Raw genomic sequence first — 72,089 nt, 5'->3', positions numbered from 1 at the left:
TAGTCCTCCGGCGCCGGAGACGCCCGCGTGGCTCGCCGGAGGTGACGTGTCCCCCATGTCAGCGCCAGGTGTCGCTGACCTGGCGGACACGTGGATTTTTTATTTTATTTTTTATTTTTTTAAATTTTTTAAAAATTTATTTTTAATTTATTTTTAATTTATTTTTAATTTTATTTATATATTTTTAATTTTTTAATTTGATTTAATTTAAAAAAAATAAAAAAATTTGAAAAAAAATCCACGTGTCCGCCAGGTCAGCGTGACCTGGCGGACACGTTACCTCCGGTGAGCCACGCGGGCGTCTCCGGCGCCGGAGGACTAAAACAACAAAAAATTTTCACTTATGAGACTAGCTTGCGACATGCTCCACTTACGGGACTAAAATGATAAGGGGGTCCAATTACGGGACTAAAAAATAGTTTACCCTAAAATTAATTATATTTATTATATGATGTATTTTAATTGCTTATTATTTTTTTAAAAAAAATTATATAAAAAATCATATAGACCGATATTTGATCGATATGTCGGGACGCTTCAGGAATGGTAAGGGTGATCACGATGGCGAATCATAATTGAAGGAGAAGAGAGAATCTTGTGGAAGAAAGATGTGGAGAAATTAATGAATGGGTGAAATTAATGAGGAGAAAATTAGTATTGTGTAGTAAGTGGGTATTTGTAGAGATTGTTTTTACGATTTATTGATAAATATTTTTTTTTTTAAATTTATATTTGAATTTTTTAAAAAATAGGAAATCAAAGTTTAAGTGGAAAATTTTATATTTGAATTTTTATTTATTTTTTTGTAGTTTTTTTAAGTTTTGGATTTATTTTTAAAGAAAAATTTTGAAAATTGACATTTAAAAAAAATTAGGATAAGTAGTTTAGATGAGAAATTTTGATTTTTTTTTTTTTGGTGGGGGGGGGAGGGGGGGCGGGGTTTAATTTTTTTTTTAAAAAAAAAATAAAAACTTACTAATTGTTTTAAATTAGGGTAGTTTAGTTTAGGCAAAAAAATTTATGTATTTGAATTATTATTATTATTTTTTTTTTTTGGTCTTTTAAGTTTTGAATTTTATTTTAAAGAAAAAAATTTAAATATTGAAATTTTTTAAAATTATGGTATGATAGTTTAGGGAGAAAAAATTATATTTTATTTTTTGGGGGGTTTTTAAGTTTTAATTTTTTTAAAAAAGAAAAAAAATTAATATTTTGAAATTATTTAAAATAAAAATGACACTTTAGTGAATAAAAGAGATCAAAAATAAATTTTACCTATAATTTAATTATTTATTAAATTTATTTATTAAAATTATTTTTATTTTGTACCAATTTAATCAATTATTATTCATATATTTTTATGCAATAAAATAAATTCTAAATATATATCTAAATAAAATTAAAATCAAAATTATTAACTACAATCAAAATCAAAATTAATTAATTTGTAGTGGCGGGTGAATTTAAATTTTTTGATAGGTTCAAAAAATTTCGCAACTAATTAAAATAGGTTCGGAAGTTCCGAGATTAATAAATGTTCGGAATTTTCAAGACTAATAAAGGTTCAAAAATTCTGAGACTAATTGCAATAGATTTGGAAATCCCGAGACTAATAAAGGTTCAGAATTTTCGAGACTATTATAGTTTTAGAAATTCCGAAACTAATTAGAATAGGTTTGGAAGTTTCAAGACTAAAAATCTCGGAAGTTCCGAGACTAATCAAAATAGATTCGAAATTTTCAGACTATTAAAAGTCTCGGAATTTCCAAAACTAATTGAAATAAGTTCGGAAGTTCCGAGTCTAAAAGTCCCAGAATCTCCGAGACTAATCGGTTCGTAATTTCTGAGAGTAATAAAGTCTCGGAATTTTCCAAACTAATCAAAATAGCTTCAAAAATTCTGAGACTAATAAAAAGTCTCGGAACTTTCGAACTTATTGTAAATAGATTCGGAAGTTCCGAGATGAAAAAGAATTAATTGATTTAATATTTATTATATATTTTTTTCGATAATCTCGAAATTGATTCCGAAGTTGTTTTCGAAAAATATAAACAAATTCTTGGTAGTAATTATTTATTAATATATTTATATAGTTATATACTCAATATATAATATTAGATTATTTATCTCTTTTGTATTATAATTTATTGTTAATTAGATGATTTGTAATATTAAAATTAAAAATACCCATTAATTAAAATTTAATTGTCGGAGATTCGAAAATATTAATAGAAATTTGTTGAATCATTTTCGCAAATCATTTTCCGTTATATCCCGTATATATTTTTATATTTTATTGATGTATTTAATTCTATCGACGATCACACTGTCATTTTCATGTCGTATCCATCTCTAGTACTTTGATCTCCATTGACAGAGTTCTATTTTCAATTCTAACCTGGTTGAGAGTCCTATTTTTTACTCTAACTCTATTGAGAGTGAGTGAGTCATGTTTCTGACTCTAGCTCTGTTGTGAGCGAGCGAGTCTTGCTTTCGAATCTAACTCTATTAAGAGTGAGCGAGTTCTATTTTCGACTCTAGTTCCGGTATGAACGAGCGAGTCCTATTTCCAACTCCAACGGTGTTGAGTTTTGATTCCGATTCTAATCCAGTGGACGGATACACCACTTTTAGTCAATGAAAACTTCAAGTTTGTTCGTAAAAGATATCGCCTATATTTTTTTCAGTCACTTCTGACAAATTCAAGTTTGTTCAATCATTTCTTGAGTTTGAGGAGGGTGTTAAAATATATTTAGACGTAATATATTATATTTATGGTAGATGTCTTATTTAAGAGATTCGTAGATTCTTGCCTTATTTAGACGATTTGTACATCACTATAAATATGTATGTATTTTTATGATTGGAATAGAGAATTTTAATTTCATATTTCTCATACCAATTTATTATATATGAAAATTCAAATATTCATAATATCGCGAAGGCTTGATGAAACCGGTCAAAAAATGTATAAGGAGTTGTTTGGTTCATGGACTCTTTTGGTGGGATTGAGATTTCACAGTAGGATTTATATGTGATGAAATTTATTATATTTAGGATTTGGGATCCTACCCTATATTTGGTTGGTAAAATTATGTGGGATTTATATTTTCTCAAATCTTGTTTGTTTTTTATATGAGTTGAAAATTTTGATTTTCTTATATTTTAAATGACATAATTGTCCTTGTATGAATTTTATTTATTTTAATAAATTAAACCTCTAATTTATTATTAATATAAATTGAAAATATATCAATAATTTTATAGAGATGACAATAGACTCGCGTAAACTCGAGATCCGACCCGGATCCGACCTATTTATTTGAAGTTGAGTTCAATTACTTGTGTATTAGGTCTAGGTCATGTTCGGAGTAATATATTAATAATATATAAACTATACATATGAAAAAATAATTTCTAACAATATAATTATATTTAAAATAATTTTTGAGTTTAACTTATTCATTATTTTATTATAAAATCTTTATTAATAAAATACATGCATTTTATTATAGTTTCGGATTTAAGAATTGTAAAAAAAATTGGATTTTTCGGATCCCGGTCTTACCGGCTATAGTTTCGGTCGGATCCGGTATAATCGGATCCAATTTGAGTCTCGGATCTAATATTATATATTTGAGACGAATCTCAGTTCCGACTGAACCCGACTAATTGTCATCCCTAAAGTTTTATAATTCAAATAAAATTTATAATAAATAATAATTTTAAACAATGAATTTATTAATTTATTTTAAAAAAATTGTATCATAAAAAATAAAATAAATTTAATTAAATATATAATTTAAATAATAATTAATTAAAAAATTATTTAATTTTTATTTTATATAAATATATTTATAATATATAATATTATCTTTTTATAAGATGATATAAAAGTAAAATTTAAAATTCTAAAAAATGAGATTTAAAAGCAACAAGGATACCCCTATTACAAAAAAATTATTCATTGGATTTTGGATTTTTTTTTTTTTAAGTCCCATCATTTTAAATTTCATCCTTTTATTTTTAACAAAAATGGATTTCATGGGATTTTAAAATTCAAATTCCATGGAATCCCGTTAAATTCTTGAACCAAACAACTCCTAAGAGGAAGAGAAGTTATAAAGTTGATTAAACTATTACAAGAGGGAATAGAGAAAAGCCTAACACTTCTGTTTAGTTAGAAAATTTCGTTGGATTAAATCGATTTGAGCTTTTTATTATTGTTTTTGTAGTGTATTTATTATTATTATATATTATAGTTTTAATTCTCGTTATAAATAGTTATATATATATATAAATAAAATGCCAACATACTAATTTTTTTTAAGAAAAATAAAGGGTGTGTGCGGCTGGGGAATGGGATTTTGAATTAAAAATTTGAATAATAAAAATTTTGAATTTGAATAGTTGTACGACGGTGATATGAATAGGTGTTAATATAATATTTTGATGTAAATTTATTTTTAGTATAATATAAAAAATAAAAAATAAGTGTTTGATTTGATATTATTTTTTAAAAAAAATTTGATAAATAGTAGATTTTGAAAAAAAATCCCCCAAACAAATAAATCAATTTTTCACCCCCGCCTCCATTTAAAAAAAAAAAAAAAAAAAACCTAAAATTAATAACAATCGATTTGCATATATAAATTATAAAACCAACTTTAAAACATCCTCTTAACCTTTTCAATTCAAAAGCATCCGAAACCAACCAAGTATAGAGTTTAAATTTGTTCACCGGAGATTTACTTAGTGCACACTTTCGGATAGAGACCCGAGTTTAGACGTCATTAAAAAAAACAGACTATAGTTAGAAAATTTATTGAGTTGACATGTGTTTCAGTTGGGATGACGTGTCTACCTACAAATGAAATGGGATAATATCTATAATCTTGTCATCTCCTTCAATTTTAATTTTTTTATTATTAAAGAAAATGAATTTTGAAACAAACGATCTTATCTACTACCGACACAATTAAAAAATCGAATGGCCGGATCACTTCTCTACATTTAAGGTCTCTCTCCTCTCTCCAAATGAAATGAAACTTGTATGGCATAGGTAGTATAATCATGTCATCTCAGTTAATAGTAAATTAATTTCAAAACAAACTTTCTTATCTACTGACGTAATTTGCATGACCGGATTAAAAAATAATAATAATATATTTATAACGAAATTCCGTTCAAGTTCACATAAAAATTCCTAATTCCGTCTCTAATATCATTAGAAATAAAAAAAAATAAATTTAAAAGCGAAAAAAATCTTATTACAAAATTAATTTTTTATAATATTGATATACATTAAATCAAAACTCAATTCTCCATTATTAAAATTTAGGGTTTGCTTACCTCAATTTTCTTACTCTTTAAATCCATGCATTTTTTGAAAAAAAATTACTTTTCCTCTCATTATTTTAATGTGCACAATTCAAATTAAAATTTTCTTACTTATTAAAAAAAAAACAAAAAACAAAAAATTACCCTTAATTTAAATTTAAAAAAATCCAAAACGTGACACCTTCCACTGTACACACAAAAAATTATTAAAACCCTATAATATACATACATATATATATATATATTTGAAGCATCGACAGTTGATGATGTTTCCAACAAAGTGGAACACTAACACAAAATTATTAAAACCCTAACAAGAAGCAACAAAAGTTAGAGAACAGCAAATACAACAGCAGAAACACAGCAACGCATAGATGACGAATGTCTATGTAACTCAAATCACACATACATATATATATATATATATGATCTAATCTGATCTTCAGACCCCGGCAGTGGTGGCGCCGCCTTTGGGCACCGCCGGGTCGTGGCCGTAGCCGGCCGGAGTGTCTCTATAACCCGGCCCATAGGCGCTGCTGAACATCCCGGCGTGCAGCAGCAGCACGTAGATCAGCTGCGTGAAGGCCAAGATTATCACGAACGCCTCCACCACCCTCAGCCTCCACCCTCTCCACCCACCCACGTTTATCTCCTTGCACGCCAGCCTTCATTAATAGTATTAATAAAACATTAATATATATATAATTAATTAATTAATTAGAAGATTAATTGTATGTATATATTATTATATGGACCCGAAAGCTAGGGCGGTGACGGCCCAGGCGACTATGGAGGAGGAGCAAGCGGCGGCGAGGCTGTCGTTCCGCCACGCCCTGATGTGATTCCCGCCGGCGATTTTCGACACTATTCCCAGCACCGCCGCCAGTATCGCGAACGTCAGGAACGGCCCTGTCGCGCCGTTCCCTCCCATGCCTGACATGAATCAATCGATCCAGATAGATTCATGAATTCATCATTATATATATATACATATATATCATTAATTAAGAGGTGGTTGCTTACTGGGATGACCGGTTTGGCCATTGATGAATCTATTGAGGCACCAGCTAGCGAAGCCCAGCAATATGAAATACATGATGAAGTTCAGAAACAGCAATGGAGCTGCCATATTCCTCGTCCCTGTCATCGCCATTTTCGTTAATTGATTAAGCTCGAAACACTTGATTCTTCCTCCAATGCCAGAAAGTAATAACAGACGCCGCCTAGTGTTGGAATTTCTCGCTCAACTAGATTAGATTAGATCTGATCTGATGATGATGATGAGAATCTCAATATGGTGGTCACTGTATAAAAATACACGCACATATATATAATAGTATAGATATAACAGGTTCCAAGCGTGATGATTTCGTGTCGTGGCTCTGGAGAATTGTATAAAGCGGGAGGGGGGTGGAGGGGTATTGCAAGAGGACACGTGGCAGGCGGGTAGCATCGGTGGCTTGCATGTATAGGACACGTGGCAGCTCCTGCAGGAACTTCATTCCTGCTACTATTACTTTAAAAATTGTAAGAGGATTTAGGGTAAGGCTGTGGCGTCCAGTTCTTACGGTGCGGTGCACATTCTCCGGAACTGTATGATTACTTAAGAAAGTGCTACACTGTTCCAGTTTAGATAAATTACACATATCTGGTGCAGTTGGTTTAATTTGGTTCGTAATTGCTTCGAGTGAGTTTGGCATATTCACGCCCACTTGAAATTTAAATTTTTCAATAAATGCAATTTTGTTTAAAAAAAATGCAATAGGCGCGCGATATTGCGTTGATATATAAAATTCTTAAATAAAAATAGAACTGAGTAAAATGTGTTTGTAGGCGGGTTTTAGTTTTTGAATTTAGATTTTTTATTAGTAAAAGGTCGAATTTGAATAGTTGTTTAATGCGATATAAAAAAAAAAAAAAAAGAATGATATGATATTTTGAATGTAAAAAAAAAAAATTAATTATTTGATGTGATATTTTTGAAAAAAAAATTTAAATAGTAAAAATCTGAAGTAAAATTACAGAACAATACAACCTTATTGTTTCCGACAGATATGGTGTTGATATATAAAATTCAGAATAAAAATAGAACACTGTAAAAATATTTACTGTTTGCAACCTTGCAAACAGCGACAGATTTTGCAATGCCGAAAAATTAAAAAGATGAGTTGCATATTTCAAATATGCGACCGAATATCTCAGAAATTGAGAAGAAAATAGTGATAGAAATTTATCTTCATCGACAATTTTGTAGTGAATTTTATAAGGGATCACGAATCCGTCGCTACTAGCGATGAATTGTGGGAAGGGTTCTATTTTCCTAGCAAAGAAAATTATGCCACCGCCAAAATGCCCTCAAATTTCCACGCTTCCCTTTCCCATTCCTAAAAAATGCTAAGAGCAAATGTAATGGTCGGAAGAAAAAATCTATCTATATTTCATTTTGGTCTTACTTGTCCAAGAGGAAGAAAGAAATTGATATAAAAATATATAATGACAAATAATTAATAAAGAGAGGATACGAGTGTGTGTGAGAAATTTTGGTGTGAGAAAATGAAATGGAAGACTTGGGACTGTCTTGCTGGGCATCCCATTATTTAGCTTCTATTAATGTATTATTGTATTATTATTATATAGCTTCCGACACAAAAAGTATTGTACAGTAGAGCGACGGCTTCTATTAAACCACCGTTGTCTTTGCTTAAAGCTCAATTATTGACAGCAGCGATGCAAATCTTCAATGGTTGTGACGCAAATCTTCGACAATGACATAAAATTTCAACTCGCTGGAAACAACGGTGGAGGCAAAGTTCATCTGCGATAAGTGGTGCTGATGTTGTTTCAGCCTAGCCGACCCTAAGGTTGTGTTCTTTTATAGATTTTATTATAAATTTTTACTATTTAAATTCTTTTTTTCCTAAAAAATATCTCAACAAACAATTTTTTTTTTTGTATTATAATATAAATTTATTTTACATTCAAAATATCATATCAGCCTCTATTTATATCACATCAAACAACTATTCAAATTCAACTTTTTACTATTCAAAAATTCAAACCCAAAAACTAAAATTCACGAACAAACACGCCCTTAAGACTCGAACCAAACCAACCAAACTCAATTTGATCTGACCTGATTGAAATTAAATAGGTCCAAATTCAGTCTAAACCAATCTAATCCTCTCTTTAGCTCCGATTTTTCACAATGAGAACCTACCTACTTCTCCAAAATTTATCATTTTTCTCTCGTGACAACTATGGTTGTCTTTGATGACTCCAAATATGAGCATATTCTTAGCTTGACAAAAATGTGTGTTACTTGAATTTTTGCATAAGAACCATCAAAATAATTCGTAATCGGCATACAATATTGATTTATATCACCAGGCATGACCCAGAATTCGTTGTTGAGATTATTAACGATTTTTGCCCTCTTAAGCGGTATTCTGGAGCCAGAAAAGCAAAGGCAGACGCCGCAAACGACAGCCGCCTTCGCTCGCAAGCGCCCAAGACACACCTTGAAAACACTAAGGCACGAGAGGCAAGCGGCCACCTTCATAGCCGCAAGCGATAGCCCCTCCCGCTTGCAAGCGACAGTCCAGATACCCGCCGCTGCAGACTATCACCAAACTTCAACTAAGTACTTCAAATGCAGCGGTACAGCTATTCCAATTCCAGCTAGCTCAAGCGAGCCGTGCTACGCTGATGCCCTCCTGCTCTCCAGCAAGCGAGGAAGATCTGTGCCATCAACGCAAGCGAAGCGGACACCCTGGGAGTTATGGCCAGCAACTGCTTCAACAGAATAACCACCTGCAACCGCCTAACTGCCCAGCGGTTGGAACTACCCAACAGCTTCTTGCAACCGTCCTGTTACAGCTGCTATAAATAGGGCCAGATATCTGTATGTAAAAGGATACAGGAGATCGAATTCTTGGACGATTTTTGAGAATACACACAGCGTTCATTTTCTTCCTGTTTCCGAGAGCTCCAACCCTGTAAGGGAGTTCTCCACAGGAAAGGCCAAGGGAGTGGGCGTATTCCCCCTCCCTTGGCCACGTCTTTAATGCTTTCTTAGACTAGCTTACTGCTTTCATTTACAGCTTTGTAGTCTAATCCTTTTCGCAGTTTTCATAGTATATAAAGAAATATCATTCTCTTCTTCAATTAAAATCCTTCCACAATTTTCCATACTTATATAAATCAATTTAGAGAATTTCATATCACTGGTATAGAGCGAGAGACGAATTAATTAATTAAGCCTTGTGATGCGCCAAAAGCGGTCTCAAGGTAGTTCAACGTAGTTAAGTACGCGGGAGCCTTGTCGACCTACTTAATTACTGTGCTGAATTTGATTCTGATAAAAGAGTACCAACATCAGGGGGTAAAGCCACTAATGCGGCAGAAATTGGGAAAATTAACGGGACATAGACGGGGGTCTATTAGGTCGCAGAAATTCCTAGTGACAGTAGGGTTTCTTTCTTATAATGTCTTAATTCTGGGTGTCATTGAAGTCTTGTTGTAAATCCCCCCCAGGCCAAAATACCAGTGTGATGAGTTCTTTATAATCGAGTTTATATAATTACAACATCTTTCTATCATCATTTTCGTAATATACATATATACTTCCGATAACACAATTACGTCACTCGCTCGCTGCATCCAGGGAATTCTACCCATTTCGTAACGCACAGTTCAGACACAACACCTCTTTTCCACTCTAATTCGCTCATATACATATACATATAATATGCCGCTCACTCACATCCCAATCCTATCGCTTTCGCTTCGCTCGCCTCCGTTCATCTTTTACTGCTTTATTTACCGCTTTCAGTAGTAGAAAATTTAGGCCCGCTCCAAGCGGATCCCTTTTTGTCTCTTCGTCGCTTCTCCAAGATTTTTACCTTTGAAATTCATGACTTTAAATCCCTGTGTTCGACCTGGAAACTCACCAGTAAAAAGAGTATAAATAATTGTGATAACTATCCAGGGTCTACAACCACATAATTGCTATATCTGACCATTCTTCTATAAAAACTCTACTCATTGATTTTCGAATAAAATTCCCTGCGAATTAATATACAATAACAAAATATTTTTCGGTTATCATAATTTGGCGCCGTTGCCGGGGATTTGAAACTCATGAAAAGTATCTGTTGGAAATCTTTTGAAGCGCCATAATTTACTTTTAATTTGTTGTAATCATGCTTTTTGTATTCAATTAAAATTCTTCTAACTTTAAATTTTTGTATGTGGCTGCCGTTTTGTAGGGGTCCGAAGCGTTTTCAGCGTCCCACGAGTCCTACTCCCTCCGCTCGATCACAGAGACGTCTGTTCCGAGAGCAAGTGCGAGAACAACTCATGGCGAATCAAGGAAATGCCACCGCTCCTCCTACTGTCATCCCAGCTTTCCAGACTGCCGCTGGGACATCTTCAAATTCCGCCACATCTGCATCTTCGCAGGAGGTGCCGCTCCACGTCCCCTCTGTGGTCCCTACTGTCATTCCCCCTGCACTTTCACAGACTGAGGAGCAGCTATTGAGAGCCCTCAGTAGCATTCAACAAGGAATGGCGGGGCTGCAAGCGCACCTCGCTCAGGTGGAACAAACTCAAGCTGCGCAGGGAGCATTTATTGCTTCCCAAGCGGCACAAGCTGCCACCACCGCTGCGATACCCACAACCATCATTCCCCCACCACCTACTGCTGAGCCTTACCAGAGGGCTGAGGGTCATAGGGCTGCTGATCGCCCACTTGCTGAAGTCCCCATGGATGTTCACTACCAGACCCTTCTGGATCACACTTTGATTACAAGTTCTGCGCCCAGAGGCTCTGGCCATTATGAGGTGAAACCAGCGCTCGTCAGCCTGGCGAGCCAGAGCCAATTTCATGGGCTACTCAATGAAAGCCCTTACGAACACTTACAGAACTTTAATAGGATCGCTGCCACCTCCAAATCGCACGGCATCACGGAGGACGCTGCCAAACTGATTTTGTTTCCATTTTCTTTAACAGGAGAGGCCAGGAAATGGTTTGATAACCTTTATCCGATCCCTGGCTCATTCAAGGAAGCAGCGCAGGCCTTCGTGAGCAAATACCATCCTGTATCAAAGACCATTCGCCAGAGGAATGAAATACTTACTTTCAAGATGGCGAGTGATGAGACCCTTCCAAAAGCCTGGAGCCGATTCAAACAACTACTCCGCAACTGCCCTCATCACGAAATACCGGACTTCATGGAACTTCAGATTTTCTACTCAGGAATTACTCCTGAACTCAGAATGTCCTTAGATGCAGCGGCAGGAAGCTCGCTTATGGGGCGTTGTGCCTCTGAAGCGAGGGCTTTGATTGAGAAGATGGCGGCCAATCAGTCAAGTTGGCCAGAGTCCAACAGGCCCGAGCCATCGAGGGGTCTGTACCAGGTCCCTACTTCCGTATCTCACGATGCAAGGATCGACAGTTTGTCAATCCAAGTGAAGGAGCTGTCTAAGCTTATGAAGCAGGACCTGCGTACTAAAGGAAAACAAGCATTACATGAGGCCGCGGAATGCGAGGAGAAAGCTTATGACGACCAAAAATGTCCGCAGGTTGCTGAGTATTCAAATGAGGAAGCTCAGAACCCGGCGGAGGTCTTCTATATGGCTGGCAGAAATGCCCCTCAATTCCAGCAGTTCCAAAAAGGGCAAGTTCAAGGCCCCGCTGGACCGCGTCCTCAGCAACAATTTCAGAGGCCACAACAGTTCGCTGCACAACAATATGTCCAAGGGGGATATCATCCACATCATCAACAATACAATCAAACCCCCCATTTCCCGCAGCAGGCACATGCATTCGCTCAACCTCCCACAGCGGCACAAGTCCCGTTGAGTCTGGAGGAACTCTGGAGGAACACAGAGCGAGCGAATCAGGAGTTCCAAAGAAACACATCTGCTTCGATCAAAATGCTGGAAGTACAAGTCGGGCAGATTGCTGAAGCGCTGAAGCTGAAGCAGAAAGGAACGTTGCCTGGGACAGTCGAGACTGTCCCGAACCAAGCAAAGGCCATCGAAACTAGAGGAGGAAAAAGGACGCAATCGCCACCACTGCCAGACAGAGGTATGAATCAATCTTCTTCCCCTATTGTTGCTAATATGCCTGTGCAGGATGAAATTACACAGATTCCATCTAAGGAGCAAGGTCCATCCCAACCTCGAGCGACACCAGCCGCTCAGGAGTCTGACCCGAAGGAAAAGGATATTGCTCAGCCTTTGGTTCGAGCTCCCTTTCCCGCACGATTTGGGAAAAAGGACAACTCCAAGGAGTTTGATAAGTTTGTACATACTTTCCGTAGTCTTCAAATTACTATACCGTTTGCTGATGCTTTGTCTCAGATGCCACATTACGCTAAGTTTATCAAGGATATAATCAATCGGAAGCGGGCATTTCCTGATGAAGTGGCAGCGGTGCAGCTGGAAAGTGTGTGCAGCGCCGTATTTAAGGAGGACCTCCCAAAGAAACTCAGCGATCCTGGGAGTTTTATCATTAGTTGTATAATAGGAAATTTAGAGCCGATTAGGGCATTATGTGATTTAGGTGCAAGTATCAATCTTATGCCCTTCTCGCTTTTCTCTAAATTAGGGCTTTATGAATTAGAAGCATGCAGAACTGTAATTCAGCTTGCCGATAAATCAATAAGATTGCCTAAAGGAATCATTCGTGATGTACTCGTGCAAGTAAACAAATTTATTTTCCCTGCAGATTTCATTATTATGGAAATGAGCGAAGACCGCGACATTCCAATTATATTAGGGAGACCTTTCCTAGCCACCGCTCAAGCTACAATAAATGTTGCTGAAGGAAAAATATCCTTGAGTTTTGGTGGTGATAAAGTCACATTTTCCATGAACTCAGCACTGCGCCAACCTCAGGAAGAAAATTGTGATTTTATCAATGAGTTAAATGAAATAATAACTTTTGAGAACCATGTTACACTTGATAGCCTGGAAGGAATTTCAGGTAATGGATCGCTCGAACTGGAAGATAAAAAGAATTCAGCTGAGGCAAGCGACGACATTCAAGCGCCCACTGAATCCATTGAACAAGCGAATAGGGAACCAGCGAGCGAGACCAACAATAAGGATGAGCTGAAGAAATTACCTGAACACCTCAAATATATATTCCTTGGGCCGGAGGAGAGTTACCCGCTGATAATCTCCGCCTTATTACTGCCGGACCAAGAGGCTCAGCTCATCTCACTTCTCAGAAGAAATCAAGCGGCGTTTGCATGGAAAATCTCAGACATTAAAGGAATCAGCCCAGCGGTGTGTATGCACCATATAAGGCTGGACGCTGATGCAAAACCATGTAGACAGCCTCAGCGGCGTTTGAACGAAAATATGCAAGAAGTAGTCAAGAAAGAGGTGATCAAATTGTTCGATGCAGGAATCATATACCCTATCAGTGACAGCCAGTGGGTTAGCCCAACCCAGGTGGTTCCCAAGAAAGGAGGATTCGTTGAACAGACAAGCGACGATGGGGAGGTCTTCATGACAAGACCTGTCACTGGATGGAGGGTTTGCATCGACTACAGAAAACTGAATTCAGCCACAAAGAAGGATCATTTCCCACTTCCCTTCCTTGATCAATGCCTTGAGAAGCTCGCAGGTCACGAATACTACTGTTTCCTCGATGGCTACTCAGGCTATCATCAAATTCCCATCAAACCGGAGGACTGTGAGAAGACCACATTCACTTGTCCATATGGGACTTTCGCTTATAGGAGGATGCCGTTCGGGCTGTGCAACGCTCCGGCCACCTTCCAGCGATGCATGTACCATATTTTCAGTGATCTCCTGGACTCCTGTATTGAAGTCTTTATGGATGATTTCTCGGTGTATGGCAAGACATTTTCCAGATGCCTGAATAATTTGGAAAAAGTACTCCTCCGATGCATAGAGACTGATCTCGTGCTGAACTGGGAAAAATGTCACCTTATGGTGAATGAAGGAATTGTCTTGGGCCATAAGATCTCGTCTGCCGGTATAGAGGTAGATAGATCAAAAATTAGTGTAATCGAAAAAATGCCAGCGCCCTCGAATGAGAAAGGAGTGCGAAGCTTTCTGGGTCACGCGGGATTTTACCGTCGTTTTATCAGAGGTTTCAGTCAAATCACACAACCACTCACGTCACTGCTGTGCAAGGATACTCAATTCCGCTGGTCAAGCGAGTGTGAGGAGGCTTTTCAAATACTGAAGGATAAGCTGACCTCTGCTCCTATAATTTCAGCACCAGTGTGGAGTGAGCCATTCGAGTTAATGACGGATGCAAGTGATTATGCCGTCGGCGCTGTACTAGGACAAAGGGTGGAGTCTAAACTTAACGTCATTTACTATGCAAGTAAAGCGCTGGACTCTGCTCAAAAGAATTACACTACCACCGAGAAAGAGCTGCTAGCTATTGTCTTCGCTTTTGAGAAATTCAGGCAGTATCTTATTGGAAGCAAGACTATTGTTCACACTGACCATGCAGCTATTAAATATTTGATGGAGAAAAAGGAGACAAAAGCCCGCTTGATTAGATGGGTTTTGTTGCTCCAGGAATTCGATATAGAAATCAAGGATAAGAAGGGAAAGGAAAATCATGTGGCAGATCACCTCAGTAGGTTGCAACAAGAGGAGGACAAATCTCCTGGAATCAATGAACAATTCCCAGATGAGAAGCTGTTCCTGGTGCAAGCGAAAGAGCCATGGTTCGCTGACCTGGCCAACTTTTTAACTACAGGACAGTTTCCAGCACACACTGTACAAAGGGAAAAGAAGAGATTGCTCAGTTTGGCAAAGGATTATTTTTGGGATGAACCTTATTTGTTCAACATCGGCTCAGATGGGATAATCCGTCGCTGTGTAGCGGAGTCTGAGATCCCGCTGATCTTGAACGAATGTCATGGGTCCCATGTAGGAGGGCATTTCGCTGGCATGCGCACAGCGGCCAAAGTTTTGCAGTCAGGTTTCTTTTGGCCTACCCTACAAAAAGATGCAGATGCCTTTGCCAAAGCTTGCGACAAATGTCAAAGACTGGGGTCCATTTCGAAGAAAGATGAGATGCCCCAAACTGGAGTCTTGTTTGTGGACATATTTGATGTATGGGGGATAGATTTTATGGGTCCCTTTCCACCTTCTAATGGGAAACAATACATTCTGGTGGCGGTGGATTACGTGAGTAAGTGGGTTGAAGCGCAAGCGCTCACCACAAATGATGCTCGATCAGTGATCCGCTTCCTAAAATATACCATATTTCCAAGGTTTGGGGTCCCTAGAACGATAATAAGCGACGGAGGCACCCATTTTGTGAATAAGGCACTACAATCTAGCCTACAACAATATGGTGTGCGCCAGCATCTAACTACCCCCTATCATCCACAAGCGAGCGGTCAAGTGGAAGTTTCAAATAGAGAGATCAAACACATCCTCCAGACCACAGTAAATAAGAGTCGCAAGAATTGGGCAGAAAAATTGGATGATGCGCTGTGGGCCTATAGAACAGCCTTCAAGACTCCAATTGGAATGTCCCCTTATCGGCTTGTATATGGAAAAGCCTGCCACCTACCACTGGAACTAGAGCATCGTGCGTACTGGGCTATCAAGTATCTCAATTTTGATCTTCTCCCAGCGCAGGAGAGGCGCACGAAAAGATTGCTCGATCTGACCGAGTTCCGATACCTTGCATATGAAAGCGCAAAGATCTATAAGGAAAGGATGAAATTCTATCATGACAAGAAGTTGAAAAAGAAAGAGTTTGCGGTGGGATCCAAAGTTCTTTTATATGACACTAGGCTCCACTTATTCCCAGGGAAATTGAAGTCACGGTGGACTGGGCCGTATATTGTCAGACAAGTGCTGCCAAGTGGAGCCATAAGATCAACAATGTGGAGACCCCCGGAGAGAAAGATTCCTTCTTGGTGAATGGAGCGAGGCTGAAACCGTACATTGAAGGGCCTGTGTTGCAACAGGCCAATGCAGAGATTAATCTGATTGAGGTTCAGAAGCTCAAGCGATGATAGAATTTCGTGAAAAGAATCCAGAAGCCCAATCTTATATCCGCCAATTTACAGCTTTCTTTTATTGCTTTTCTAGTTAAAACTTATCGCTTTCATAGTTAAAATTTACAAGCTTTCCTTTACCGCTTTCATAAATAGATTTCATAATTTTATCGCTTTCATTAGAATAGGATTATCGCTTTATAGGAATAGTTTAGTGTTAGCATTTTAACTTCCAACCTAAGCCTGACCCAAGTCAACCACCGCTCCGCTTGTTTCACCCTGATATTTACTGGGGGAGCAGTATCGCTCACCCAGCACCGCTTTCATCTTCACTTTTGTGTCAGTCTTAGGTGTATAGAAGTGTTGCTTTAACCGCTCGCCCGCCCTGAAATACCCTCCCCTATACCTTTATAAGTATTTACAGTGGACTTGGCATCGCTCCGCTTGTCCTCCAGAGAGTCTTGAGAAAATCTATAAATACCCCAGTCCACAGTCCTTTTTCCACTTTTGCCCTACAGTAACTTCCTCCCGAAGCTTTAGTAACCGCCACTCTCAGAGCGAAAATTTTTCAAAATCTCACCATTTCAACCAATAATAGCTTCATCTAAGGTAAGATCTAGGTTAACCTTAGTACATAAACTCTATTTTACGGTTGATTCTCGCCGATTTAACGTTTAAAAACACAGAATCGCAAATTATTTTCCCGATATTTCACTGTTCTTCATTTTTGCGAAAATGTTTGCCTGTTCGATTTCTGTGAATCTAAGTCTGTCATATGCTAGATTTAGATACAATAACTAATATACTTGCTTTCTACGGATGAATTTCACTCTAATCTGTAGGTTAGGTTTTGTTTTGTGATTTTCTCCCTTTTTCACAACGTAACGCTTACAGTAGTGTTCTGTTTCGTTGTGAGGGGGAGAATTTAGGGTTAAAATCACCGGAACTTTGAATGTGATTGCCTTATATGGATGTTATTTACATTTAAAGATAATGAGGCAGGATTCATAATGTTCGTATGACAAACAATAATTCTGGAAACCCTAGTTTCAGGACAAGCTTAGCAAAATAGATCCAGCAAAGCAAGAAACGTTGAAGAAGGAGTTTGAGAAAGTTGAGGAGAGGATCGAACGAAGAGTCCAAAGGATCAAATCCACGGACGGACGTAAGGTGGTGACAACAACCTCAGGGGCAGAATTAGTAGAGCCAGCGCCACCTGAGGCATACTACAAGAGGAGGAGAGTATTGGAGCTAACAGAAGACTGGGGGAAGCTCAGGCAGCTTAAGTCACTGCCATTCCGAAAATTCATCCCAGAGTTCCCGGAGGAATACCTTAGATTCGAATACACTGAGGAAACAGAGCAGAGGTATCCGGTGAGCGACTGGTGGCTGGAATTAGAAGAATCGGAATACGAACAGCTGAAGGAGTACCAGCTGAAGGAGCTTAAAAACGAATTTGCCTGCCTAGAAGCACCGCCAAGGAAAATGAAGGCATTCCGGAGCAATATCTCCAAGAAGAATGCTGCCGACGCTGCAAAGGACGTATTGAGATCGAAGCAGTATGACAAACTGCACTTTTCCAACATTGACGCAGCGGCGGCGTATGAGCGGATGAAGGCAATGGGGATCCTCTACGAGAGAGGATTTGACCCCGAGAAGATCACAGGCCCGCTCTCTGACTGGCTGGAGGAGCGGGGCCTGTCGTGGTTGATCAGAAACCCCAATGAACCAGTGGATGTATCACTGGTGAGGGAGTTTTACGCTAATCTGAATCAGGCTGAGAGTCTAAAACATGTCTACGTTCGGGGAAAATGGGTAGACTGCTCAGCCAGGAAGATCAACCGACTCTTGGGTTGGGAACACCACTACCCCGGCCAAGAGATGCAAGACAAGCTGAAGGCTACGGAGGTCTGCAGTTCACTTGAACTACAGTCGCTATACAGGACCTTCGCCACCACCCCTGCATATGAGAAAAGAAACCTGAAGTTCGGGTCGGTGGACGAAGAGAAAAAGGAATGGGTGAAGTGGTCGTTGAGCAGAATAATGATCACTGCTCACACCACTGACATTCGTCCTGACTACCTCATAGCCCTTCGCTCAATCTTGGAGGAATCGAACGATGTGGATTTGGGCGCGATCATCGGCTTAGACATCTGGGATCGAAGAAGTGGAGACAGAACATTGGGTCACGGGACCCTGATCACAGAACTTTGCCGTCGCGCGGGCGTCGATTTGCCCACTCCAGCCCCAGAACTCCAAATGAAGCCACTGTTCCCAGCGGCCTTCCACAAAAATTGGCTGGAGTCCAAGGGGTTCACTCTCATCCCCAAGCAGAAAAAGAGGAAAGCACAAGCGGCAGCGCCCCCTCCACCAAAAAGAAAGATGAAATTTGTGGGGGGGGAAATCATAAGAGAAGATGTGACACCCCATACCGAGCCAGACTCTGAGAGAACAGTTTCCAATGAAGCTCCCAGCGATGAGGAAGAGGAAGCCCTCCGCTTCGCTCGGGAGATTGAGGAAAATCTATTTGGGGCTGAAACAACTAGGAGAGATAAGGAAGGAAAGGCGCCGCGAGCGGCCGTGGGCGAAAAGAGGTCAAAGAAACAAGAAGACCCTGCTCCACCGCCTGTCAAAAAGCCGAGGGTGAAAGAAGCACTGCGAAAAAACCCAACACCCCCTCGGCGAGCGACAAGGCAAGAGAAAGGGAAGGGAAAAGCGGTGGATATAGAGTCAAGCGAGGACACGATTCCCCTCTCCAGACTACGGAAGGGGATCGTCATCAGAGAACCCACCGCCCAACCCGAGAGACCTTCGCCGGCACGGCCAGCAACAGAGGAGGTTTTGCCAAGCCCATCTGGCGATGAACCTGTTCCCTTCGACCAACAGGGGGCAGGTGAGCCAACTGCTGTTGGAATAGGCAAAGAAACCACACCCGTTAACCAGCCGGGAGCGGTGGAGCCTACTGCTGCTGGAGCAGAGGAGGAGCGGGAGACCATATTCACCGAAGAAACTATTGGCGGGATCGATGTCACCATTGAATCATACAAAGAATACCCCGCCGAGGTCCCCGCTGCCACAACCGCTGAAGCTGCCAATGAAGCCGAAGAGGTGGAGGCAGTGATTCTAAATCTTCCTGTCTTGCAGGTATCCCCAAGCAGCCCAGGAACGCATACCATGATCGGGACACCCGCAGAAATTCTGACTCCTGCCTCAACCAAATCTGATAAAACACTTATAGAAGAGGAGGAGGAGGAACAGGACAGGAAGTTCCAAGAACAGAAAGCTCAGCTGCTTGCCGCAGTACAACGAATCGAACGAATGCAGCAGCTCGAGCGAGAAAGAAAAAGGAAAATGAAGGTGCTGGTCAAGCTGCTAAAATACTGGAAACCGCTGACTCAACTCCAGCTGCGATTCAGAGGATATTTACAAAAGAAGAAAGCAGAGCAGTAGGAGTACGAGGCAGCGAGGCAGCTAGTATTCCTCAGGGATGTCTCCCCTGAGCCAGCACCCGATTCCCAAAACGAGGAAGAGCCAGTGGAGATCAGTTCAACTGAGAGCGAGCGACAATCACCAGAAGCGGCGGGTGCTGGACCATCAGCCCCCCGCGCATCACTGGAAAATATTGAAAAAAGATTGGATGAACTCGACTCAGCCATTCTCACCCAATACATGATGACTCAGACATTAATAGACACATACGCTAGGAGTCTAGGTGACGAACTGACTGCTGGAAAGAAAGCGACTGCCGCACTAGAAGAGCGAGTGGAAGCGCTAGAGACTCTGGCTGCAAGCATGGGTACAACGCTGCATGAAATTATGAAAGCTCTCGCAGCTCTTACCCAACAAAACGCCATCCTAATGGAACAACAGCTTGACACAGCCAGGAATCTCATCCGATTGGAAGACCTAGTGCGGCAGATATCACGCAACCTTCCTCAAGGGCGAGGGCCAGCAAGCGAAAAGAAGAAATAAAGAAAGGTCCTCACCCATGTAAAATTGAGAATAACAAGGGCTGTACATAACATCAATCAAGGAGACAACAATTTTTGGTAACTCGTGACAATTTTTCTTTATTGTATGCCTAACATAACCTGAAGTATGTGCTCTTATGTGAAATTCCTGTGATATTCTGCTTGGTTAACTTTGTAATATGTTCTAGAGTAGAGTTAGACAACCTAAGCACATCAGACTAAGTACTTGTCCTTCGAACTTCACCATAACTCGAACACTAGTGTTAGACTAAGTAACAGCGAAAGAGACTTGTGAAAAACTAGTGCCCCCTTCGTTTCAACTGTCCATACTCAGTAAGGCAAGTGACCAGGTTTTTCGACTTTGCTCATAAGGCATAACTTGAAAAGAGAAGTCCTTAAATTTGGTTTAAGATACGATGCAAGCAAAGCAGGGAGGACCTATCATTACAAAGGAACTGAAAAAGCCTAGGCGTGCGAGAACCTAATAAGATCATGAGCAGACACAATGTTTGTTTGAAACTCACGATCCAAAAAAAAAAAAAAAAAAATTTATATATATACATATATTCTCCACGCCCTTCGGCTGAAGGTTTCCTAGATCAAAAAAAAGAATCTCTGCTAAGCGAACAAAGTTGACAATACCTGGACAACTCCAATCTCGTTAAATCAAATGACATGCTGAATACTTGTGCTTCACTTGTTGCTAATTGAGATTCACTCTACTCCCAATCATGGCACTGGTTATTAGCACGTCTTGATTGCCGTGAACGGAATAACCTCTTGATCCTTTAATGCAGTTTGTTCGAGGACGAACAAAGGTTTAGTGTGAGGAGGTTTGATGACTCCAAATATGAGCATATTCTTAGCTTGACAAAAATGTGTGTTACTTGAATTTTTGCATAAGAACCATCAAAATAATTCGTAATCGGCATACAATATTGATTTATATCACCAGGCATGACCCAGAATTCGTTGTTGAGATTATTAACGATTTTTGCCCTCTTAAGCGGTATTCTGGAGCCAGAAAAGCAAAGGCAGACGCCGCAAGCGACAGCCGCCTTCGCTCGCAAGCGCCCAAGACACACCTTGAAAACACTAAGGCACGAGAGGCAAGCGGCCACCTTCATAGCCGCAAGCGATAGCCCCTCCCGCTTGCAAGCGACAGTCCAGATACCCGCCGCTGCAGACTATCACCAAACTTCAACTAAGTACTTCAAATGCAGCGGTACAGCTATTCCAATTCCAGCTAGCTCAAGCGAGCCGTGCTACGCTGATGCCCTCCTGCTCTCCAGCAAGCGAGGAAGATCTGTGCCATCAACGCAAGCGAAGCGGACACCCTGGGAGTTATGGCCAGCAACTGCTTCAACAGAATAACCACCTGCAACCGCCTAACTGCCCAGCGGTTGGAACTACCCAACAGCTTCTTGCAACCGTCCTGTTACAGCTGCTATAAATAGGGCCAGATATCTGTATGTAAAAGGATACAGGAGATCGAATTCTTGGACGATTTTTGAGAATACACACAGCGTTCATTTTCTTCCTGTTTCCGAGAGCTCTAACCCTGTAAGGGAGTTCTCCACAGGAAAGGCCAAGGGAGTGGGCGTATCCCCCCCTCCCTTGGCCGCGTCTTTAATGCTTTCTTAGACTAGCTTACTGCTTTCATTTACGGCTTTGTAGTCTAATCCTTTTCGCAGTTTTCATAGTACATAAAGAAATATCATTCTCTTCTTCAATTAAAATCCTTCCATAATTTTCCATACTTATATAAATCAATTTAGAGAATTTCATATCACTGGTATAGAGCGAGAGACGAATTAATTAATTAAGCCTTGTGATGCGCCAAAAGCGGTCTCAAGGTAGTTCAACGTAGTTAAGTACGCGGGAGCCTTGTCGACCTACTTAATTACTGTGCTGAATTTGATTCTGATAAAAGAGTACCAACATCAGGGGGTAAAGCCACTAATGCGGCAGAAATTGGGAAAATTAACGGGACATAGACGGGGGTCTATTAGGTCGCAGAAATTCCTAGTGACAGTAGGGTTTCTTTCTTATAATGTCTTAATTCTGGGTGTCATTGAAGTCTTGTTGTAAATCCCCCCCAGGCCAAAATACCAGTGTGATGAGTTCTCTATAATCGAGTTTATATAATTACAACATCTTTCTATCATCATTTTCGTAATATACATATATACTTCCGATAACACAATTACGTCACTCGCTCGCTGCATCCAGGGAATTCTACCCATTTCATAACGCACAGTTCAGACACAACACCTCTTTTCCACTCTAATTCGCTCATATACATATACATATAATATGCCGCTCACTCACATCCCAATCCTATCGCTTTCGCTTCGCTCGCCTCCGTTCATCTTTTACTGCTTTATTTACCGCTTTCAGTAGTAGAAAATTTAGGCCCGCTCCAAGCGGATCCCTTTTTGTCTCTTCGTCGCTTCTCCAAGATTTTTACCTTTGAAATTCATGACTTTAAATCCCTGTGTTCGACCTGGAAACTCACCAGTAAAAAGAGTATAAATAATTGTGATAACTATCCAGGGTCTACAACCACATAATTGCTATATCTGACCATTCTTCTATAAAAACTCTACTCATTGATTTTCAAAAAAAAAAGAAAATTCCCTGCAAATTAATATACAATAACAAAATATTTTTACAGTTATCAGTCTTCTTCTCCAATATATTAGGTTGAGACTCAATAAGATATGTTAGTAATATTTTTTCCTTTTCTGGGGTCTATCCATTCATCCATCTCTCTATAAGTATGTGTCCACAACATGGACCAATGAAAAATATCCATAACATGCCTACATAATGCTTTCATAGGTACTGCGTGCATGCTACGTACTACACTTATGTTTATAACACTCCCCCTTGGATATTTTTATACAAAGAATGTGCCTCATTAAAATTTACTCTGTGGAAAAAAATCATAGTGAAGGAAAAAAAGTACATTATTATTGTATTAATGCGCTCCCCCTATTTTGGATTTTATTTGATGTCTTTCATCCGACGCATTCCAATTTCTTGCACCAATTTCTTAAATGTTGCAATCAGTAGCGCCTTCGTAAATAAATTTATAAAATTTTTAGACGATCGAATTTGTTGCACAATAATTTCACCATTTTTCTGAAGATCATGAGTGAAAAAGAACTTCAGAGATATGTGTTTTGTCTGATCTCCTTGGAGATATCATCTCTTTAATTGAGCTATACAAGCTGCATTATCTTCAAACAATATTATAGGAGGTAATATATAATCAGAAATCAGGCCACAATTTTTCTGAATATGGTGAGTCATAGACCTCAACCAAACGCATTCACGACTGGCTTCGTGAATTGCTAAAACCTCAGCATGGTTTGAAGATGTAGCTGTTATCTTCTATTTAGCGGATCTCCAAGAGATTGCGGTTTCAACACAAGTAAATAAATAGCCAATTTGAGATTTTGCTTTGTGTGGATCAGACAGATAATCAGCATCAGCATAACTAATTAATTCATTTCGAGATTCACTTGAGTAAAATAGACCGAAGTCATGAGTACCCTGAAGGTAACGAAAAATGTGTTTGATACCATTCTAATGACGCTTTGTGAGGGATGCGCTAAACTTGGCCAGTAAATTTGTTGAGAAAGATATATCTGGCCTGGTAAAATTTGCAAGGTATATTAATGCGCCAATGACGCTAAGATATGGTACCTCAGGGTCAAGTATTTTTTCATTTTCTTCTCTTGGCTTAAATGGATCTTTATTGGGACCAAGGGATCTGACTACCATTGGTGTACTCAGAGAGTGCGATTTATCCATATAAAATTGTTTTAATACCTTTTGAGTATATGTGGGTTGATGGATAAATATTTCGTTATTCACATGATCCACTTGTAATTCCAGACAATATTTTGTTTTTTCAAAATCTTTGATCTCAAATTCTTTCTTTGAATATTCAACTACAATTTGGATCTCTTCTAGAGTTCCAATTAAATTGATATCATCAATATATATTGCAATAATGACAAAATTTGATCCATTTTTTTGATAAAGACGTATGGGCATATTGGATCATTAGTATAACCTTCTTTTATTAAACAGTCACTGAGACAGTTATACCCCATTCGCCCTGATTGTTTAAGTCCATATAATAACTTATTCAATTTGATGGAATATGATTCATTTGGGTTTAATTTGTATGTTTTAGACATATTGAATATCTCAGGAACTTTCATATCAATATCAGTATCTAATAAGCCATAAAGATATGCAGTAACTATGTCTAAAAGACGCATATCGAGTTTTTCTCGCACTACTAGGCTCACAAGGTATCTAAATGTTAGTCCATCGACAACTGGAAAGTATGTTTCATCAAAATCTACTTCAGGTCTTTGCGAGAATCCCTGAGCTACAAGACGGACTTTATATCTCACAATTTCATTATACTAATTTCTTTTTTGTACAAACATCTATTTGTATTCAACTGGTTTTATGTCATCTGGTGTTTGAACAATTGGTCTAAAGACCTCTCTTTTGTTTAATAAGTCAAGCTCTGATTGAATCGCATTTTCCCATTTTGGCCACTCATTTCTTTGCCAACATTCATGAATCGATATTGGCGTTGGATCCTCATTTTCTTTTATTATATCAAGTGCTAAACTATATGCGAAGGCATTATCAATAATTGCCTCTTTACGGTTCCAACATTTTATTGAAGTAACATAGTTGATTGAGTTTTCGATAATCTCATCATATTCTTCAAGATCATGTTCTTCTAGAGCAATTATTTCAGGCTTGACTTTCTCATTACATTGAGGTTTATCAATGTCATTCATGATATTTTCATGATTATCATTATTCATTCCTCTTTTCTTTCGAGGATGTTTGTCTTTGGAACCAAGTGGTCTACCACGCTTCAAGTGTGTCGCTGATTCATTAGCACTTTAAATTTCTCCATCAGGGACAATTATTTTACCCAGAGCATTAGCAGCTTGAATATAAGATCGAGTGACTTTACTCGAGTCATTGAATGCATCCGGTAACTAATTTGCAATATTTGACAAATGTATAATGCATTGAACTTCTAGTTCACACTGCTTTGTACGATGTTCAGAAAAATTCAACGAAATTTTCCAATTAATATCCCTTTTTGGTTCATTTATGTCTCCCCTTAATGTCAGAAAATATGATTCATCAGAATGACAATCTGCAAATCTTGCAGTGAATAAATCACCCGCCATAGGTTCAAGATATTTTATAATTGACGGCGATTCATATCCGACATAAATGCTCAATCTACATTGAGGACCGATTTTTGTACGTTTGGAGGGTTAAATAGGAACATAAACAGCACACCCAAAAATACGTAGATGAGATATATTTTGTTCGTGACCAAATATTAGTTGCATAGAAGAATAGTTATGATAGCTCATCGGTCTCATTCTTATAAGTGTTCTTGCATGTAAGATTGCATGCCCCCAAGTTGAAACGGACAACATAGACCTCATCAGTAATGGTCTAGAAATCAATTGCAATCTTTTAATAAGTGATTCCGCCAAGCCATTTTGTGTATGAATATGAGCAACTAGGTGCTCTACATTAATTCCAATCGACATGCAATAATCATCAAATGCATTCGATGAATATTCACCAATATTATTTAGACGTATAATCTTAATTGGATTATCGGGGAATTGTGCCCGTAATTTAATAATTAGGTAAAGCAATCTCACAAATGTCATATTGTAAATAGATAATAAACGGACATGAGACCATCTGTTAGATGCATCAATAAGCATCATAAAATATTTAAATGGCCCACATGGTGGGTCTATTGGTCCACATATATCTCTGTGTATTCTTTCCAAAAAATATAGGTGATTCAATACCTAATTTAGCTGGCGATGGCCTAATTATCAATTTTCCCTGAGTGCAAGCAACGCAGATTAACTCATTTGAGTTTAACACTTTTTGAGCTTTTAATGAATGGCCATGTGAATTCTCAATTATTCGTCTCATCATTATACTGCCAGGATGCCAAGGCGATCATGCCATATTTGAAAATCGGTAATCTTTTGATCTACCGTGAGGAGTGTTTCAACAACACCTAATCTGGCATAATATAAGTCAGTAGAGAGTAAGGGTAATCTAGATGATGCATTTCCTTTATCAATGATATTGATAATCAATAAAAATTCACCATCGGTATAACTCATAGTTTCAATGTGATAACCATTTTTTCTAATGTCATGAAAGCTTAGTAGATTTCTTTGAGCTTTAGTGGCCAACAGTGCATACTGTATCACAATTTTTGTCCCCGCGGGAATCAATATAATGGCTTCTCCAGAGCTGTCATTTAATTTTGCACTATTGACATTCATTCTTTCAATTCTCAAATGAGAGAAATATTTTTCGTGTTTCAATATAGTATTTGTCGTTGCACTGTCAATGAAACACATATTTGCATCATTTTGATTGACATCCATTTGACCAAAAATAAAATAGACAAGAGCTTTCGTGCTGATAATGTGTTATATAATAAATATATTATAATATATAATAAGTATATAAGTAAGTTTGTAAGTATGAATATATATATTTATGTATGTACAAGTGGACGTGTTGTGTGTATAAATCTTATATATACACACACGAATGTATGATATATAATTACAGAGAAAGACGAGATAGCAATGCAATAAATGCTTGTGTGTATTTTCATCAAGACTTGGTACACATACATATATATTTCATAGACCAATGAAAAATATCCACAACATGCCTACATAATATTTTGATAGGTACTGCGTGGATGCTACGTAATATAGTTATGCTTATAACATACTATTATTAAAATATAGTATGAATATATTTTTTATGGTAAAATGATAAAACTGACACTTTTATACCCACAATGTCATTAGTGGGCTTTCATTTATTTGGGCCGATTGGCAGTCCTTTGTTGGGCCCAATCGTACCTCTGATCCACTGTAAGGCAGTGTTAGAATAAAGAAAGGAAGAACCTTAGATATGGCGAAACCTCAATCTGTGAGAAGGGTAAGGGGGCGAAAGCAAGTTCAACGCTCCCTTGTTCTCGTTTTGTTGCTTTTGCTCCTGTCCGATCATTCAATGGAGGAAGAAAAGGCTCTGAAGAGAATGGCGGAGGCCTTCAGAGAGTTAGCCAACGCTATAAATCAGTGTCCCGAAGGGGAGGAAGCCGCGCTCCAACTTCGCCAGTTCTCTCATGCCTGCTCCCTCGTCTCCCCTCTCTTCCGTTGCCTTGGCATTGCTTTCAAGTTCGCCGAGCTTGATTACGTCGCCAAAGTAAAGTTCTTCTTCTTCTTTTCCTTTTTTAAGTCTGAATTAGAAGTCACTGAGATTAGTTATTGCGCTGCGTGGAAAGAAATCTATTCATGCTTTCTGATTTCGAAATTTGATTGCTGGTTCGAAGTTCATATGATGCCAATCGTACTTGATTCTTGTAATCCCTAATGTGATAAAAATTGTTATTATTATTATTTTTTCAATTTCATTTCCCTTTCAATTGTGTATGTTTGATTTGCGCCGAAATCGTATTAAAATTTTCCGATTCGTGAATTTGCGGAGATTGATGAAGTGCATAAATTCATGTAGTTGTTATGGTTTCATGAATGTATACGAATCCATTCTGAAATCAATCTGGTGGAAAATCTACACTGAATATATTCCTTTGCATTTCTCTTATGTGGTCAGTCTCTCTCTTCTATGGCGGATTTATTCTTATGCTTTGCAGCTTATTTAGCACGCAACAGAAAGCATCTACTTCTCTTTTTGGAAGAAAGGTAGAGCAGATTCGATGGTAACTTAATCACAGTATAATGCCAAACTAGGCAGGCATAATAAATTTTCAAATGAAGTTTTCTATTTTTTTCTTGGCTTCGATATTTCTGTATAGGCTTGGTAATTTTGCTCGGAACCCTCTATACGTACAAGTGAAATGTCACACTCAGCTGGGGCTGATTGCTGTGTTTAGATGAGATATTAATTTGCAATTTGGTTGTCTCATTTCTTGGCCTTTCTGTCACTGTGTGTATCAGGTCGACGATCTTATGCAGGCATCAAGCTCAATATTGACACTGCCAGTGATGATGGATGGTGACATTGAAGCCAATTGCGTGCGAAAGGCCGGGAGCCATACAAGGAATCTTTTGAGAGTGAAGCGCGGGGTTGATATGATCAAAGTTTTGTTTCAGCATATGATTTCTTCAGAGTAAGTCCACTTTTTTCATCATTTGAACTTCATAGTTACTTATTGGAGCCATAGTAGTCAATAGCAGGCGACACTGCTGATATGGCTCCACCCAGCTGTCTGCCACATGACCGCCCCATTGTGGTGCGTTTATGTGCAGCAATAGTTGCTTATTGGGGAAGGGTAGTGCAGGTTAGAATGGATATATATACAGGATAGTGAAAAAGTTATCTTTTAAATTTAAAACTTATTAACTTTGATTATGTGTTTATCAAAGTAGTTGTGATCTGATCATGTTTACTTATATGACTTTCAATGATTGTTTAACTTATATCTTGTTTGTTTGGCATAAGACTTTGCGTTTTTTGGAATGACAATTATGAAATTTTCACAAGCATTTTGGTTGTAACTTTGCAATTATAATGTCTTTTATATGCATATTTTCAAATTGTCAAGAAATAGTCATCCGGCTATCCTCTATCCCACTATAGCATTTAGGGTTTAACCACTGTTTTACGAGTTTCCGAAATTGACATCTATTAATGGAGCAATTGATAACATTCTCAAATATTCCTTTGAATTTTCTGTTGTTTTGTCATTATGCATCTATTGCACAATAATAGTTTGGCTCGAAGGACTAACATATAGACCTTTAGAAAGAAAATTTAATGAATTCTGTTCTTGAACCTTGACAGTAAGAAATGCAGTACAACTGCCATAAGTAATGCAAACCTTGGTTAAGTGTACTTCGTGGTTCTTAGATCCATAGTTGCATTTCTACTGTGTCGGAAATTTAACATTGCATCACTACTATATTTAAGCTTAAATATACCTGGATGCCAATGAACATCAGACTTGCACCATTGTTTTCAACAGGGGAAATTCCCTGAAGGATGCTGCTTCGAAGGCTTATGCACAGGTGTTTGCTCCATACCATGGGTGGGCCATTCGAAAAGCTGTAGGTGCTGGGATGTACACCCTCCCCACTAAAGCACAGTTGCTGAGTAAACTGAATGAAGATGGTGAGTTTTACATTTCTGCTCGCGACTTATACAGTTTCATTACATTTAATTCAAATAATTGCTCAATCTCGCAGACTGCACTTCTGATTTAGTATCTGAATCTTAACTGCTGAATGACTGTTTAAATGATTCCTGTCTGGTGAAAATCATAAGGGCAATGCCCCGTTAGTTAAAAGGATAACATTGTAGGTAAAACCAGAATTTTGAATGCTAATGGTATCTTGTGTTGGTGTTGTATACAGAAGCATCGGCGAGAACTCAGATGCAGAACTATGTGTCGTCGACAGGACCTGTGGTTGCATACATTGATAAGCTATACATGAGCAGAGGTTTGGGAATTGATTGGTGATCATTCTTAGGTACATTCTGAATTTTATTTTATTTTATTTTTTTTTGCATCTTATCTTATTAACTTATAATTCTTGATTTCCACAAAACTAATTGCTTTATTATTCTACCATGTATAGTCCAGTCCAGCCCATTGAAACAGGTATTTGTATTTATGATCAGATATTGAATATACATTGATATCTATATACACATGGCTGGGCAAAATTTCGCATTGTTCTTGCCTACTTGACAGGACAACAATAATTTTAAATGGTTTTAGGATTGTTATATTTTTCTTTAATCTATTTCTAAATTTATACTGTTCAATTGAATAGGTAATAGTTGTTTTTGTTTTTACTCATCTTTCCCTTAATATATTTCTAGCTTTACACTTAGGGTGTGTTTGTTTACTTAGGGTGTGTTTGTTTGGGGGATTGGATTTTGAGTTAGGATTTGAATAGCAAAAAATTTGAATTTGAATAGTTGTATGATGTGATATAAATAGGTGTTGATGTGATGTTTTGAATGTAAAATTGATTTTTAGTATAATATAAAAAATGAAAAATAGGTGTTTGATTTGATGTTTTTGGGGGAAAAATTTTGGATAAATAGTAGAATTATTGAAAAATTCAATCTCAAACTAGAGCCGATAACACTGGTGAAATCGTTTAACTTGAAATTGACTAATATATTTAAGCAAGTTAGAAGATTCGATACAAATTCGAGTAACCCGAAATTGATATGCTCACGTGTTTGTTTGGGGGATTGGATTGGATTTACACTATTTATCCAATTTTTTCCAACAAAAACATCAAATCAAACACCTATTTTTTATTTTTTATATTATACTAAAAATTAATTTTACATTCTAAAAATCAATTTTACATTCAAAATATCACATCAACGCCTGTTTATATCACATCATACAGCTATTCGAATTCAAAATTTTTACTATTCAAATCTCAATTCAAAATTCAAACTCCTAAAACAAACACATTATTTCTAAATGGATTAGAAGTTTCGACACGAAATTAATATGTTCAAACTCTACCGACTAACTTAAAAATTGACCTATTTACTTATACTTCATCGGTCCTTTTTAATATAAGTTTTTTGAAATTTTGTAGTAGATTAAGATTTTGTAGTAGATTAAAAATAACTCAATTATTAAAATTATACTCCTTTTGTCCATTTATCTATTTACAAAGGTTACATTTACTTTTGGCGCGGTGTTTAAGAAATAATAGTATTTTAATTATAGTGAGTAGTTAAAAGTAGTGTAATGACATTTTTGCCTTTTTTTTGTGTAAAAGTAATGATGTGATGTAAAGTAAAAGTATTTGTGGAAAAAAGTAGAGTATTTAATGAAATGTAAACTTTGTAATTGGACGTACCAAAATAGAAACATGTAAACTTTGTAAGCGGACGGGGAGAGAGTATCATATAAATAATCTGTTACAACGAAAAATATTAAAAAATACAAAATTTTTCGGATCAATCAATCATTAATACAAAATTGATTATATAATATATAAATTTTTTATCTGTACATTAGAAGGGATTAATAGTAGAATATATAAACACATTTTATTTAATTTCTTAAATGTTCTTACTAACTAATAATCAGTGTGTAATAAAATAATACTCCCTCTGTCCGGAAAGAAGTTGGCACTAGAATTAAGGAATAATAGTATTTAATTGAAAATGGGTATAAAGTAGAATATAAATGACTAAAATGTCTTTACTTTTTTAAGGATTTTAAAGAGTATGTTAGAGTAATAATTAGGGGTATGGAAAAGTAAGAATAATTTTGTTATAAAGTGAGGACCACGGCTACTAAATAAGGAAATAAGACAATTATTTTGGAATGGACGAAAATGAAAAAACCAGATAAATCTTTTGGGACGAAGAGAGTAATATTTAATAGATGTCTATATTTAACAACACTTATTTTTGTGTTGTGGCCATGATCAAATAGTTAGTGGTACAGGGTATGTTTGCTTTGAGGTTTGGATTTTGAGTTGAAATTTGAATAGTAAATATTTTGATTTTGAAATGTTGTATATGTTATATAAATAAGTGTTGCTGCGATGTTTTGAATGTAAAATTGATTTTTAGTGTAATATAAAAAATAAAAAATAGGGGTTTGATTTGATATTTTTGAGAAAAAAAAATGAGATGAATAGTGTATTTAAAATCCAATCCCCATACAAACACATAAAAATATTCTATTAAAGGCTACTTCCGTTTATATAATTTATTTCCTTCATTCTTTTTTATATAATTAGTGGTATAAACGTACTTGAAATAATAATATCTTCATCATTGACATAAATATTTATCTAATGAGCTACATATTTTTAAATAAAAAATTTCACTTTCATACGATGAAAGTAACAAAATTGTGTTAAGATATTTTTATATTTTATCTTTATAATAATTTTTTTAACCAATCAAAATATATAAAATTCATATATTCCAATAAATAAAATTAAATATAATCATATTTAAAATAAAAATTAATCAAAAGTAAAAATAAAAATTATATAAAAAGAAAATATGAATAAATTTATTCTTATAGTATATAATTCATAAAACATAAATAAATCTATATATATTATATATATATATATGAATGGTTGGTAGAAAATACTTTTATAATTGTCTACCTCTAAGGTGAAGTCAAAAAATAATGAGAAAATCATAATTTGCAAATATAAGAGTTTAAGGTTGTGACTTTTTGAATTGTGATTACTCAAATATAACTACGGTCACAAATAATATATTTGGAGAGAAAATATTTAAATTGATATCAAGTTGAAGTCTATAAAATATATATATGAAGAAAAAAATACGTGTTCATACTGGAAGTAATTACGAAATCAAACAAATCTATTATTGATAATACAAAATACTATAATTGCCAAAAGTATTGAAAATAAAAATCAATGATGATATACATCCTATATAAAATGGAATTTTTAAAGTATATAATTATTATTAATAAAAAAATAGCAATACCGTTATATTAATCCAACACCATCAAACGCATATAACAAATATGCTCCGCTAGTGTCTCCAGCTTATGGCAGAATTATCTCAAAGATCAAATGACTTTTCGTCTCCGAATTATATAGCATTCCAATATTTCAGAACTCCGACAAACTAAAAAAAAAAACTACGAAGTAATATTGGAATAAAAAAGAGTTGCCGAAATATCGACCTGAGTTTCGCTGGATATATTGCCAAAAGAAAAAATAGTAAAGAAATATAAAGAGGATAAATGCTTGTTGTGTGTTTAAAATGAGTGCACGGAAAGCCTTTTTATAGTCATTCAAATGAATTTGTCATTAAATTTGTTATTAATGTCGGTGTTAATTTACCGTAACCGACGTCTTTAATATTTGGTAACCTTCGACCATAATTATCAGAATTTATTTCATTCATATATTTATTCAAATAGTTTTGAAAATATAATTTATTTGGTATAATACTGGAAATGCTACCGCCACACTACATCATGAGGTCGTTACTTTCTACTTTAGCCTCCGCAATACAGTGTTAAGGTTAAAATTAACTATAAAAATATCTTATTATTTCACACAAGCAAGTTTATAAATATTTACAAAAACACTCCTAAATAAAAGGCTCTTTTAGTTAGAAATTTGCATATGATACATAAGAACAAGTTCATTTACTCACTGTTGAGAGAATATCGGAAAAATGCCAAAATCCAAACAAACAAAAATCAAATTCGATATACTCCTTAAGCGTGGTCACGCCTAAGCAGTGTGTTCAAACTGTTCCACCAAAACCTTTGCCTTAAATCAATTATTTTTTCTACCAAAAGAAGACGAATGATAACCACCAATAAACAACGTAAATAACAATATGAGACACCAAAACTTTTAACTTGGAAAACTCCTTCAAAGTGAAGGATAAAAACCACGAGGCCTATCACCCGACCCAAAGCAAAATCCACTATATCAAAAAAGGTTCGTACAATCAAAGATAACTACAACAAAAAAAACTATGAAACTCCACATCCAAATACAAGAATTGAACCTCAACTACTAACAACTCATTCCAATTCCTAACTAATAAGATTCAAAATCGAATCCAAACAAATAAGGAGAAAGCAACGATACCAAATGAACATCCGAAGATGACGAGACCGTTGATCGGTACCGAATTGAAGAAATTCTCTCTTGTGCGTAGATAACGATTGTCTCTCTCAAAACCCTGCACTCAAATGATCCATAGCCTCCAATGAACCCAAACCCAACACTCACCCGATATACAAAAATATTTATTTTGTATAATAATATTTATTCATTTAAAATATTAATGTTACGCACAAAAAATAATAATAATAATAATAATAATAATAATAATAATAATAAGGATAGCAGAATCTTAAAGGAAGTTAGACACGAAGTCGGGTGGAAAAGGAAAAAATTTGCGCTCAGATCGGTTGGTCAGGTCGATTGGTCCTCAGTCGGTTGGTCTGGTCGGTTGGTCCTCGGTCGGATCGACAGGTCGGAAGGTATGCGGTCGGTTGGTCTGGTCGGTTGGTCCGCAGGTCGGATAGTCAGCGAGTCAGACGGTACGCAGGTCGGATAGTCTGCGAGTCGGACGGTCTTCAGGTCGGACGGTCCGCAGGTCGGAAGGTCCGCAGGTCGGATAGTCAGCAGGTCGGATCAATAAGTCGGATGGTTTGGTCGGCTGGGTATGCGGTTGGCCAAATGGGTGAAGACACGTGTCATTGAATGAGGGATTAGTGGGCGGTTGCTGTAACCGACCAGGCGACGGTTCTGAAACGTCTTTTCAGGAAATATTTAAGAATTTAGATTTTTCTTCTTCAATTATCTTCAATCAACTTTAACAAAAGCAAAGTGGGGATCACCACTTTAAATTTTCGGTCTGTAGTTTTAAAATTTCCAGTTTTACTTTCAGAGATTCCTAATCTCAGCACTAATTAATCAAATAAGGATATTTCCATATCTTTGAATTTTACTTTTATTGAAAAAAATACATAAAAATTAAATTATAAACACATTTGTATTATAGTAAATAATTATTTCTTTATAATCCAAGTAAATCTCTTTATTCGAAACTAATTTTATTCCAATGAATATGTTTTCAATGCGAAATACTTCCCATCACTCTTCAACTTCCTGCACTTCTCGAATTAGCCTCGTCATGTTGGCGTACGAAGACCCTCCCCCCGCCATGGCCATTTTCGCCATTTCCCCGAGCTTCCTCGCCCTCTCCCGCCTCTCCTTCCCTTCATCTCCACCGTCCATCATCTCATCGATCGCCATTTTTATCTCCTCCATCTTCACCTGCACTCCCGCCGCCTCCTCCTCCCCGGCCATCACCGGCATTTCCACGCCGACTCTCACCCCCGTCTTCGCCACGTACACCACAAACTTCTCATTTATAAATTGCTCCGCAAACACCGGCCACGTCGCCATCGGCAATCCCGCCGAGATCCCCTCCAACGTCGAGTTCCATCCGCAGTGCGTCAGAAAACCTCCGACCGAAGCATGTGACAATATCAGCAACTGCGGGGCCCATCCTCGGATCACGAGTCCCCGCCCTTTAACCCTTCCCTCGAAATTTTCTTCACTCAACCACGATTTAAATTCATCGCTCGCGCTTTTCACTACCCATATGAACGGACGTCCCGACGACTCCAGGGCTAGCCCTAGCTCGATCAGCTGGCTCGAAGCCACCCGCGACAAGGTTCCGAGGCAGACAAAGATTACCGAATCGCGGTCTTGCGAATCGAGCCATTTTAGGCATTCGTGCTCGTCGATCACCGCCTTATTGCCCCTCTCTGCTTTGTCGAGCTCGTCGTCGTTGCAGAGCGAAACAGGGCCAATGCACCACACTCTTTTCGCCGACGTCTTCAAGTAGTGTTCGACGTATTTAAGCTCGAGCTCTTCGAACGTGTTCGCCACCGTCCCGAATGATTTCTTCTCCGCGTCGAAAAATTCTCGCTGCAGCTTGTCCCAATCCGGCGGGAGTTCGCCGGGCGTGCCGCGGATTTGAGCTTTTGTGATCGGAACATTATCCGGAAGCTCCGGCATTATAAAGTATTCGGTATTCGACGCCACGGCCTCGACGGCTTTAGAAGTTTCGAGAACATTCCACATCACGTGAGCGAAGCATGACGTCCCATGGAATATAAGCCGGGGAATGCCCAAATCGAGGGCCATCTCGGCGGTCCAGGAAAGAAGCATGTCGGAAATCAGACACGCGGGGCGGAGCTCCTTCAGAAGGTTCCGGACGTCGTCTTTCATTAAAGTCGTGCCGTGTAAGAACCTGATGACGTCGCTGGCCTCCGGGAGCATGTCGTAATTCTCGCAGCCTTCGGGCAGCCCGACTTTTGTGGAAGGGTACTCGACAATGGCGACTCGAATGGGCAGCCCTGAGGCGGCGGCTCGGTCAATCACCGGACTGATTCTCCGGCTGTTGACCGGAGTTGAGATGATGGTGACCGTGACGCCGCGGGCAGCGAGCAGCCGCCCGATGTCGACCATGGGAATTGTGTGGCCTTGTGCCATGTAGGGGAAGAGGACGAAGTTCGGAGCCATTAAAGAAGGAAAGATAGAACAAGAAGCAAGTGCCGGGCAGGTTGTGGAAGCTGACCGAAATGTTGCTTCGATGACTGAAGAACATTTTAATGTTGGTTTATATAAGGTTGTGGATGCAGAAAGAAAATATAGAAGTAATATTTTTGAATTATTTGAAGGGTGTGTTCGGTTGAGAGATTTGGACAAAATCTAGCTATTTATCCAAAATTTTTCCCCCAAAAACATCAAATCAAATACCTATTTTTTATTTTTTATATTATACTAAAAATCAATTTTATATTCAAAACATCACATCATCACCTATTTATATCACATCATACAACTATTCAAATTCAAAATTTTTACTATTCAAATCCCAACTCAAAATCCAAACCCACAAACAAACACCCGAAATAGATTTCTTTATCACATCATCCAAGAAATTTATAAAATAAGTTACTAATATTTAAATTGGTATAGTATAGTTGACCGATTGGTAGGATTTTACATTTAATTTTTTGTTTACATTTTCACACTTGATTGACAAAATGAAACTTCACTAGGGACAGATATTACTCCCTCCGTCCACGTACTAATGTTCTACTTTTTTATTTGGGACGTTCAACAATTATTGTCTTATTTTTTTTTTAAACACATATTTTATATTTTTACCCTCATTCATTTATTACTTTTAATCACTATCATACAATTAAGGACAAAATTGTCAATTCATAACAAAAAGACAATCATCTAAAAAATCGTGCAAATATATTTTAAGAGAATAGAAATTGCACGGAAAGAGTACGTTTTTTTTCTAAAAAAAGAACACCAATCATTTGAGTCACCAGTCAAAGACATTTAGGTTGATTTTAATAAATATTGTGGAGATTAATAAGTTAGGCATATCATAATACTAATTTATTTTTCCTCTATTTGGATTTGTATTTTAATATTTATATTATTCAAATATACAACGTCTTTACTTCTATTATTATTTTTTGATGGAGTCAATTTGTTATTTTAAAAAAATTAGCTCAGAAGTTAGGTGGAACTAAAAAATTAGGTATCATATATAAATTTACACTATTTTAAAATTTTAAATTCTGTTAAAAAAATAAATATATTAATTATATTATTTAATTATTATATTAAAAAATAAAAGTTTTAAACATTCAACACGAGTGTTGAATTTAAATTTTCAATATTTAATCCCATTCCAAAAACGAGAATGATAGAGAAATAAGCACCCATGTTGATGTGTTAAAAATAATTATGTTAATTATATTATTTAATTGAGTAAATTAAAATGTGGATTAAATTTAAATTTTTAAAATTTAGGGGGCGTTTGGTACAGAGAATGGAATTGCAAAGAAATGATAATAAAGAATAGAATTGGAGAGAAATGGAATTGAGTAGAGAATGAGAATTAATTCTCTTGTTTGATAAAACAGAAAATTTATTTGAGAAATCTAAAAAAAATGCAGATATACGAATGAGCAAACAAAAATAAATGATTAACCCGATAAAAAAAAGTTTTAACGAATGAGAATTCATGAAAAATATTTTTGGTAAATTTTTTTTTAAAAAATTATAAATTATGTACGATGTTTTTTAAGATTATATTTTAGTACAATTTCTTAAAATATCATAAAAACAAAATACTTTAAAATAAATTAAATTTATTTTTTGTAAAATTAAAATAATATAATTTTTAAAAAATTATAAAAATTAAATAGTACAACAAAAATTTAAAAAAAAAAAAAACATATACTGCGACATCATTTCTCTCAATTTCTCTGCATACGGGAGAGAAATGAAAACAGAGAAATAGAAATGATTTATTTCTCAAGCTTCATTTCTCTGACTCAAACAAACAAGAGAAATGATACCATTTCCATTTCTCTACCTCATTTCTCTGTACCAAACACAACCTTAATTCCATTTCAAAAACGAGAAGGATACGATATTTTCAATTCAGCATCCATGTTAAAATTATTCTATTATTTAATTACATAAATAAAAAAATAAAAAATTTTAAGTACTTAAAAAATGTGTTGAATTTAAATTTTAAACATTTAATCTCATTCCTTGTAGAAAAATAGAGTAAAATTATCAGATTTGTTCACCCGACTTATTTTTAAATTGCCGGAGTTTCCATAAATATTATAAATAGATATAATTTATATTAATACAATATATAATAATAAATATACTCTATTCATCCATTAAAAAAATTAATAATTTAATATAAAATATTATTTTTTATATTACTGGCTAAATTTATCTTACATAATATAAAAAAATACGTTTATCCAAAAATACAAACTAAAAAAACCCTTCATTCTTGTCCCAAACTTGGAGTTAGTCTAAAATGTCCTTATATATACATGTATGAAAATTGACATAAAGAGAGCGAATAAGCTAACTAAAATGTGGAAAATCGCCATAATTGCCAAAATAGCATTCAAGATTGGAGGCATTTGAAAATTTATCAATAATGAATACAAAAAAAAATGTATTTTTTTTAAAAAAAATTGTAATAATCACATACCTCGAGAATGAAAAAGTCGAAATGAAGTTAATGAACAATCTTATCATGACCTAATAACGAGGGTAAACTGTTTTTTTTTTTTTTTTTCCTCTAACTTGACTCCTTTGTCATTTTAGTTTCGTAAGTGGAGTTTGTCGCAAACTAGTCTTATAAGTGAAAATTTTTTCATTGTTTTAGTCCTCCGGCGCCTAGACGCCCGAATAGCTCGCCGGAGGCCACGTGTCCGCCAGGTCAGCGACATCTGGCGGACACGTGAATTTTATTTTATTTTTTTAAAAAATTTATTTTTAATTTTATTTTTCTTTTTTTAATTTTTTATTTGGTCCAATTAAAAAAAAATTAAAATAATTAAAATAAAATTCACGTGTCCGCCAAGTGTTGCTGACCTGGCGGACACATGGCCTCCGGCGAGCCACGCGGGCGTCTCCAGCGCCGGAGGACTTAAACAACAAAAATTTTCTACTTATGAGACTAGTTTGCGATAGACTTCACTTACGAGACTACAATGATAAAAATTTCCAATTACGGGACAAAAAAATCAGTTTAGCCTATGAGTTAATAATAATAATAATAAGAATAAGAAATCATTTGCCTCCTACAGGATGACTATATGAATTTATAAGAAAAAAATTATTTTATACTTCATCCGTCCTCGTAGAAAGTATACATATTTTTATTTTGGACGTCTAATAATAAAATATACATTTAATTAAATATCTCATTTTTTTCCACAAATATCTTTACTTTATATCACATCATCATTTTTTACACCAAAAAGTAAAGACAAAAATGTTATTTCAATACTTTTAACTACCAATATAATTAAGTAAATGAGGGAGTATCATATTTTGAATATATGATTAATTTTTAATACAATATAAAAATTAAAAAAAATTAAAAAATAATATTCCCTCCGTCCCAAAAGAAGTGTCTTATTGAGAGTTGACATGAGAATTAAGAAATAATAGTATTTAATTGAAAGTGAGTATAAAGTAAAATGTAAATAACTAAAATGTCATTACTTTTTGAAGGATTTTAAAGAGTACGTTAAGTAATAATTAGGGGTAGTATAGAAAAGTAGAAATAATTTTGTTATAAAGTAGAGACCACGGCTATTAAATAAGAAAACAAGACAATTGTTTTGGAACAGACGAAAATGAAAAAACAAGATAAATCTTTTGAGACAGAGGGAATAATTTGATATATTTTTTTTAAAAAAAAATCATAAACAATAAAAATTAATTTTTAATATATATATATGGGGTTGAATAGTATAAGGTAAGAGATATAATTAATACTTTTCACATATAACAAACAGAGTAGCTAGTAAATAATCGGACATTGATTTCTTCGAACCGTGTGGGTTTAGGTACGGCGGCCTGTCGGTGCTTCGCTTCAACAAACCAAAGAAACTTCATGTATGATCTGCTTGGCAAAGGAAGATAACAGCATATTTTTTATGGCTACTAATTAATTTATACTCTTTCTTTTTTTTTTTTGTTTTATTATGACATGGGAATTTGCAGTCGCTACCCGAAAGTGCGCACTGGTGAACCATGGCCGAAGCATCAGGCCTGATGAAAAAGTCACACTAAATACTCTATTTGTCCGACTCCAATCTATTCTTTTTAAGTTTGTGCTAAATTAATAAATAATACTACCTCCGTCCATCACTAATATTTTCATTTGCATATAGCATCATTGTTTTTAATATTAAAAATATTTTTATATTTGTACAATATTTTGGATAAATATCATTATATTAGTATAATAAAATACTAATAAAAATATTTTCATCATTTTTTTTAATTTATACTATGTTTTGATATAATAATTAATATTTAAATATTAACATGCAAAAGTAAATGTAAACATTATTGGTGGACGATGGGATGAGAGTAGTATTATATTGATTAGTAGAAGTGTCTAAAAAATTTCGACATTTCTACTCATTAATTATATATATAAAGTAATTGTATGTATAATAAAATATTTGTAATTTACATAAAAGTTAAAAATATTTTGATACTATTGTATGATTACTTTTATTAAAATAAAAAAGAAAAACTTTTGAATAGAATATACAAAAATGATAAAAATAATATCTTGAATTAAAACGGAGAGAATATTCCATTAAGCTTAAATGACATAAACATTTTAATAGGCCTGAATGATTTAGTTCGATATATAAACAGAATATATACTCTCTCTGTCCCAATTGAAAACATCATTTTTTTTTTCATTTTTGTTTGTACCATTTAAAAGTATTTCTTTCATATTATAGTTAAAATAATTAGCCATTAATACTGAAATATCTTAACTTTTACGTATCAAGGGATATATTCGTTTGAGAGTGACGGAGTATAATAGGTGTGTTTGTTTTGGGGTTTTGATTTTGAATTTTAATTTAAATAGTTGTTTGACGTAATATAAATAAAAATTGATATAGTATATTGAATATAAAATTAGTTTTTAATACTCCCTCCGTCCCAGAAAAGATGTCTTATTGGGAGTGGACATATGAATTAATGAATAATAGTATTTAAGTGAAAGTGAATATAAAATAAAAAGGTAAAAGACTAAAATACCCTTAATTTTTGAATGATTTAAAAAAATATATTAGAGTAATAATAAATGGTAGCTTGGAAAAGTAACAATAATTTTGTTATAAAGTGGGGACCGCAATTACTAAATAAGAAAACAAGACAATTATTTTGAGACGGACGAAAATGAAAAAACAAGACAACTCTGTTGGGACGGAGAGAATGATATAAAAAATAAAAACAAATATTTAATTTGATATTTAGAATAAGAAAATTATGAATAATGAAAAAAAAAAAAAAAAAGAAATCAAATAAGCCAAACACATCTATTATATTTTTTTTATAATGTTAACTGATATTATCATTATATAATTATTGTTATAGAAAAAAAAAGCCAACAACTTTTTATTGATATTTCAACTTCATTCATCAAGTCAATTGATTACGCAGCCGAATAGATTAATGTTTGTTTGATAAAATAATATTTAATATTTGTTCTATAAATATAATATAAATGTTGAATAATAACTTATGAACGAGTTTAAGTCAAATACAATTAACGTTTTGTGTATATTTCTTTCATATGACAACTATGTTGATACTGAAAATATTAACAACTCATTTTTACAGTCACAAACTGTATTAAAAAAAGAAAAAAGAAAATACTTTGAATAATATGAAAATACTTTGCAAAAAAGCTTGATTAGGTGATATTTAGAAATCGTATGCGTTTTATATTCATATCATATGCGATATTTGGGTGATTTTGATTGGATTCTACCTAATTTATATGCGAATTGTTTATTTGATGTGTGCATTGGGCAAATATCAAATTTGGCATAATTGGCAGAAAAAGGAAAGAAAAATTCAGATTTGCACAACCTAGCTACACCTTCTTGATTTGATAAATTAAATTAAAGGCCCAAAAGCCCAACTACAAAATAATTAGGGCAAACATTAAATAAAAGGAGGGATCACACATTTCAAAAAGAGAGAATGGCTAGGGCAGAAAAGCACAGGAGCATGAGACTGACAGATTCATAGATCGCGCAGGAGCAAATCGACAGAGAAGATTTCCCCCTTCCACTATGACTTTATCTTTCTTTTTTGTTCTTTGTTATTTGATTATGGAGTAGATACTTTTCTGGTTTGAGGGGTGATAATGTTTTGGTTCTTTTGTTTTGGAGATTCTTGATTTTCTTTATAAAAGTTCTTTCTGATTATGAATATTTGTCTAATTCTGATAATAGCGTTTGTGATTGTTAGATTGATTGAATATTTTGGTACCGATATTTAAATTAGTCTGATAATCTAAAGTAATTCAGGTAGGATATCCGTAATTGTATTCGCACTTGAATAGGTGACAACCGGGTTGAATAGTTCTTTCCCGGGAGTTAGACAATCAAATCTAATTGCTCCTCCTAGGTAGTAATTGTTTTGAATTGGGTTTTTCTAGATTATAATGTGGTTAGGCAATATTCTTATGGGCGCACGTAGGTTTATTTGTTTAATTAGGGGTAGTTAACAGTCGTACCTTAATTACCTACACTGTAAGGAAAAATTGGTTGTCAGAGCTTCTCGATAACTTTAACCAATTTATTGATACTTTAATAAGAATTAACTTTATTGAATTAACGATAAAACACAAGTGCTATAACTGTATCATCCCTTGATAGTCAGTTCCCCTACTTTGTTATTTTATTTTCATTAGATAATAAAAGAAAACCCCCCATTTATTTACCGCATTAGAACACGAAAGAGTGAATCACACAATCCCTGTGGAGACGATCCCTTCCTTTGTATTACATTAAATTATGATCACGGATTAGGTAAAATATTTGATTGACCGCGCGACAGCTCGTTAGGTTATCCAATTATTTAAACATTGATATAGTCAATTTTAATTTCTTGAGATATGGTCTTATAGGTGCATGGAGTTGTTTACAAATTTTCATATAAAATTTCCAAATTTCTATATAATAAGGGTATTTACATAGCATTGTCATGAAGCGTGACTATGCTAGAAGTAGATATTCATCTCCCTATTGTTTAAATTGTATAATATTTCTCATTTGTTAAATAGTTTTATTGCAATGTCAAATCTCGTCAAATGTTATTAAGTCTTCAAATCAAGCGGGATTGTGAATGAAATTTATTCATTTATCAGCTTCACCACACAGTGAAAATGGAATTAATATTACTTTTTCGGCATCCTTAGACAAACTATTGACCATAAACATAGAAAAAATCTTGCAAAACTATTTTCGATGATCATGGGGGCGTTCACACCCAAGTACCTCCTGTTTCCTCTTTGATTTGTTAAGGATATGAGATTTGCAAGACAACGTGTGAGGATTATCACAAATTATAAATCTTTTACTCTAATTCTTCAGGTTCATTTCCCTTCAAGAGTATCTTATTATCTGCAAGAGTTGAATAATTTTGAATTAGAAATATAAGGACGATTTATATTATGATTTTCATAAGTAGAAAATGTCGGCGTGTTTGCAAGCTGCTTTCTGCTACGCATTTTAATAGTCTTTATTTTCGATTTCTATCTATTATGCTGCATAGTTACCTTATGTAATTCAACTTTGGCAATGATGATCCCCATCAACCTTAGTCCCAAAAATCAGATAGAGGATTTCTTTATTTTTTGGGTCTATGATATTTTTTATTTGAGGCAAAATATAGTATTTAATCCAATACCTACACACAAATATGCCTCAACCCCTTTTTTTTTTTTTGCCCACAACTATTTTGGCCCGATCCATATCTAAGATTTAATATGAGCCATCTAGTCTAGGTCATGAATCTTCGCTGTCCATTTGAGGTTGACTAAAATATATATTGCTTACTCTCTTCAACCACTGCTCATAATATGATCTCCTAATTCTTTCTTTCATTGATATAATTTTCTTTCATTCTCTCTCTATAACACAATTTTCATTTTCATCAAGTTGTCTCATTTCTTTAACGATTCACCGACGACATTCTGGTATGGCTGAACTTTGTGCCTTTGCCGCGTTCCATGCCCTGAAATGCGTGTTGCATTTCAGGTTTGGTGTGGAGTGTTTTGTGTATTTTTGTGGTGTATGAAGGTTTTGGAGCACGAGCCTCAAAATCTTTTTGTTAACTCACTTTTAATCTGTTGAGTGAATTTTTTTTATTTGTGTTTTTATTCATGTTTTCTATGTGATTTTGTAAAGAAATTTTGTATATCAATCCCAAAAATAATTATAACAATATGATTATTCAGGTTTAAAATTTTTACTATTCAAAATTCAAATTAAATTCAAAATCTAACCCTTTGAATTGAACACACCCTCAGTAGAGCTGGTGGTGGTGATTTTCCAACTATAACCCCAGTCTTATTAATACAACAGACATAGATCACTCAATAAATGATCAATACAAATCCATTAATGGGCTAATTTGAATACAAGATATGAACTTTCATAGAAGGGTCCTAATGTAATATTATTTAATACAATATTTATATTTCCAATTAAATGAGTAGGGATTTATGAAAAGTTATATACAAATGACCTACCATGCATGCATAAGTTTAAGGTATAGACATGCACGCGCGCGCGCACACAAAAAAAAAAAAAAATAAAAAAAATAAAAAAAATAAAGTTTTATTTAATATAACAGAAAATCTTCTAAATAAAATTCTATTAAAAACTTCATATATTATATATTTATTTTATGTTACTTTCATTCTTATTAACAAAACATATTCAACATCAATCAACCAACAACCTTTAAAAATCTAAAATTGGGTTAATTTGAATATGTGAAAGGTGTTTGGATTGAATTCAAAATAAGCGAACGTTAAAAGTAATACATCAAAAGTAAAATTAATTTGATTTTATTTTGGATGAATTTTTATAAAACTATTGTTTAGAAAAATAAAGAATATTTGGATGCAATAATATTAAAAATACTTTTGAAACTATCAAAATTATCCAAATGGATACGTTATTAATATAAATATATATTTCTACTAAAATTTTATAGTTTAATTTAATTTTAAAATTATCTTGTATAATTAAAACATATATATTTTTAATTTAATTGAATAATATATTAAGAATAAAAATATAATTTAATTTCAAATTAATTATGCTCTATATTTTATTTTAAAAGATTCAAATTATGTAGTATAATTAAAAATTTTATATTATCAAATTTGGTATCTCAATCGTATTTTTAAATTTTAATTTAGGCATAAGATATAAATTAAAAAGCATAATATAATAAATGTTTTCAAATTTTAATTAATATATAATCAATTGTCTTATATGTTGTTATTATTATTATTATTATTATTATTATTATTATTTTGTTTTTGATGTTGTTGTTGTTATGGAAAAATAAGAATTTTAATTTTAAAAAGTGATTTTGTATTTTTCAAAAGCTACATCAAGATGGCTTTATAATAGTTATTTTTAAGCTTATAAAATACTTCAAATTTTGAATAATTAAAAGTCAATACAATCAGAAGTAAAATGTATATAATATGAACATTATTTTGTAAAGAATAAAATTTTATATAATACAAATAAATAAAAAAATATTTATTTGTGTATAATTAATATAAATTAATTTTATAAAAAATAATTAAATAGTTTTCAATAGATTTAAATATTTGTTTATTGAGGAGAAAAATAAAAATAAAAGGTTTCGAATGGATCGTATGTGTAAGAAATTTGAAATTTAATTAAATTTATTTATATTTTTTAAATATGTTTAAAATTATTAAATTTATCAATAATAGAAAAAACATCTTAAGTAGGACGGACTAAAAAGAACAGATGATCTACTATAACGGGACAGAAATATTGGTTATTTATTATTGAGTGTAGATAGTCTTTGATGGAACTATGTTGCTGTACTGAGTTTGTTCTTTTAACAAATTTTTATCGACACAATTTTTAATATATGTAATACATATATTATTATCTTATGCTAAATTGCACAAAATTTCTATACTTCTAAAACTGCTTTAAACACCCTCGCAATTTTATAAACTCTGTGTCTAACACCTTTTGCGGTATTTATTTAACCGTATTTGACCTAAATGAGCCCAAAATACAAATAAATTTTAGAATCTCAATCTCTAAACTTTTAAAAGTACAAATATATTTATTTATTTTTATATATATTTAGCCTAAAAAAATAGTAAAAATAAACTCCTAAAACATAAGGAAAAATAACTATTTTCTAGTATAGTTACTATTTTTTTAAGATAAATATAAGAAAAATGAATATATTTGTAATTTTTGGAATTTAGAAATTAAGGTTCTAAAATTTATTCGTAGTTTGGGCATATTTATGTCAAATATTACCGCCGAAGGCGTTAGACGCATAGTTTATGAAACCACGAGAGAGTTTGACGTATTTTTATAAGTACAAAAAATTTGATTCAATTTCGTAAAACCATGGTAAATTTTGTGCGACTTAACTTAATATCTCGTAAAAAATTAAAATTTAGTATAAAATATTATTTTTATATAATTTATATAATTTTTTATATTTCAAATCAAAACACTAAGCAAATAAATCCATTGTAGTTTATTGTTTATTTTCTTTTAATTTTAATCTTGTAATTAAACCCAACACGCGCAGTAACAGTAAGTGGGCCGTCGATCATTAAAAAGGTAAATGAAGCTTATTTGAATACAAGATAATGAACTGCTTATGCAAATGGTACCCAACATAACAATATTTAATGCAATAAGTAGGGATGTCAAATGGGGCGGGTCCGCCCTGGATTCGCTTTTAATGGGGCGGATTCGAATCTAAATAATATATTTTGGGACGGATTGTGGATTTAAAATTTTAAATTCGGCCGGGTTCGGGACGGGTTACGGGTTTTACTAAAAACCCGCCCCAACTCGGACCCGGATCCGAACCCAGATATTTTTTAAAATTATTATAACTAATATATATGTACATTTATATAATAAAAATCTATTATTTATTTACTGAAATAATTTTAAATATAAAATTCAATTAATCGTCTGCTCCAAATAATTTTTTAAAATTATTATACCTAATATATGTATATTTATATAATAAAAATATATTATTTATTTATTTATCTTATTTTTATGGATCAATATTTGATTGTTTTTAGATTTTTTTTTTGTGCTTTTAATCCTATTTGTTTTAGTATTCGATTGTTAAAAAAATATTTATTATTATATATATATTTTTTTAAAAAAAACGATTTGCCGGGTTGGCCCCGAACCCTCTGGGTTCGGGGCGGGCGAGTCCTGGGGCCGGGTGGAAGTGGGGCGGGGCGGGTCTCGGAGCCTAATATTTTCTAACGGGGCGGGTCTCGGGGCCTGCAGAACCCGTTCCGAACCCGCCCCGTTGACATCCCTAGCAATAAGCACATTTCAATTAGTTAGACATGGATTTATATATGTTTATTTAATTGTTACTTTAATGATTTTACGCCTATGTGCAGGGACGGAACTAAACTAGGTGACCACCCAAGCTAATTTTTTAATAATTTTTTTAGTATTAAAAATATTAATTTTTATGTATTTATATACAATTTGTCCATCCAAAACTATCAAAATTTATATATAATTATGTCATTATTATTTATTTAAATTTATTAGCTAAATATTAAATAAATTATAACATTTTGCCCTCATCCAGGATTTAGATGCTAGTTTCGTCACTGCCTATGTGTAATACTCACGCAATCGAGCTTATAAATTATGATCGACGGATGTGTTTACTTGTGGAATTTTATCTCAGATTTTATTATTCTAATTTTTTTTTTTCTCTCCCATTACGTTAAATCAAGCACTCATTTTTTATTTATTTTATAACACTAAAATCTAATTTTACATTCAAATTTCGCATTAATATATATTTATATCACATTAAATAATTATTTTAATTCAAAATTTTACTATTAAAAACTAAAATTAAAAACCATAATCTTACAAGTATATACATCCTATCTTTATCTACCATAGATGCATTAGTGTTAACCATAAAGGTACATTAAAATTATATTTCCCCACCTCACAAACATATATATATATATATATATATATATTGTATTAAGTTAGAAAATAGGGAAAATGTGTGTTTGGTTACCAATTGAATTGTTAGTTGAAAGTTGGGATGGAGTTGATTTATTTAATTAATATTTGATATATGATGTAATATATATATTAGATTTAAAAAAAATTACAATGTGCATTTAATTTTAATAACTATACATTAATAAAATATATATAGTATAGATCTTATTTTGTAAGCAATAAAATTTTGTTTAATACAAAAAATTAAAAAATTTAAATATATATTTATAATTAATATAAATTAATTTTACTAATAAAAAGGAGTCTGGATATATATAAATATATTTATTTATTGAAGATAAAGATAGAAATAAAAAATTTTGAATGAATATAATACTCTCTCCGTCCAGCTACAAAGTATACATATTTCTATTTTGGGACGTCCATTTATAAAGTAACTATTTCATTAAATACCTCATTTCTTTTCACAATTACCCTTACTTTACATCACATAATTACTTTTATATCAAAAAAAGGGCAAAAATATCATTACACTACTTATACCTACCCACTATAATTAAAATACAATTATTTTTTAAATTCCGCGCCAAAAGTAAATGTATACTTGATCCGTGGACGAAGGGAGTACAATATTTTTACAAAAATTGAAAGCATAGTATCAAGGGGCCGAGATGCTCCCACAGTAACAAAAAGTATTGACAGAAATAATCCTCAAACACCGGAGTAATTGCTAGCGTGACACCGGTCTTGCTCAACATCGAGACACAGAAGCTACTTACCAATGGCCACGCAAGCAACTCGCGTATGATGATTATTTGTGCATTTTTTTTTTTTAATTGTAAAATTGATCCAATACAAGATTTATTTACGGTAGTAAAATGATAAAGGACCCGTAGAGGACTAAAAAATAATTTTCCCAAGATTATATACTAATTTTTTGTCGGTTAAAATTGCTCTAATGTTTTTTTGTTCCTTAGATCTATGCATATTCTACTAATTGTAGTAAAAAAAATTATTAAGAATGCGTTTAGCAATTAGCTGATAGCTTTTAGCTGTTAGCTGATTCAATTAGCTGTTAGCTGTTTATATTAAAGTGTTTGGTAAAACAACTGTTTGACATTAGCTGTTTATACATAAAATCACTATTAAGGACATTAATATGTTATTTTTTATAATATTTAATTTTGTTTATTTTGGTTTGAAATTTATGAGACTTTTTGTTATTAATTATTGAAAATTATAAAAATATTATAAAATATTTATTTTTATTTTTATTATTTAAATCCGAGAAAATTATTTTTACTAAAAAATAATAATTTTTATTAAAATTATGTAAAATATAAAATAATAAATCTTTCGTATATATATTTTTATTATGTTAATTATTATTTTAATATATATAAATAAATTAATAATCTTTGTTTTTTCTATTTGTTTTATTTTTAAATTATATATTTTACATATAAAATAATTTATATCTAATAATTAATAATAGTAATTATTTTAAATTTACAAAAATAAAAATAAAAATATAATTTAATAAATTAAATATATTAAAAATAATTAATAAATACTACTATAAAAATATATTTATATGTAAAAAATAAATAATTAAGTTTTAAGGGTAAATAAGGAATAACCAAAATTAAAATGAAAAAACTCTTTCAAAACGCTGGGTAGATGAGTTTTTCAGAAATTAGTTTTTTGGGTCCAAAAAGCTCTTTCAAAAAGCTAATTTACCAAACACCTAAATTAACGTTTTGACTGGTCAAACAGCTAAAAACTGTTCAATTAGCTAAAAGCTCTTCAAAACGCTGTTTCCCAAATACCCCATAAATTATACTTTTATTGTTTTTAAACTAACATATATTAATAATTTTGCAACAATTTTTTTATTTGCGTCATTATTTTTTTCTTATCAATTCGTTAATAAATTTATCATAATTTCGTATTTTTTTTTTTATCTGACATTATTTCTTAATTTTAGTATCCAAATAGCTTTGCTGACTTTGAGATATCTCAGTAATCTCCTATTGCTCCACAATGCAACAATAAGAGTGCTATATGGATCTCTCTTAACGACATTTTTAATGAATGTAACAAACACATCAAAATTGATTGTCCTATCGTTCATCATCATGTTGTTCATGAAAATATCAAATTGTGTTACCACGCTCTTTGTATCAATTTGTTTTTTATTTCCTCACAATTAAATTTATCATTTTATACACACAATTATTACAAAATATTGAATTTATTTAGTTTTTATTTGAGTTCGAATTTTAGGATAATATTTTTCGAATAAAAAAAAAATATATTTTTAATAAGTATATGAATTAATAAATAGTGTTGAATTTGGTTTTAGAGCTAAACATTAAAACTTCCTCAAATCCAAATCCCAATAGTCTTTCTCTTATCTGTTTTCTCATCCATTTATATTCAAATCAATATTATTTATTCAATACGTTTTCAATGATAATATAATATTCTCTCCCACAAAATATAACATAAAAATGCTCTATCCCTCCCATAAAAAAAAAAATATATATATTTGTATTTTGAGTTGTCCAAATGATAAAAGAACATTTAAAAAATACTATTATATTTTTACAAATACTCATACTTTACCATCACACCAATACTTTTACATAAAAAACGAAAAAAAAAAATTATTTATACCCTATTTTTAATAATATACTACAATTAAAATACTACTCCCTCCGTCCCGCAATAAGGGTGGCGTTTGCTTTTTGCACGTAGATTTTTTAATATTAGTATTATATTGGATTGTAGTAAAAAAGATAAAAATACCCCTATTAGTATAGTGTAATATAAAAGTAATGTCATTTGTGTAATATATTGTAAATTAAAAGGGTATTTATTATGTGAAGTACGTAGTACTATTACTAAATTAGGAAATGGTAATCTTGTTTTGGGACGGACGAAAATAAAAAATGGTAACCTTTCAATGGAACGGAGGGAGTATTATTTTTTAAAATCAACACCTTCAAATTGACACAAGAGTGTTAGAAATTATGGGGGAAAATAATGAGATTTTCTTATTGATCATCAAAATAAGGAGCCTATATATAGGCAATACAAACATACTTGATAAACTCAAATCTAAGTAATCTAATATATGAATAAGATCAAATTTAGATATAAATCTACTAAATCTAAAACTGAATATCTAAAATATCTCAACATCCCCCTTCAAACTCAAGTGGTATAACATTAACCAACTTGAGTTTGATAAGAAATTTGAATATAGACGCAAAAAAGAAAACATAAATAAAATTAGTAGTTGACTCTCCACCCACCGGAGCAAAAAACGAGATGACTCTCCACCGGAGTCGAAAACGAGATGACTCTCCACCGGAGCAAAAAACGAGATGACTCCACCGGAGCAAAAAACGACATGACTCCACCGAAGCCGAACATGAGATGACTCTCCACCGGAGGCGAAAACAAGCCGAAAATGAGATGACTCCACCGGAGCCGAAAACGACACGACTCCACTTGAGCCGAAAAATGAGATGACTCCACCGGAGCCGAAAAACAAGATGACGTTCCACCAGAGCAAAAAATAAGATGACTCTACCGGAGCCGAAAAACGAGATGACGCTTCACCGGAGTCGAAAACGAGATGACTCTCCATCGGAGTCGAAAACCATATGACCACTGAAGCCATGGAAAACGAGATGACTCAACCAATAGGTATAACATTAACCAACTTAAGTTTATTAAGAAATTTGAATATAAACGCAAAAAAGAAAACATAAATAAAATTAGTAGTTGAATCTGCACCCACCGGAGCAAAAAATGAGATGACTCTCCACCGGAGCAAAAAACGAGATGACTCCACCGGAGCCGAAAACAATATGACTCAAGCGGTGCTGAAAACGACATGACTCCACCGAAGCCGAACACGAGATGACTCTCCACCGGAGGCGAAAATAAGTCGAAAATGAGATGACTCCACCGGAGCCGAAAACGACACAAGTCCATTTGAGCCAAAAAACGAGATGACTCGACCGGAGCCGAAAAACAAGATGACGCTCCACCGGAGCAAAAAAGGAGATGACTCTACCGGAGCCGAAAAACGAGATGACGCTCCACCGGAGTCGAAAACGAGATGACTCTCCACCGGAGTCGAAAACCATATGACCACTGGAGCCGTGGAAAACGAGATGACTCAACCAAGTGGTATAACATTAACCAACTTGAGTTTGATAAGAAATTTGAATATAAACGCAAAAAAAAAAAACATAAATAAAATTAGTAGTTGACTCTCCACCCACCGGAGCAAAAAATGAAATGACTCTCCACCGGAGTCGAAAACGAGATGACTCTCCACCGGAGCAAAAAACGAGATGACTCCATCGGAGCCGAAAACAATATGACTCCACCGGAGCCGAAAACGACATGACTCCACCGAAGCCGAACACGAGATGACTCTCCACCGGAGCCGAAAACAAGCCGAAAATGAGATGACTCCACCGGAGCCGAAAACGACAGGACTTCACCGGAGCCGAAAACGAGATGACTCAACCGGAGCAAAAAACGACATGATTTCACCGGAGCCGTTGAAAACGAGATGACTCAACCAGAGCCGAAAACAAGATGACTCTACTTGAGTCGAAAATCACGTGACTCCACCGGAACCGAAAACCACATAACTCCACCGGAGGCGAAAACGAGATGACTCCACCGGAGCCGAAAAACGAGATGACTCCACCGAAGCCTAAAACGACATGACTCCACTGAGGCCGAAAACGACATGACTCCACCGGAACCGAAAACAGACAAATCGCAAACATCGGACAAATCAGATCGCACGCAGGCAACAGACAAACAACGGACAAATGGCAAATAATAGACAGATTTTCGGCAACAAATAAGGAATGAAAGATGGCAGATCGCACGCAAGCAACAGACAGATAACGATAGATGGCAGATCGCACGTAGCAACAGACAGACAACGACAGATGGCAGATCGCACGCAGCAACAGACAGGCAACGACAGATGGCAGATCGCATGCAGCAACAGACAGACAATGGACGTATGACAGATCGTTTCAGATCGCTCGCAGGCAACAGACAAGCAGCGAAGATTTCAGATTGCACACAGGCAACAGACAAGCAACGTACAAATGACAGATCGGAGACGAGACGTGACAGATTTGCAAAAAGACAACTTGCAAAGGCATGATCTCGAAATCACAAGACCTCCGGGTACAATCCAGGTTGAATGTACCTGGAGAAACACGGGTTGGTAGGCTATATCTAAGGCATAAAAAAAGTAGGCTCTGATACCATGTTAGAAATTATGGGAGAAAATAATGAGATTTTCTTATTGATCATCAAAATAAGGAGCGTATATATATAGGTAATACAAAACATACTCGATAGACTCAAATCTAAGTAATCTAATCTATGGATAAGATCAAATCTAGATATAAATTTATTAAATCTAAAACTGAATATCTAAAATATCTCAACAAACAGTATCATTTAAATAAAAATTTGAATTAACTTTAAACCACAAACAAATAATTATGGATCGGATTTCTTTTGAAATAATTATTGTTGGGTCTCTATACTTCCCGATAATTAAAAAACCAAAAAAGAAGCATACCTCAGGTGTGTCTGTTTGTAAGTTTTAGTTTTTGGGTTTGGATTTTTGAATAGTAAAAAATTGAATTTGAATAATTGTTTGATGTGATATATATAAACGTTGATGTGTGATGTTTTGAATGTAAAATAAATTTATAGTAGTATAATATAGAAGAAAAAATAATTATTTAATTTAATATCTTAGAAAGAAAAAGAAAATATGAAGAATAAAAACCTTCTAGAAAAAACCCCCAAAAAAAACACAACCGGAGAGATTCTCTACTTCCTTTTAAATAAGCCCTAAATACATCGCTAAGCCATACTCCATATCCCTCAAAACTCAACTCCAAAACTCTCAATCTTCCTAACTGGAATTCTTACAATTCTGTCTCCATAAACCCTAAAAATCCATTTCTAAGGCAGCCATTAATGGTCTTAGTTCCCTGAAATGGAGAAATCAGGAAACCCTAAAAGCCTTTGCTCAAGAGCCACCGCCGACAACTTCGTCGACCAACAGACCAACTGGTACGACCAGATCCTCGGCAAATACGGCGGCACTTGGTATTCCGACCAACTACTCCGATCCATACTGTCAGCCCGCAGCAACTTCAAAGCCAAAGAAGGCGACGTAATGGTGACGTCACTTCCCAAATCAGGGACAACATGGCTGCTTGCCTTAACATTTTCCATAGCCAAACGCAGCCTTATCCCGCCGGGGCAGAGCCCGCTCCTAACTGCCAACCCACACGACCTCGCCTGCAATCTCGAGTTCAAACTCTACTGGGAAGAGGACAACCCTAACCTCGACGGAATCCCGTGCCCTAGAATCTTCTCCACGCACGTGCCTCACGTGATGCTTCCGGATTCTGTCCGAGAATCAGATAACTGCAGAATCATTTATATTTGCAGGAACCCTCTGGACCGGTTCATTTCGCTTCGCCATTTCTTGCTTGCGAACCGGGTGGTGAAGGAGGCGGCGGCGCCGCCGCCGCCGCTCGCCATGGACGAGGCTTTCAACGAGTTCTGCCAGGGGATTGAAATGTACGGACCGTTTTGGGAGCATGTTCTCGGATATTGGAAGGAGCATTTGGAGAATCCGAGGAAGTTGCTGTTCTTACACTACGAGGAGATGAAGGAAGACCCAGTGGGGCATGTCAGGAAGATTGCTGAATTTCTGGGGTATGCAATAATTAGGGGGATTTATTTAGAGGATAATTTGATTTAAAATTCCTACACATTTTCTATTGATAATATGCAATCCCTTAAACCATTTTTAACATTACTTAATTGCCGCAGTAGATATAAATATACACTACATATACAAAATAAACCTCACAGAACATACTGTATTTTATACGATATATATATTTATATATATAACAATATTTTCGTATATTATTTTATGGTGCTCATAAGTCCCCAGTCAGCACCCTTTAATCGAAGCGCTATGTACCTACTTTTATTGTTTATTATACTCCATTTTCTAATGACAATTTATGCTTTTTTTTTTTAAATATTTTGGTTTGTTAATTATATTGAATTTACTGCTTATTTAACACTACTACACATTGATATGATATTTGGAGAAACAATAGTTTGACCTCTTCTATAGAGTTTAAGATTTATTATTATTATTATAATTATTATAGATTGAATAATATATGTTTCATCAAATTTATAACTAAGTTCAGCTTGATTTTGATTTTGAGCTTGTGATAAACATAATCAATGTTCAACCGCAGATGTCCCTTTACGGCTGAGGAAGAAAAACAAGGCATGGTTGACGAAATCTCAAGGCTATGTAGTTTTGAGAGTATGAAAAATATGGAGGCCAACAAAGAAGGATATGTTTACAAGCAATTTAAAAAAACTTCCTTCTTTAGAGAGGGTAAAGTTCACAATTGGAGCAATTATCTTTCACCCACAATAGCCAAAGGTATGGAAAAGGTCATAGAAGCCAAGTTTAAAGGGTCAGGCTTGAATATGAAAACCAGATTCCAAATTGACAAAGAAATGAACTAAATCTATTTCCGATGTATAAAAAAAAAAAAAAAAACGCGATACACGAATATATATTCACGTTGAATTGATCGAATTTTATTGTACTCAAAATAAGAAAATTATGCACTTCTCATAATAATTTTATTGTTTCGATGTATTTACTGATAAAATTATGCACTTAAAAAAGTGTGTTTGTTTGAAGGTTTTTGAATTTTAGATTGTGATTTGAATAGTAAAAATTCTGAATTTGAATAGTTATACGATGTGATATAAATAAGTATTGATGTGATGTTTTGAATGTAAAATTGATTTTTAGTATAATATATAAAATGAAGAATTGACATTCGATTTGATATTTTTTTAGGACAAAAATTTGTGTAAACAGTGGAAGTCTTCCAAAATCCTTCAAACAAACACATCCTAAATTGTTGAAACTCTCAATACAATAAATATATATAAAGACCATTGTAGATAATATAATAGGTGGAGCTTACAAATTTAATGTAATAGCATGCTTATAGGAGAGAACAAAATTAATGAAGAAGAGCTCAAAAAACCAAATAAACAGTGGGTGTGTTTGTCTTTTATTTTCAAATCATAAAACTCCATTATTTACTGTGCATATTTTTAATAAAAATATACTATTATTTTTATGAAGTCTTATATAAAAATATTGTTTAAATAAAAAAAAAATCAATTAAAATTTTAAATCAAAACCTAAAAAACACACATACTCCTTTCCTTTGTTAACACAAAAGACACATATTGGAGGACAATATTATAAATTTCATAGTATGTATTTAAATGCAATACAAGCTCACCCACATTATTGGCCTTAAGTTTAGAAAGTTATGCATGTTAATTAGTATAGGGATAATCAATACAAATATTAAATATATCTACCGCTAATCACTATTTTATACTCCATCCGCCTGCCTCTAAGGTTACATTTATCTTTTGCGTCATTGTATTTAACATTAAAAATATCTTTATATTTGTATAATTTTTTTTTACAAATGTCTTTATATTAGTACTATAAGACACTAATTGAAGTATTTTTGCAATTTTTTCTTAATTTGTACTATATTTTGATACAATTAAAAAGTAAATGAGACCTTTAAAGCTGGAAGGAAGTAGTACACTGTATATACAGATTTATATTGTATTAATGTATGTGTAGTATGTGTGTTAATTTACATATATGTATGGATGTAAGTGTATGGCGGTTTGTATAAATAGTATTATATATATGTATGTTATGATGAGTTTTTTTTTTAATGTCGTGGTAACCCGCAGTCGCTATCAGAAAGTGCGCACTAGGTAAACCTACGGCCGAACCTAATACCCTGCAAACTAGGCCCGACGGGAAAGTCACATATGATGAGTTTTGTATCTATAGCAGTGGCGGACCTCACTACCAAAAAAATAGCTATTTGTAGCGGCTTTAAAACTGCTACAAATGGCCATTTTTCGTTATAAAAAGCTATTTGTAACGATTTTGTACCGAAATTTGGCCGGTGCATATACTCGAGTTACAAAAAGTCTATGTACCGACATTTTCCATAACAAAAAGTGGACAGTCAACGCGCATAAGAAATCTTTTTGTAACGGTTTTTGTAACGCTAACAATGTTTTTTGATTTATTTGTAGCGGATGTTTCTCGTAATAAAAGAGTCGTTACAATAAATGTTTATGCATTTGTAATGGCTTTTGTTACGGTATAATTTTTGTTACAACAAACTGATTTTCAGAAAAATATTATAAACGACATTCATAATTTTTTGTACTGGTATTTGTAACGAACACAATTTCGCAACAAAAAGAGTATCCTTATTTTTTTAGTAATAACAAAAAAAATAGTATCGGAACCGAAAAAATAACTAGTTCGCAATACAACCATTAGTAGCACCAAGTACGCATTGTCTAGGAATATAACTAGTTTGCAATACAACCAACATATACAATCCAAAGACAAAGCATAGCAACAAACACACAAAAGGAAGCAACATATGCAAATTCAACCTACGTAAAGGACTTAGTCAGTATCAATCCACAAACAAAAGTTATCATCATAGAATTACATGCAACGCTGCATCGCCCCATGCAGCGTCAAAGTGAATATACACGGAAGTGACGCGTGACGAACGAGCTGCCAACATAGTGAAAAATTATATAAGAATTTACTTGGGAGTTGGTTAAGTTATAATCTAATGGAAAGTTATAAAAATGATTACGTACATCCTTGAATGTCCAGTTGATTGGCTCGACGTGGAGAAACTCACAGAGTGTTTGCACTTCAGATATCGTTCGTGAATTAGCGCAGCCTCCGGAACGGTAGCAGCCGTGTAAAAGGGCTTTACTATATTAATGGTATAACCTACGTACATATAAAGAAAACATGTGCATATCATCGAAAATAAAACGCAACTCACAAAATTTCATTATTTTAAAGCGGATGATCGATACTGCAACAGTAATAAATATACAAAACAATCATGACCTAAGAGATAGTAACATGTGGCTTCAAATGCATACCGAGAAAGTATATAAAACTATATATTATCCAGAAGAAATGTTTGCAAGTTTCTAGATTTCCTGCATGAATCGAAAACATAACCTATAATTATTTTTTACAAAATTGATGGAATGAATAAGAGAAGAGGCAAGGACAATAGGAAAAAATGTAGCAAAATTATTCTCATTTAGAAGTTATGACCTATCTTTATTACCAAACTCAAAAGTGTTGGCATAAAACAGTTAACCAACGGTAGCATCCTTCCGAACTGGAGCCCTTGACTATAATGCATATAGGAGAAACCACTCAGACACATTCATTAGCTGAATAATCCAACTATAAAACAAAATCGCAATACTGAATAATAGACAAGGATATTATAATTCTACCTTCTTTCAGGATATTATAGATGGACACAATATCGCCGCTAGCTGCAAATGCCTTGTCTCTCTACCTTTCAAAATTTTCCAACCATATGTTAGGCGAAAACAAGAAAATAAAATACAAGTAACTTGGGAGGTAAAAAGATAATATTCAAAACTACAAACCCAACATCCGGGTCATCTTCCCAACTTCTGTACAACGTCTGAAGCCTGTCTACCTGTGATGCACATAGATTTAAATATCATGTACTAATGAGAGCAAAATATTGAATTGATTATTAAGTAGCATTTCAGTATTCAAGATATTTCAAACTTTACCGTAAGCAAATAGATTATATTTTATGATAATTAAAAGAAAGTAATTTATAGATATAGTCAAGCCAAGGTCTTAGCTTAAAAAATACGGAACCATTTCTCTAACTATTGATGTAGTTAATCAGCTTGATTCTTAAGCATATACATGATGTTATTCTCCAATGCATTCAACTTAATTCTGAGCAATATAAATTGATTATGCTCAAGTGTAAGACAAACATGTTCAAACAATACAGGTAAATACCAAGCCCCATAAATTTTGGGCAAACAAATTCCCACAAACAAAATAGTGCAAAAGCAAACAATTCATTTTCAAGAATCACAAATAAATCCATGCAGTAGATTGAATTTTCATAAATCAACCAACAAACTTAAAGACGCACAAATTAGAAATAGATGCATGTAGCTCCTTTCACTTGGCCTAGCTCATGATATAAAAACAGGTCATTATAATGATTACCCATTACACTCAATGTGAATAAACTTATGAAATCACCAACACAAACAATCCATAAAGTTAGTGAACAATTTCTATTGTACAAACCAATTGACAAATAATAAGTTGGACTTCAGCTAGCGATAAGTTCAAACATGGCTACTGCAACAAATGAAGAAAAGTCAATCTCCACAACTGAATTGTCAGAACACAAGCTTGATTACACTTTTTCTTTACTACCTATATGAAAGTAATATTTCCTAGTGATTTTGATAATTTTCATACCTGAAATAATGTCAATTATAGCCATACTGCCGTGACTAATCAAATCTGTAAGATAAATTCTGCTAGGATTAATCCAGTATTGATGTCTGCATCCTTGTGGAAATCCAGTAATGATTATAGAATAAATCTATTGGTAGATAACAATGCATAATTGACAGGAATAAAAGATAACTTTTTAATTGTTGATACATCATAAGAAAACAGTCGAGGCAGTGCTTGCTTGCTTAGCAGAAACGTCTCCCTATATACCAGACGAACAGAGGCATAGCATCATGCATTACAAGACATAGAGAGAGTTTAGAGAAAATAACAAAGAAATAATGTTTAAAAAGTGAAATTTTAGTTAATAATAGCTAATTCATACACGATAACATTCTACACCACAAATCAACACTTCCAAAGAGCTAAACAACGGAAGCAAATTAAATCTGGAATAAAGTAAAATAAATTCCTAGGCGGCACTTCAATCAAAATTGTTCAAATTCAGCCCAAATTCCTGTTCCAAATTAGATACAAACCTCATATACATAACCCATATCATATGCAAGGATAAACAAATAAAATGAAGAACATGAGTCATGAAATCCATAATTCATTACAAAACCTAACTATATATTAAGAATAAGTTCTTTATTTTTTGCAGTAACAACACAACTCACAATTATAACCATAGAAACATCCACAATGCAAATCCAAAAGTAAATCAATGACAATAGCTATTCTATAATTAATATCCACTAACCTATTATATAATTAATAACTAACAAAATGCATCAAACTAAGATCTACAAATCAAACAAATACGAAAGTTGGAAAACCATCACAAGTAACCAATAAACTCGTGAACATATACTATTAATTAAAATTCAACAAAAAAAAAACAATACAGGAATACCAACCAAACTAAAAAATAATAATAATCATACTTTAATCTATATCAACACCAAAATACACGTACAAACCAACAAGTTATTCAAGACATATATTCATATAACCTAAATATTAAAATTATTTATCAATACTTTTGGACCAAATTAACTTAACAATTTTAACATCAACCATAACAAGAAGAAAAATAAAACAACAAAATTCAAAAAAAATGTCTCGTTTTCAGAACTTTTCACTTTTTGGGACGAAGACTAGAAACTGTAACTGATTTTTTCTCATTATACCTCACATGATATTTTCAATATTAATAAGGTTGATAACAAAACAAGCAATGGTGTGCAATAAATGACAACACCACATATCATATGCAAACTTGAAACTAGAACCTTTTGTTTGGAATTGTGAAGCCTTGTCAGTTTTGTCTGTTACTGTAACAGCCTTTTTATTCTCGGGTTTAACAATATATCCAGATTGAACCGAAGAAAATCAAGAATCCAAACCATAATCATAAAACAAGCAATGGTATTCTATTCTAGAGTACCACATAACAGATGCAGACTTAAAATAGAACCTTTTGCTTGGAATTACAAAGTCTTATTATTGTTACTCTCTAGTTTGATAGCATCTCCATATTGAATGGAAGAAAATTAAGAATCCCAAACATATCGACAAAAATTCAAAATGATCATAAACTTGTAAAAGTTAAATTTGAAACAAGAAAAGAACACAATATTCATCTATCAACCAATGTGTAATATAGTGAGGCAAGAAAGACACATAAAAGATGCAACAATTTAAAAATAACACACCTTCATTGTCTTTTGTTCGAAGCTGCTCAAGATGACCACCATACATGGCATTTTTAACTAGAATCTTTCTACCTCCAACAGCTGAACAATTCTTAAATTCAATAGAACGATTAGTATCTTCAATAGCAACACTTACAATTGAGAATCAGTATAAAAACTAGTACCACTTACAAAATCCAAAAAAAAATTATTAAAAAAGCAAATTTTACTTACAATTGAACATAGCCAAACCTTCGATGCTCACTTGATCCTAATATAAAAACAAGCAAAGACCGACCAAAAATAAAAGCTTAGTCTAGACAAAATATTTTTGCTACAAGAAATAAAACAACCATGATTTTTTTACTTCAAAATAAGCAATTTTAAAATCAATCCCATCCCATCTAAGTATTATTCTTTTGGTTGTCCACAATATTTAAAATCATAAACTTGTTTCAGGTGATCCTCAAATTCAACGTGGGCACTAGATTAGCCTACCTTTTTTGGTAACCATAAAGCATCTTCTTATTGGTCCAATCTTACTGAAAGTTTCTTCCATCAAATAAACATCGACAACAAATAATAAGACAAAACAATAAATAAATCCAAACTCACGGAAATATCTAGGGTTGGAATTTCATGACATTGGTAGCAGCGGCGACTCGCTATCGACAGGTCGAGGAAGACGGAGGCGGAGCGCGATTAACGGCCGACGAAGGTGAAGATGACGCGTCGTTCAAGGGTGCAGGGCGGAGAAATTAAAGTACGGTGGAGGATGTATGGGAAAGAGAAGAAGAAAAGGAAAGAAAAAGAAGAAGAAGAAGAAGAACGAAGGACGAAGAAGAACAAAGAGGACGAAGAAGAATAGAGAAAACGAAAAAAAAGATATGAATTGGGCGGCGCATTAGGGTTTATTTAAAAATGTTTTAATTTTAATTTTAATTTTAATTTTTATTGTATATACACTACCAAAAAAGGGGTCACTTGTAGCGGTTTTAAAGCCGCTACAAATGGCCGTTTTTTGTTATAAAAAGCTATTTGTAACGATTTTGTACCAGATTTTAACCGGTGCATATACTCGAGCTACAAAAAGTCTCTGTACCGATTTTTTCCGTAGTAAAAAGTGAGCGGTCAACGCACTTATAAAGCGCGTGGGAAATGTTGTTGTAACGGTTTTGGTAACGTCAACGTTGTATTTTTCATTTATTTGTAGCAGATATTTCTCGTAATAAAAGAATCGTTACAATATATGTTCATCCATTTGTAACGGCTTTTGTTACAGTATAAATTTCGTTACAACAGTTGGTTGTCATAAAACTATTTTAAACGAAATTCATATTTTTTGTAGTATTTGTAACGGCCATAATTTCATAACAAAAAGAATATCCTTATTTTTTCAATAATACCAAAAAATTATTATCGGAATCGTAAAACCTGTACGATGTGAAAAAATACTGCAAAATGACATTAAAAAATATAAAAATATTTCAGCAAATTTGTATCACCATCAGTTGCACCAACTACGCACTATCTAGAAACATAGCTATTACGCAATACGGCCTAACATATACAGCCAAACATAGCAACAAATATACAAATGAAGCAGAAAATGCAAGTTCAACCAACGGAAAAGATTCAGTCAGCATCAATCCACAGACAAAAGTTAATCATCATAGAATCACGTGCTACGCTGCAACGCCAAGTGGCAGACGAAGGCTTTTGTGTTTGTGTCGGCCCAGTTTCCGCTTTGAGCAATAAGATTCAATGAGTCATTTTTATGCAGAGACCAACTGAAAGATATGAAATTAATTAACATTTAAACTAAGATAAAAAAAAAAAAAAAACATAATAATAATAAGAGAGTTCTCTTTCTAATTTACCATCATTGCTAAGTTAATGTTTGAATCTGAATGTTGCCATGAGAGCTCTTCATAGACAGATTCAAGTCCTTTAATGTTGTTATAGAAGCTGAAAAAATGGTCTTTTCTAGCCAACCTAAAACAAGTAAAATACTCAATAATTTGGTGTAAGTTTTAAATTATATCTATACGCATAGTATTATTAGTGATGCTTCTTAACATAGGCCAATAGACAGTGTCTGTAATAGTATTATAAGTAATACATCATAATTTGGTGTATTTAGAATAGTAATGCTCACTATCCAGAACTGATGTCTGAATTGTGAGAGAAGCCCTGGCCTATCATAATTAGTTCACTTTAATCCCTAAATGGTGTGCTGCTTTTTGTTGAGGTTAAGTTGAAGTGTACATATTTATTGGCATCATTATTCTTACTAAACAGAGAACTTTGCAAGATCGTGTATAATCTTGTTAAAAGTAGAACCAAACTCAAATAAAGATATATAATTAGCCTGCCATAATCGAATTTAGCAACCACCTGAGAAGATCCAACAAAAACAACTAGGATTAATAATTTCTTTTGCTGCAAACCGTGATTTCAAACGAAGCACTAATCAAATCCATATTTCTTTTGATTGTTCCTACTTAATTAGAGTCCGCAATCCCCGATGATTAATCGGGTTGAATCATTTAATCACCAAAATATTGAATAGGGCATACAATGGACATCTAAAATAGCATTTAGCTCGTTCTCCTATAATAGTTTGGACACATCAGGAGTACCATTATATGTTTCTCCAAGTGCTAAGAAAATATTTTTGTAATTAGTATATTTCAAGTTATAGCAACTGATTTTTTATTTTTTTTTCATGCACCAAATTGAATCGAATTGTATAGGACCAAAAATAAATATATAATATAACAAGTTTCAATCGAAATGAATAAATTAATTAATGGCAATGCATGCATGTGACTTGAGTAATTTAAAAAAAAAAAAAAACTAGAATTAAGGAGAAAATCGTAAAGAAAAAATAGCAGTCTCAAGCTTGCCAAAGTTCACAGCGTGAACACATCCCTAGCCCTCCCCCAAATGGTCTCACATTCTTTACATTTGATGTATCCTGCAAATCAATTAATTAAAGTTTTAAATGATCACAATTAATATCACAATAATGATATATATATATATATATAAAAAGTACAAGTTTGAAAGCACACTGAACTAGACTGCAACATTATATGAATATGGTACCCCCCATTTTCAAAGATTAATTTGAAAGACTTTTTAAATGAAGGCAAGGGTCCAGATGAGTTGCAATATTATGGGGAGCATTTACCATCCTTTAGGAATCACATATTCTACATAGATATATATATATAGAATTACAATATATATATATATTAAGAAAATAGGTAAAAATAATGAAGATTAATAGTAAAGGAAATAAGTAATTATTTATTTAACTTTGAATTTGGCATCTTTGATAGCGTTGCGGTACACTGCAAAGTCTCGATTATTCTCTCTATGCCAATTAAGTTACAATTTTATAATGCGGAAAGAGAATAGTTGAGAAGAAATGAAAAGTTTATATAATTGTTCCAAAAAATGAAGTTTCAAAATCCAATCAAAACTAAACTGAAGCCACAAAAATAAATTCCAGATGAAGCGCAACAAAAAATTGAATGATTTAGAATGCAATGACAGAAATATGAATAGTTTGTGTGTGCGTGTGCAAGATTCATCACCAAACAACTCTGAAAGTAAAGCTTAAGCATCGTAAGTTAATACAAGTGCAAAATTTCATCCATTCATAGTTTGACACATAATAATCATAGAAAATCGTCAGTTTCGAATAATAAGAGATCATCGAGACATACTTGAAGCTTTCCATTGCTAGTTTCAACTACAAGATTCGTGTCACGTCCAACCAAGCAAAAACTGCTATCTGTTTCCAAATAGCACATCTTAACCACTTGCTTAAATATTAAAAAAAATACAATAAACCAACAAAGTAGTATCTTGCTGCTAGATGTGTGTCATAAATAAACACGATTTCCCAACTTGACACCCAACACATTATGTGAAGATCAATCTACAAGATTAAGGTCAAAATCATCTTGCAACACAAGAGCATCCAAAATCTATGCAAAGTGGCCATTACAAAATAATACATCACATCAACAAGTAATTGACACATAATTCAACATTAGAAGCATTATTGAAATACTATTTCCAGCAAAACCCTCCAATTAGTATATGTAAACAAAAATTATCAATCTTAAAATAAGAAACTAACTTCAAATCCTCAAAACCATGGCAAAAATTTCAAAGCAAGAAAACCCAAAAGGTAAATCGTATTTTAATAGAACAGCCAAAATGTAAATTATTGCAAAAAGAATAAAATAAAATAAAAATCATGAGACACTATAGACAAGGGAAGAAAAAATTTTGGTACACACTTTAAATCTATTTTAACAAAAATCTGAAATATGAAATATTGCAGCAAAAAAGATAAACTACCTTCAAAGCCGCACGGAGAAGGAAAGGAAGAACTTCGATGTTGATCCGAAGCGATGACGCACCATTAGCACCTGCAGTCGAAGTCCAAGAATGAGTAGGCAAGTGGATCGATTGAAAGGAAGAACTACGGTTGGCGTTTGAGGATGTGGGCAGCGAGGCTCGCTGTCAACAAGTCACGAAGGGACTGCGGAGTACGGTTGATGGCCGAGGCAAGTGGAGGCGGCACGCGGTTCAAGGGTGTAGAGCAGATTACAGCGCCGAAGGTGAAGGAAGACGTATGGAAAGAAGAAGAAGGAAACGAAAAAGGAAAGAGAAGAAGGAGATCGAAGAAGAGAATCAAAGAATAAAGAATAAGCATAGAAGGGGGATGGGCGGCGCATTAAGGAAAATGTTGAAGTTTTTATTTTTATTTTTAATTGTATATAATAATTTAAATTTTAAATAAATAATTATTTTAATTTTAATCTGCGTATATTAATATATAAGTATTATATATGTATATATGATATATTATTTAAGATTACTTTAGATTAGTTTAAAATTAATTAAAATTAAAATTATTGTAGTTGTAACGAAAAAAATACTGCAATAAAAGAAAAAAAAATTGACCATACCGAAAATATTATTTGTTACGAAAATATTCGAAACAAAAAATTGTTTTTGTAACAAAAAATTTGTAGCGGACGCTACAAATGGTCATTTTTTTTGTAGTGTAAATAATATTTTTGATGTGATATTTTGTAAATGAAAGAATTCATACTTATCGGTAAAAAATATTCCCTCCGTCCATTTTTTTTGGAGTTTTGTAGACTATTAAGAAATAATAATATTTTATCTATTAGTGAAAATGCTCAAGATTTTGACATTTTTGCTCTTTGATTTTTTGTATAAAGTAATTGTATGTGTAATAATATGTTTGTAATTTAAATAAAAGTTAAAAGTATTTTATTATTAATGTATGATTATTTTTACTAAAAAGATGAATTTTTTTTAGTGAGACGGACAAAAATAGTAAAAATTATAGTTTGAATTAAGACGAAGTAAGAGAAACTATTGAACTTTTTGCCATCGTTATGATCATGTCATAATAATGTAGTTAAAAAAATAATCAAACAAACATATGAAATAAAAAATACAGTAATTAAAACAAAAGTTAACAAAAATATATATATATATATATAATTAAGCAAATCATAAATATAAGTCTCACAAAATCAATATTTCAGTTTAAATTCAAACTTAAAGCTAGATAATTAATAACAACTACTAAAAAATTCATATTACATTAAAAAATCAAAATAAAATTTGAAGGAATTCATACTTATTGGTGAGAAAGTAGAAAAGTTATTGATTTCTTGTCTATCATTTTTAACTTGTCATTAGCCTGCAATTGGTCACAAAATATACCAAATAAAAGATACGAAATCAAAATAAATTTAACTACACATAATTCATAATAAATTAAAAGTTAAAATAAAATTGAAAGAATGTATATCTTTCAATGAAAAAGAAGAAAAAATATTGAACTTCTTGTTATCGTTCCTATTCCGTAATTAGAATGTAATTAAAAAAAAAAAATTTCAAACATATATCAAATAAAAAATATATAGTAAGTTTAGTTCACGATAAAAAGATATGTATATATACTTTTGGCGTACATGAGAGTACCAAATAAAAAATAAAGTAATCAAAATAAAAACAAATCAAGACTATTACACAAGAGAATCATAAATTAAAATCTCACAAAATTTATATCGGCACTTTAATTAAGCAAATGAATCATAAATTAAAACCAAATAAAACAAATAAATAAAGAATATTAAGCAAGTGAATAGTAAATTATTGTCACAAAATCTATATCACATTTTAAATAAAACCTAAGTTATACTAAAAACAACTATTCACAATTAATGGTGTGTTTGTTTGGGGAATTGGATTTTAAATACACTGTTCATCTAATTTCCTCCCCTTAAAAAAAAAAATATTAAATCAAATATTTATTTTTTATTTTTATATTATACTAAAAATAAATTTTACATTCAAAACATCACGTCAACACCTATTTATATTACATCATACACCTATTCAAATTCAAATCTCAACTCAAAATCCAAAGCCCAAACAAACACACCCTTACAATAATTTTGGTTGAAATTCAAGACTATCGGAGAAGAAGAAGTGAAATTCTTGATTTGTTTTCCCCATCAATTTCTCTTTAATCATCAGCATGAAATATGAAAAAAATGTACAAATAATATACTTCCTCTCGTACCATATAAATTGGCTATATTTTTTTTTATTTTTGTCGTCCACAAAAAATTTATCTTTTTAAAAAATATATATATAATTATACATTTTAATCTCATTTTATATTTTATAATTTATAATTTTTTAATCTTAATTAAATCATTTAGTTATTTTAATCTTAATCTATAATTTTTTATTATATAATAATTATGTTTGTTAATATATTTTTTAGTTACTTACTAATTATACTTTACCTAAATATTCGTAAAGTAACCCGAACAATTTATCTGGAAGGGAGAGTATAAAAAAAAATAATAAAAAAATAAAGCAATTTAAATATAAAAATAAACAACACTAATCATAAATCAAATGTTACAAAATTGATATCTCAATTTAAATTCAACACACGCTGGATTAAAAACATTTACACACAATACATAATAAATTAGAAAAAATAATAATAATAATAATACTCCCTCCGTCCCATAACAAAATATTTATTTTTTCATTTTAGTTTATTTTATAACAAAGTATCTATTTCTTTTTTTAATAACTTACTATCTAACTAACATTACAAATACTCCTGCAACTTACAATATATTACACAAATATCATTACATTTATATCATACATACTAATAATGTTATTTTAGTCATTTCTACTTTATTCATACTATATCCAAATATAATACTAATATTTCTAAAACTACTTATAAAAAGCAAATGAATATTTAGTTACGAGACTGAGAAAATATTATTTTTAAATAAAACAAACAAAAAATAAATAAATATATAAATAAAGACTTTGTTTACACAACATATTTTTATTCATTTGATATTATTTATTTTTTAAAAAATATCACATCAAATACATTTTTTCTCTCACAAAATATCAAATCAAATATTAATTTTTTATTTTTTTTTCAAACTTTTAAATTTTAAAAAACGTCCGAAAATCCGCTGGCTAAACAAATATTATAGCATTTGTTAGTAATGCGATTTGTCTTTTCATAGTATGATACTCCCGTCCCACGTACCGTGTCTGCTACATTGTAGACACGGTATTTTAGGAGAAATGTAATTAATAGATAATTAAAAATATATTAGTGAAAATAATTATTTGATAATATAAATAAATATAAATTAAAATTAAGATAACTAATTAATTCAATTAAAATTTTAAAAAAATAAAATTAAAAAGTTTAAAATGAGATTAAAATATATAATAATTTTTCAAAAAAGGAAAATAACATAATATATGGGACGAAAAAAAATGACAACGTGGACATATTAGTTGGAAGTAGGGAGTAATTTTTAGTAAAGAAATTTATTTCTATCTGACAACTTCAATTCGACATTGTTAAATAAATACAGGAGTACCATCCATCACGTGTTCCTGTCTGTGAGTTTCACTTTCGCGCAGTAACAATGGTGCGGGCCATCATTTTGCAAATTTCAAACTCTGTTTAAATAAATACTACTTCTCAAACTATATTGAAAATGTATTAGTGAAAATAATTATTTTATAATATAAATAATTATAAATTAAGATTAAAATAATTAATTAATTTAATTAAAATTTTTAGAAAATAAAATTAAAAAATTTAAAATGAAATTAAAGTGTATAATTATTTTTCAAAAAAAGAAAATGACATAGTATGTGGGACGGACAGAAACGACAATATGGACATGCTATGTGGGACGGAGGGAGTAATTTTTTTTTTTTGAGTTTGAAAGAATTTGGAAATAGTAAAATAATATATATATATATATATAAAAGAGCTCAAGGGTGACCCACATTTTGTAAATTTATATAATTCTGCAATCTCAGAATTTTGAGATTTTTTTTTTTTTTGATTTTTTTACAGTTTTACAGAATTATGCAGAATTATACAGAATTACAGTTTTTATTATTTGATATAAATGATAAAGGGGTGACGGTTAAAGAAAATGAACGGTGGTGGGATGATACAATTATATTTCATGATTAGAATATATATAGGATGAAGAAGAAGATGCGATAAAAGAGGAGCATATGGAAAAGATGATATACAGATGACAATAGAAAAAATAAAAATATTATGTGTACGTAATTTTTTTTTTCTTTTAATTTTAAATATGTGTTAGTTTTTTAATAGTTTAACAATACTAATACTTTTTTTTTTTCTTTCGTACAGATGAAGATGCATGTTCTAATATGTTTTTTTTTTAAATACTGATACTTTATTTTTTATATATTTATAATCTTTTTTTTTTACACTTTTGAGGCATACAGAATGACAATATGAAAATACAGAAAATGATATCAGATAAGTATTTGAAAAAAAAATTATTGATGAATTATCCAATTTGGTAGTGAAAATTTATTTCATTCTTTTGATTTTTCTCTTTTTTCTTTAATTTTAACTTTTTTCATTTAGATTTTTTTTTAAAGATTTTTCATATTATTTTTTTGTTATATTTATTTTTTTTTAAATTTAGATTTTTTTTTAAGTAATTTTACTATTACTTTCACAAATTAGTTTTATAATTAATTATTTTTATGATATATAATTATTTTTTTTAATTTATATTTTGTTATTAAAATTTTATTTATTTATTTATGAATTGCTTTAGTAAATATGAAATTAAAATTAATATATTTATTTATGTATTATTAAATATATAAATTTGATATATCATATATATATATATATATACTCAAATTGATGTATTAATTTGTATATATATTTTAGTAGTATACTTAATCTTTATAAATGAGGTAATTTGACGGGTTTCTTAAAATATGGTTTTAAGTGGATTTTTAATTAAGTGTTAGTGGAAAAAACTAATTTTTAAATGTGTTTTTCAATGTGCTAAGTAATTAATTTTTTTTTTTGTAATTTTTTTTTTTTTCAAATAATTTTTCTTATTTTTTTTCATATTTTTTTTCTCTATTTTTTAGGATTATTCTGATACTTTTTTTTTTTTTTTATAATTGATTATAGTTTCTTATAGTATATAAATTTTAGATTTTTCTTTGTTTATTTTGACGTGTTTTTCTTTTATTTTATATTTAATTTATTTTCATAGTGATTTTTTTTTATTTTATATTTAATTTATTTTCATAGTGATTCGCTTTCACATGTTGTACCTGCAAAATAAAGAGGAAGAAACTTAAAGAAGGAAAAAAAAGGTGATTGTTACTATAGGGTTTAATAATTTTTTTTATTTGTAATATATATAAATTATTTTATTATGTATAAAAATATTTAAATTCAATTTAAATTTTTATTTGCAATTGATTATAATTTATATTAAGTTATATATTATTTTTATTATATTTTTCATTGGAGAATTACAATTTTGTTATCAAAATATTGTAATTAAGTTATCATATTATTGGAGAATTGATTTTATCATTAAGTTGTAAAAGCAAAAATTCCTATTATATAAATAATAGTTTTATTTTCATATTACATTTTATTATAGAAAAATTTGAGTTTTTTTTTTTATGAATATTTAATTTATTGATATATATTATATTATATTTTGATGTAAAAAACATCAGTATTTCTATTCAAACAAACATCAAACAAAC

At 33.0% G+C, this 72,089-nt stretch overlaps 4 protein-coding genes and 1 long non-coding RNA gene across 5 annotated transcripts; 2 read left to right on the top strand and 3 right to left on the bottom strand.

The window, feature by feature from the left end:
- Positions 1 to 5,600: 5,600 nt before the first annotated feature.
- LOC127248988 (membrane protein PM19L) lies at positions 5,601 to 6,680 on the bottom strand. The gene is made up of 3 exons (XM_051271570.1): positions 6,364 to 6,680; positions 6,096 to 6,273; positions 5,601 to 6,005 (listed from the first exon to the last, which is right to left on the bottom strand). The coding sequence occupies exons 1-3, from the start codon at positions 6,491 to 6,493 to the stop codon at positions 5,783 to 5,785; spliced, it is 531 nt and encodes a 176-aa protein (XP_051127527.1). The 5' UTR covers positions 6,494 to 6,680; the 3' UTR covers positions 5,601 to 5,782.
- A 20,660-nt stretch (positions 6,681 to 27,340) lies between these two features.
- Positions 27,341 to 30,140, top strand: LOC127248986 (accelerated cell death 11). The gene is made up of 4 exons (XM_051271568.1): positions 27,341 to 27,649; positions 28,402 to 28,574; positions 29,430 to 29,575; positions 29,818 to 30,140. Exons 1-4 carry the CDS (start codon positions 27,356 to 27,358, stop codon positions 29,922 to 29,924), a joined length of 720 nt encoding a protein of 239 aa, XP_051127525.1. The 5' UTR covers positions 27,341 to 27,355; the 3' UTR covers positions 29,925 to 30,140.
- A 4,757-nt stretch (positions 30,141 to 34,897) lies between these two features.
- Positions 34,898 to 36,595, bottom strand: LOC127248984 (UDP-glycosyltransferase 73C4-like). Its single transcript, XM_051271566.1, has one exon. The coding sequence runs from the start codon at positions 36,505 to 36,507 to the stop codon at positions 35,068 to 35,070; it is 1,440 nt and encodes a 479-aa protein (XP_051127523.1). The 5' UTR covers positions 36,508 to 36,595; the 3' UTR covers positions 34,898 to 35,067.
- An 18,125-nt stretch (positions 36,596 to 54,720) lies between these two features.
- LOC127249051 (cytosolic sulfotransferase 15-like) lies at positions 54,721 to 56,294 on the top strand. The gene is made up of 2 exons (XM_051271642.1): positions 54,721 to 55,451; positions 56,015 to 56,294. The coding sequence occupies exons 1-2, from the start codon at positions 54,721 to 54,723 to the stop codon at positions 56,292 to 56,294; spliced, it is 1,011 nt and encodes a 336-aa protein (XP_051127599.1).
- A 7,049-nt stretch (positions 56,295 to 63,343) lies between these two features.
- On the bottom strand, positions 63,344 to 66,622 carry LOC127249302 (uncharacterized). Its single transcript, XR_007838281.1, has 4 exons — positions 66,264 to 66,622; positions 65,621 to 65,688; positions 63,764 to 64,863; positions 63,344 to 63,673 (listed from the first exon to the last, which is right to left on the bottom strand). It is a non-coding gene; the product is annotated as an uncharacterized LOC127249302 (long non-coding RNA).
- Positions 66,623 to 72,089: the final 5,467 nt, after the last annotated feature.

This window comes from Andrographis paniculata, unplaced genomic scaffold, assembly GCF_009805555.1.
Source record: "Andrographis paniculata isolate CXL003 unplaced genomic scaffold, ASM980555v1 Contig35END, whole genome shotgun sequence".
Lineage (NCBI taxonomy): Eukaryota > Viridiplantae > Streptophyta > Magnoliopsida > Lamiales > Acanthaceae > Andrographis > Andrographis paniculata.
This window is presented reverse-complemented; position numbering and strand designations above follow the sequence as displayed.

Coding starts and splice junctions, on each gene's coding strand:
- LOC127248988 (XM_051271570.1), bottom strand. CDS start 6,493: ATGGCGATGACAGGGACGAGGAATATGGCAGCTCCATTGCTGTTTCTG. Junction 6,274..6,363: donor TGGCCAAACCGGTCATCCCA/GTAAGCAACCAC, acceptor GATTCATGTCAG/GCATGGGAGGGAACGGCGCG. Junction 6,006..6,095: donor GTCACCGCCCTAGCTTTCGG/GTCCATATAATA, acceptor CTATTAATGAAG/GCTGGCGTGCAAGGAGATAA.
- LOC127248986 (XM_051271568.1), top strand. CDS start 27,356: ATGGCGAAACCTCAATCTGTGAGAAGGGTAAGGGGGCGAAAGCAAGTT. Junction 27,650..28,401: donor AGCTTGATTACGTCGCCAAA/GTAAAGTTCTTC, acceptor TGTGTGTATCAG/GTCGACGATCTTATGCAGGC. Junction 29,576..29,817: donor GAGTAAACTGAATGAAGATG/GTGAGTTTTACA, acceptor TGTTGTATACAG/AAGCATCGGCGAGAACTCAG.
- LOC127248984 (XM_051271566.1), bottom strand. CDS start 36,507: ATGGCTCCGAACTTCGTCCTCTTCCCCTACATGGCACAAGGCCACACA.
- LOC127249051 (XM_051271642.1), top strand. CDS start 54,721: ATGGAGAAATCAGGAAACCCTAAAAGCCTTTGCTCAAGAGCCACCGCC. Junction 55,452..56,014: donor AAGATTGCTGAATTTCTGGG/GTATGCAATAAT, acceptor GTTCAACCGCAG/ATGTCCCTTTACGGCTGAGG.